The sequence below is a fragment of the Camellia sinensis genome, chromosome 2 (genome assembly GCF_055761805.1).
Source record: "Camellia sinensis isolate YWXY chromosome 2, ASM5576180v1, whole genome shotgun sequence".
Lineage (NCBI taxonomy): Eukaryota > Viridiplantae > Streptophyta > Magnoliopsida > Ericales > Theaceae > Camellia > Camellia sinensis.
This window is the reverse complement of record NC_138962.1, coordinates 210,891,937-210,951,243: the sequence shown is the minus strand read 5'-3', so window position 1 is coordinate 210,951,243 and position 59,307 is coordinate 210,891,937. Positions and strand designations below refer to the sequence as shown.

At 35.3% G+C, this 59,307-nt stretch overlaps 2 long non-coding RNA genes across 5 annotated transcripts; one reads left to right on the top strand and one right to left on the bottom strand.

Moving 5' to 3' along the window:
* Positions 1-15,389: 15,389 nt before the first annotated feature.
* Positions 15,390-35,162, top strand: LOC114288343 (uncharacterized). Of its 4 annotated transcripts, none has more exons than XR_014362446.1 (5): positions 15,390-15,645; positions 24,117-24,745; positions 31,563-31,631; positions 31,823-32,399; positions 33,755-35,162. It is a non-coding gene; the product is annotated as an uncharacterized LOC114288343 (long non-coding RNA). The 4 variants fall into 4 exon arrangements; XR_014362447.1 differs by lacking the exon at positions 15,390-15,645 and adding an exon at positions 15,675-16,038; XR_014362445.1 differs by lacking the exon at positions 15,390-15,645 and adding an exon at positions 15,675-16,065.
* Positions 21,809-23,207, bottom strand: LOC145820597 (uncharacterized). Its single transcript, XR_014362448.1, has 2 exons — positions 23,068-23,207; positions 21,809-22,797 (listed from the first exon to the last, which is right to left on the bottom strand). It is a non-coding gene; the product is annotated as an uncharacterized LOC145820597 (long non-coding RNA).
* Positions 35,163-59,307: the final 24,145 nt, after the last annotated feature.

Sequence of the window (59,307 nt, the reverse complement as noted above, 5' to 3'; positions counted from 1 at the left end):
TTTAGGCCTTGTTTAGAAAGATTAAATAAATTTATACTTTTTATCTTTTTTAAGTCACATCAATCAACATCTCTTCTCTATTTTTCTATACATCTTTTTATAAAAAAAGTCAAAAAAATACTTATTTAGAACATTTAAAGCAACCCCTTAGTATAGCTGTTAAAATAATTTATAAATTATAATTTATGATTTTAATTAAAAATTATTAATTTATTTGATATAATTATTAGATTATAAATTTAAGGTGCTGAGTAGTATTTATTAAATAAGTTGTGAAATAGTTTTTTCAATTAATTTTTATTTTTTGTTATTCACTGATCTACATTTCTCATAATAATAATAATAATAATAATAATAATAATAATAATCTATAGTCTATTTGAATCTTTTTCTATTTTTAAAAAAAATAAAATAAAAAAATCTAATAATATAACCGTGAATTAATATGTTCACGACAGAAGCTGATAATCAAAAGTAAGGAGTGAACAATTCTACAGAATCAACTTTTTTAAATTAAAATAAATTGTTAGAATGAAAAACTATTTGAAATAAATTTAATCAAATAATTTAAAATAACTTTTCCAAAATTAAAAGTTATAAATTGATTCAAAAAAATCCAAACAAATATCCCACTTTCTCTCCCTTTTCGTAATATCATTGACAACAGTCTTTTGACAACATGATAAAAAATCAATTTTTTTGATTTTTTAACTTTTTTGTCAAAAAAAATTAATTTTTTTTACCCAAAACACTACCTAAAAAGTTAACTTTTTTTAGTCAAAAAAAAATTTTAAAAATTAATTTTTTACCAATTTATCAAAAACACTCCAAAATATGAGAGAGAGAGAGAGAGAGAGAGAGAGAAAGGGAGAGCGAACAAATCGGTATAGTTTCTCCGTCTTGTGTGGGATGAGTTTTGGAGTCGAAACTGACGGGGGCGAAAACGGGGAAATTAAGAGGGGGTAGTTGTCAACAATAATTAAATAATTGTATATATTTTTTTTTATTAGGAGTTGTGTTCAATTAATATCCTATTCTAATGATATGATCTATTTATTTTAGGGAAAATCGGTCTAGGGTCCCTCTCTCACTTTTCGTAATGGAAGAGGTCCACAAAATTATTTTTTGATGTCTAAGGTCCTAAACATATATCAGACAAATTTCAGTCAAACCCACCGTCATTCTTACCCACAACCAGAGAAACCCAGAGCTTTCTAGAGAGAGAAAATGAAGATGATCGGAACAACACTCCTTTCTCTTCTAAAACCATACGCCGTCGCCGTGAATACAAGAAGTTGCGAATCTTGATGAATCGCAGCATGGTGAGAAGTCTTCCACAATTAGAGCTTCGAGAAAAGACAAACTGTCCAGGATGCACTATCTATAAGTGGACCAGGGCTCAAACCGATGAAGATGGAGTCGAAGGAGGTGCGAACCAGAAGCTCCAGCCACCGTTGAACCGGAAGCTCCAGCTGTTGAGCCTGTGAAAGTAGAGTCCGTGGAGATGAACCAGAAGCTATAGCCATTTCGCTCCCCCTATGGTGACCCTGTTTCAGCAGCACCACCCCTTTCCTCCTTTCTTTCTTTTACTCTTTTTCTTCTTCTAGATCTAAAAGAAACCACACCCAGTTTTGCTATTAGAGAAAAAGTAATCAAATTAATCATCTTGAATCCATACAAGCAATATTGCTTTTCAATTCTAGCCACCACCAGCAAATTCCAATAGAATATTTCATTTTCTCTTTCTAACTTCTCTCTCAATTAAACCCACTTCTTTGTGTATTTAACTTTCATTATTCAAACATATTTTTCAGAAGGTAAATATCATTTATGGGATCGAATAAAATAAACATCATTTATGCTATAAAATGTATAGAACAAATGAATTTATTGTATATAATTTGAGTATCACTACAACACCAACAAAGATCAATATTTGGAGAACTATTTCCTTACCTGAACTTGGACAAACCAAGTAAAGAAACCCACCTATTATTGTTTTGTTTTATATATTGCTTATTTGTGTATTTGTTTGTTTTAATTTATAAATATATATATATATATATATATAGAGAGAGAGAGAGAGAGAGAAAGAGATGGCTTGAAGCTAAAGGGATAAGTGCAGATCCGCCTCTTTCTCTGTTTTTTTTTTTGTTTGGACTGAATTTTTTTTTATTTGAACTGAATTTTCTCTGGGTTAAAGAGAATTTCTCTGGAAATGTTTCTTTAGGAATTTCATTGATTTTGAGAGATTTTCTCTGGCTTAAAGTGATCCAGAGAAATTCCTAAAGATATTTTTCTTTTATCTCCCATGCTGAAGTGAGTAGATTTCTTCATAATTTTGTGTATTTTGTAGAATCAATTGTTAATGTCTCCCCAGTTAAACATATTCTTTTGCTTTCGAATGTCTACTACTTGCTGTTTCAGTTATTTGCAGTGTATGTTACTGAAAATTGTTTGATGATAATGAAAATGATTGCATTCTTTTTCAAGTTTGATAGGCGTTCTTTTAGTATTTCCTTGACTATCTCTGCAAAAATTAGGACACTAGCAAATAAGAATAAGAAATTATCAAGACAAACCAGATAATTTCTTTGGATCAACCCAATTGAATTTCTCTGGGTTGAAGTGTCCAGAGAAATTTCAAAGACCAAAAACAGAATTTCTCTGGGTTGTTGTTGTTGTTGTTTTTTTTGGTGATGCAGAAAATTTCTCTGGTTTTAAATCCAGAGAAATTCTCTGGTGATGGGATTTTCTCTGTGAATATGTATCCAAGTCACCACAAAATCGATTGGTTCTATAGTGGATAGAATTTTGAAATTTTTTATGTGATTTGTTCAGAGAAATTTGAAATTTTCTCTGTGATGTCCAGAGAAATTTTATGGATAGAATTTTCTCTGGAAATTTTATTTGGAATCTGATAAAAAGCTTCATAGTTTTAATATAGGGAAGCATTCCTACTTAAAGACTTGTGCCACAGTTGGGGCATTTGGGTCTCCGGAGTCGAGTGGCAGTGGAGATGGTAACAATAGTAGCAACAATGGTGGAGGATCAAACCCAGATTTTTCCAGAATTTCTCTGGTTCTGGTAAGTTGCCATTGTTATCCCATTCTAATGTTACTTACATATTACAATGTGGAATTTTTCCAGTTGAATTCAGTTGAACAATGTTGCTTACCTAATGAATCACAATGATTTGGATGTGAATGAGAAGAAAAGTAGAGAAACTCATCCAGAGAAATTTGGTCCAGAGAAATTTCTTTGGGCCAGAATTTCTCTGACCAATTTTCTCTGCACTGAAATTTCTCTGGACCAAATTTCTCTGGCCCAGAATTTCTCTGACCAATTTTCTCTGCACTGAAATTTCTCTGGACTAAATTTCTCTGGACCAATTTTCTCTGGACTGAAATTTCTCTGGACTGAAATTTCTCTGGATCAAGGTTGAGGGACCTTAGACATTATGAAAATATTGTTGAGGGACCTTAGACATTATAAAAATATTTGATATCCTTTATGCTATAAAATCATAATACCAGGGACCTTAAAAAAAAAACCCCTTTATTTTATAATCTCTTTACGTAAATTATTTATATGAAAATTATATTAATCTAATAATCATAGTCAGAAATTTTTTATATTGTCTTTAAAAAATAAGTGACAAGTATGATTTTAATAAGTGAACTTATTGTCTAATAGGTCCTATGATAATAAATGACATTTTTTTATTAATTATTATTAAAAAACGTCACTAATTATTAATTTTCAGTGATAATATAAAAATTTTGTGATAAAAAAAGTCGCTAATTATAAGTTTTCGCGACATTTTAAAAAAATTGTCACAAAAAAGAATCACTAATTTACAATTTTTAGCGACAGTTTAAAAAATTCGTCACAAAAAAATCACTAATTATAAGCTTTAATGACAATTTATAAAAATCATGATAAAAAAATCACTAATTGTCAATTTTTAACGATGTATGTAAAAAATAATCACAAAAAATTATTTTTAGCGATAATTTTATCAAGACTTATTTTCAATAAAATTTGATAAAAATTAAGTCCCAACTATTAAAAACTATTAATAATTTACCCTTTTAAAAATAGACCGTCAATTTTTGTAAAGATAAACATTATAAAATTATGCTTCTAAGTTTTGAAATTTAACTAATTAAATTATCATCAAAGTAAGGGGCGGTAGTGTACCCGTGGGTCTAAACGGGACGAGTTGGTCCTATCTAAAAATTGGAGAGAAGCCCTCGTTTATGAAACTGTGTGCTATAATGAATTTGCAACTATATTAATGGTTTGTTAGCTAATACTCTAATAACATCATTAAAATAAATAAATAATAAACAAATGTGACAAGCTATTTAACATGAATGACCCTCTGCTCATCAAAATATAATAATAATAACGTGAATGACACTTCGAAAAAAAGAAAAAAAAAGAGTCAGTCAACTTTAACTCTCTTTTTTTGTCATTAAAAATGACTAAAATTGAAGAAAAATCAAAAAAATAAAAATAAAACTGATAAAAAAAATTCCCAAACTCCATTGTGTGTTGATAAGTAATTGGTAATGCCTAAAATATTATACACTAGATAGACGTAAATTTTAGAGTTTAGAAGTTAACTGACCAAGTATAAAGCCCTCTTAATTGATTTATAAAGTTGGATCTTCCTTAGGTATGCCTTACATACCCTATGCAAGGTATTTATATATTCTTATGTTTTTTAGTTATATACTTTTGTGTTACTAGTTATACAAATGTATGTTAAAACTTATATATTGGTGACCTGTCAAGCAGGTCACCTTACAGGTAATATAATATATATGTAAATATTTTCATAAAAATGTGTAAGTTTTTTCACAAAATATTTGGAATAACACGAAAATGAGTAAGTTCTACAAATCACGTAAGTGAATTCACAAAAATATATAAGTGAACACAAAAATCCATAAGTTTTTTGTCAAAAATTGACAACAACACAAAATGCGTAAGTTTTTACAAATGAAATAAGTGGTTTCACAAAAATGCGTAAGTGAACACAAAAACGCGTAAGTTTGGTGTGAAAAATTGACAATAACACAAAATGCATAAGTTTTCACAAATCACGTAAGTCATTTCACAAAAAAGTATATCTAAACATAAAAACGCGTAATTTTTTTTGTCAAAAATTGACAACAACACAAAATGCGTAAGTTTTCACAAATCACGTAAGTGGTTTTACTAAAATATGTAAGTTAACACAAAAACACGTAAGTTTGTTGTGAAAAATTAACAACACAAAATGTGTAATTTTTCACAAATCACGCAAGTGGTTTCACTAAAATACGTAAGTTAACACAAAAACACGTAAGTTTGCTGTGAAAAATTAACAACACAAAATGCATAAATTTTCACAAATCACGCAAGCGATTTCAGAAAATTGCATAACTCAACACAAAAACGCGTAAATTTTCACAAATCATGTAACTAATTTCACAAAAATACCTAAGTTTTTACAAAATTGATAAATTTGTTCAAAAAATATAGAACAACACAAAATGCATAAGCTTTCACAAATCACGTAAGTAATTTCACCAAATTCGTAAATTTTTACCAAAATGCGTAAGTTTTCACAAAATAGATAAATTTGTTCAAAAAATATAGCAAAACACAAAATGCATAAGTTTTCACAAATCACGTCACTGATTTAACAAAAATGTGCAAGTTTTCACAAAATTGCATAACTTTGTTTAAAACATATAGAACAACACAAAATGCATAAGTTTTCACAAATCACATAATTGATTTCAAAATAATGCGTAACTTTTTACAAATATGCGTAACCTTTTCACAAAATAGGTAAATTTGTTCAAAAAATATAGAATAAAAAATGCATAAGTTTTCAAAAATAGCATAAGTGATTTCATAAAAATGCGTAAGTTTATCCCAAAAATGTAGAACAACACAAATATGAGTAAATTTTCACAAATCACGAACTCATTTCACAAAATGCATAAGTTTGTTAAAAAAATATACAAAAACACAAAATGCGTAAGTTTTCACAAATCACGTAACTTATTTAACAAAATTGTATAAGTTTTCACAAAAAAACATAAGTTTGTTGAAAAAATGTAGAGCAACACAAAATGTATAAGTTTTCAGAAATCATGTAAGTTTTTTCACAAAAATGAGTAAATAAACACGAAAATGCGTAAGTTTTTACTAAAATGGATAAATTTGTTCCAAAAATATAACACAAAATAAAATGCATAAGTTTTCACAAATCTCGTAACTAATTTAACAAAAATATCTAAGTTTTCACAAAAATGTATAAGTTTGTTCAAAAAAAATGAAACAATACAAAATGTGTAAGTTTTCATAAATCACGTATGTTTTTTTCACAAAAATGGATTAGTGAACATGAAAATGCTTAAGTTTTCACTAAAATGGGTAAAATTTTCCAAAAATATAGCACAACATGAATTACATAAGTTTTCACAAATCATATAACTGAATTAACAAAAATATGTGAGTTTTCACAAAATGCATAAGTTTGTTCAAAACATATAGAACTATACAAAATGTGTAAGTTTTCACAAAATAACGTAAGTGTTTTCACAAAAATGGGTAAGTGAACACGAAAATAAGTAAGTTTTCAGTAAAATGGGTAAATTTGTTCAAAAAATATAGCAAACATTTAAGTTTTCAAATCACGTAACTGATTTAACAAAAATGTGTAAGTTTTCCAAAAAATATATAAGTTTGTTCAAAATATATAGAACTACACAAAATGTGTAAGTTTTCATAAATCATGTAACTGTTTTAACAAAAATGGGTAAGTGAACACAAAAATAAGTAAGTTTTCACTAAAATGGGTAAATTTGTTCAAAAAATATAGCAAACATAAAATACATAAGTTTTCATAAATCACGTAACTGATTTAACAAAAATGTGAAAGTTTTCATAAAAATGCATAAGTTTGTTCAAAAAAATATAGAACACAATATATGTAAATTTTCATAAATCATATAAGTGTTTTCACAAAAATGGGTAAGTGTAGACGAAAATACGTAAGTTTTCACTAAAATGGGTAAATTTGTTCAAAAAATATAGCAAACACAAAATACATAAGTTTTCACAAATCACGTAACTGATTTAACAAAAATGGGTAAGCTTTCACAAAACTGCATAAGTTTGTTCAAAAAATATAGAATAACACAAAATGTGTAAGTTTTCATAAATCACGTAAGTGTTTTCAAAAAAATAGGTAAGTGGACACGAAAATGCGTAAGTTTTCACTAAAATGGGTAAATTTGTTCCAAAAATATAGCACAACACAAAATGCATAAATTTTCACAAAAATGCATAAGTTTGTTCAAAACAATATAGAACAACACAAAATATGTAAATTTCCATAAATCATGTAAGTGTTTTCACAAAAATAGGTAAGTGAACACGAAAATGCGTAAGTTTTCACTAAAATTGGTAAAGCTGTTCCAAAAATATAGCACAACACAAAATGTATAAATTTTCACAAATCACAAAACTAATTTAACAAAAATGTGTAAGTTTTCATTAGTTGTCTCTCCCTGTTGCTCTCGGTCTCTTTCCCTCTTTGTCAATATCAGTCTCTCTCTCTCTCTCTCACTCTTTCTGTTGCTGTCAGTCTCTCTCCATCTCTGTCGATCTCGGTCTCTTTTTGAAATGCCCCGAAATAATTCAACATGGATATAAACATCAACCCACTTCCACTAAATAACAATGGCAAATCTCCAGCTCTTACATCATTAATCAACAAAGTTTATACAAAAGTTCCACATGCGAATTATATATTCAAGAATTAGAGGATATATGAATCTGTAGCATGTAGAGCGTAACGTTCCAAAAATAATAAAATGCCCTCATGGGCTTACAATTTCCAAGGTTTAAGCCTGGTTACACAAAAGTGGCCTCTCAAACCCATACATATATAGCCCTTGGCTAGCAAAATATATATACAACAAAGTAAAGTCACCTATTCTTCACAAAAATATGTCCACGCCATCAACTCAGCGGGATCACCACATCTTTACCTGCACCAAATCCCATAAGGATGAGCATAAAACCAAGTAGAAAATCCTTACAAAGTATATACAGTTATGCTAGACTTTCCAATATTAAATGCAATGCCAGGTAATGCCAGTTTAAAGGAAATTTCATGCGCATGCTCTCCTTGAAAATCATCAAGTTTCATTAATAGTTTAAAATGTCAATAATTTCGAAATCTCCAATTTTAATCAATAGGGGCGGTAAATACAACTCAGGTAATCCCTAGGTTGGTGTTTGCAAGTAGGCTCAACAAAGCACTACCAATAGCCCCACTTTACCGATGCTAACCGGAAGGGAAGTGATACCTCCTCCGAGTGTGTTTTCGGTCTTTCACCTTGGACACTTAGGCCAACTTATCAAATTCATCTACACCTCCTAACCGAACTTACCAACGTATTTACCCCATAACATTAAAATGGTTCTCATTCACAATATTCTTTTCTCAATGTAACATTTCTAACTCAATTCAAGATGCACAATAATAGTGATAATAATAAATTGAATAAGTGTACGTTATAATAACTAATGCCTTATAACATTTCTCCATTTCCCTCAATCTAATCTCGTTTCACAAATAACCATGTACACAACCAAAGCTATCAACACATAGCAATGTGTTCTCATTATGCACAATTTTTAGCAATTTAGTCCCTTCAAGACTATATATAATGTTTTCGAGCATCAATTTCCAAGATTCCTATTTTTCATAATCCATGGTACACAACAACTTGTCATCTCACAACCATACATGTTTATGCATTTGACAGTAGCTTTTTAAAATAAATTCCCCACTCTCATATATCAATAAGATTGCCATTTTTTGCAAACCACATCATGAAACCTACGCTCATTCATTCCTTTAACACAAGAAAAGAAAGAAATCCATAGGCATTTCCATACTTTCCAAAATCTCCAATTTATAGGGTTTTTTTTATCAAAACCAAACATTCCCATTTCCTTGGTGAAACCCTACCAAAATCATCTTTCTTAAGTTTAATGAAGAGGAAAACCCTCTAGGATTAACAAAAAGTTGAGATTTAAACTCACTTTCAAAACTCTCTACATTTTAGATCTCAAAATAAAAATCAACATAAAAACTTCAAGAAAAACTTTTAAATTAACAACAATATAGCAAAACATGTATATATAACTCAAGAAATCCCTACCTCAAGTTTTGGTGAAGAGGAGAAGATGAAACCCTAGAAATCAAAATGCCCCAAACTCAATCTCCACCATATAAAGTGAGGTTCTTGTGTTGCTCTCCAAGATTTATGAAGGAAGATAGATCAAAGCCTCATGGATTGTAAGAAATTAAAGTTTTTGAGTGTTTGGTGAAGGTTTTTAGAGAGAAGAATGAGGAAAAATGAATTTTAGAGTGAGAGAGAAATGTCAAAATATGATATATATTCAGCCTAAAAGAGGAAAAAAAATAGGATTTCTCGGACTGAACCCGCCCGCACGTGCGGCACTGATCCCTGCACTTGCGGCACTCCTCTCCCGCACTAGCCTCCGCACCTGCATATATTGCAGTGTGTTGCTCCTAAACTCCCTTGAATTCTGCACGTGCGGCCTCACCTCCCGCACGTACGGCCCTTGGTTTCCAGCCCAGAATTTTCCCCCGCTTAATTTTAGGCACCTTGGGCCGGACCTCGCACCCTCTGGGACAAGTGGGAATTAACACCAAAGAGACAAGAACAAGAATTTTGGGAAAAACTTCCGAGCACAACAAACCCAGATGATTAACAAGGTTTCAAGCGAGACCCGATAGGAATGGCAACAGGGCGAGCCGGGCTGGGGATCATACTCCCCGTCCCCGATCCCCAATGGTAACAATGTCCCCGTCCCCGGCCCCGATCCCCGTCGGGGGACCTATCACCATCCCCGCCCCCGTCCCCTAACGGGGATTGGGTATCCCCGACCCCGAAATTCCCCGCTCAAAAAAAAAATAATAATAACAACAACAAACAAACAAACCGAGATTGTCGGATCGACATCAATATCATCAGCAACAACTACAACTATAATTTGTTTCATCTGATCATCCTCAACATTAACAACTAATAGTGAGATAAAGAGAGATAAAGAGAGACATCAACAAACAGAGATAAAAATAGTAGTGCAACTCAGATCTCATCTAAGATCTACAAAACTCAGATCTCGGATCGATTTGCTCCGTCTTCACCTTCTCCAAGAGTGCTCGGAATTGAGAGAAAAAGAGGCATCAATAGAGAAGTTGTAGACAATGGTAGCGAGATCGCCTTTGGAGACGACGGTGGTGACGGGATCGCCTTTGGAGATGACGGTGATAAAGGAAAAAGTAAATCAGTGAGTGAAGGGGAGAGAGAGAGAGATGCTGAGAGAGGAGATCGGTGGTAGCGAGTGAAGAAGATCGGCAATGGAGGGTGAAGAAGATTGACGGTAGAGGGAAGAAAGGGAGGGGGGGAGTAGAAGGAAGGAAGGGAGGGGGGAGAGAGAGAGAGAGAATGAGTGAGGGAGAGAAATGAATCACCACTGACCAGTGAGGCCGAAATGAAAATGAGATTCAACCCTAAACTAAACATATATATATACGAGGATGCTCGGGTATTACTCGGGGCTAGGTTGGGCCGGGGCCAGGGCCGAGAAACCTATCCCTGTCCCCGTCCCTGGCCCCGAAACTATTGGGGATTTAATTTTCAATACCATCCTCGGCTCTATGAGGATAATTTTCGGAGAAAACCCGTTCTAATCGGGGTCGGGGGGTCGGGTCCCCGTCGGGTCGGGGTCAAATTGCCATACCTAAGACCCGACACACTAACATGACAAATCCGAGGTTAAATAAAAGAAAAGAGACGGATGGCATACTAGGTCGTCACACTCTCTCTCTCTTTCTGTCGCTCTCAGTCTCTCTCCCTCTTTGTTGATCTCGATCTCTTTTTTTTTTCTTCTCTCTCTCTCTCTCCCTTCCTTTATTTCCCCATTTCTTACATGTAGCTCTAGGGTTTTACAGAGAAAAAATTTTGATGTCAAAAAACAAAATCAATGAACAAGCTAATTTATTTCAGCTTAGCGAATAAAAATCATTCAGAAGTATTAATTCATAAGTGCATTCATAAATCTATAATATCTCAATATATTTATGGTCATACATATTGGATTGGTATATGTTCTATCAACTGGACCAACCTATCGAAACTAAGGTGTGTCTTCTTTTTCTTGTCTATTATGCAATTATTCTTAATTTGTCTATTCCAAGTTCAGGCGAGAGGCTTTTCCCAAAGTAAGCGAAAATACTAACCTATTTCCCAAACCAAGCCTAGTTTGGACGGAATTTTCAAAATAAGCTGAAATATTATTCCAAAATACGCTTTCAGCATATTTTTGGCCCAAACGTAGAAAATGAATAAATTATAAAAATGTGGTTACAATTTACGCTTTTAATTAAGAAATCGTGATTAGAAAGAACGCTTTTAAAGAAATTGGTTTTGTAAAGAAAGCGTGGTTAGAAACTAAGCTTTTAAAGCCAAATAATAGCGCAACGTGAATCACATTTTCAATACATTACGCATTCACACTCTTTTCAATACCCACAACACTCACGCACTCACATCAAACATACATAATTTTTAATATATATAAATTTTATTTTATAAAATTGAGACCAATATTAAATATATATAATAATAATTTATAATAGCAAATAATAAACAACTATATAAAATGATTATTTTTTTACTTTAATTCTTAAAATTTATTTATTTTTATTTTAAGGTTTAAGATTTAGGGTTTAATTCTTAATTTTTTTTTTTATTTTAGGGTTTAGGGATAAATTTTTTTATTTTTTATTTTAGGGTTTAGGGTTTAATTCTTAAAATTTATTTATTTTTATTTTAGGGTTTAGGATTTAGGGTTTAGCAAACATATATACTTTTTAATATATATAAATTTTATTTTATAAAATTGAGACCAATATTAAATATATATATATATATATATAATATTAATTTATAATAGCAAATAATAATCAACTATATAAAATGATTACTTTTTTACTTTAATTATTAAAATTTATTTTTTTTATTTTAAGGTTTAAGATTTAGGGTTTAATTCTTAATTTTTTTTATATTTATTTTAGGGTTTAGAGATAAAATTTATTTTTTTATTTTAGGGTTTAGGGTTTAATTCTTAAAATTTATTTATTTTTATTTTAGGATTTAGGATTTAGGGTTTAGCAAACATATATAATTTTTAATATATATAAAATTTATTTTATAAAATTGAGACCAATATTAAACATATATAATAATAATTTATAATAGCAAATAATAATCAACTATATAAAATGATTACTTTTTTACTTTACTTCTTAAAATTTAATTATTTTTATTTTAAGGTTTAAGATTTAGGGTTTAATTCTTATTTTTTTTATTTTATTTTAGGGTTTAGAGATAAAATTTATTTTTTTATTTTAGGGTTTAGGGTTTAATTCTTAAAATTTATTTATTTTTATTTTAGGATTTAGGATTTAGGGTTTAGCAAACATATATAATTTTTAATATATATAAAATTTATTTTATAAAATTGAGACCAATATTAAACATATATAATAATAATTTATAATAGCAAATAATAATCAACTATATAAAATGATTACTTTTTTACTTTACTTCTTAAAATTTAATTATTTTTATTTTAAGGTTTAAGATTTAGGGTTTAATTCTTATTTTTTTTATTTTATTTTAGGGTTTAGGGATAAATTTTTTTATTTTTTATTTTAGGGTTTAAGGTTTAATTCTTAAAATTTATTTATTTTTATTTTAGGGTTTAGGATTTAGGGTTTAGCAAACATATATAATTTTTTAATATATATAAATTTTATTTTATAAAATTGAGACCAATATTAAATACATATAATAATAATTTATAATAGCAAATAATAATCAACTATATAAAATGATTACTTTTTTACTTTAATTCTTAAAATTTATTTTTTTTATTTTAAGGTTTAAGATTTAGGGTTTAATTCTTAATTTTTTTTTTATTTTAGGGTTTAGGGATAAAATTTATTTATTTTTATTTAAGGGTTTAGGGTGTAATTCTTAAAATTTATTTATTTTTATTTTAGGGTTTAGGATTTAGCAAACATATATAATTTTTAATATATATAAATTATATTTTTTAAAATTGAGACCAATATTAAATATATATAATAATTTATAACAGCAAATAATAATCAACTATATATAATGATAACTTTTTTACTTTAATTCTTAAAATTTAATTTTTTTATTTTAAGGTTTAAGATTTAGGGTTAATTCTTATTTTTTTTTTTAATTTTAGGGCTTAGGGATAAAATTTACTTTTTTTATTTTAGGGTATAGGGTTTAATTCTAAAAATTTATTTATTTTTATTTTAGGGTTTAGGATTTAGAGTTTAGGATTTAGCAAACATATATAATTTTTAATATATATAAATTTTATTTTATAAAATTGAGACCAATATTAAATAGATATAATAATAATTTATAATAGCAAATAATAATCAACTATATAAAATGATTACTATTTTACTTTAATTCTTAAAATTTATTTTTTTTATTTTAAGGTTTAAGATTTAGGGTTTAATTCTTAATTTTTTTTTATTTTAGGGTTTAGGGATTTTTTTTTATTATTTAAGGGTTTCGGTTTAATTCTTAAAATTTATTTATTTTTATTTTAAGGTTTAGAATTTATAATTTAATTCTTAAAATTTATTTTTTTTATAAATCCTAAACCCTAAAATAAATTTTAAGAATATATAAATTTTAAAAATAATTTTTTTTTATAGTTTAGTTGATTATTATTTCCTATTATAAATTATTATTATATATATTTAATATGGTTCTCAATTTTATAAAATAAAATTTATATATGTTTGATGTGACTGTATGAGTGCTGTGGGTATTGAAAAGAGTGTGAATGCGTGCCGTCAGAGAGAGAGAAGAGAGAGAGAGAGAGAGAGAGAAAAGAGTGTGAATGCGTGATGTATTGAAAATGTGGTTTCAAAACACGTTTTCATGTTGCCTTATTATTTCGCTTTAAAAGCGTGATTTCTAACCACGTTTTCTTAATTAAAAACATGATTTATAACCATGCTTTTATAATTTATTCATTTTCTACGGCTAGGCCAAAAATATGGTAAAAACGTGTTTTGGAATAACGTTTCAACTTATTTTGAGAATTCCGCCTAAACTAGACTCAGTTTGAAAAATAAGTAAGTATTTTAACTTGAAAAAGCTCCTTGTTCTTGTTCCTCACAATTATTTAATTGTGTGCCCACCATGTGCTCGATAATATGTCAAATACAATTATTTAATTGTGTGCCCACCATGTGCTTTGATAATATTTCAAGAAAAATGAGTAAGAGCACTAATTAGTACTATTATTAATGATATGACAGTAAATCTCACCATAAATAATTTAATGTTTTGATCTTAATATTATATTTTTTTTAATAAATATCATGTCATTAATGAAATTTTTAAAGTTCTGAAATTAGTAACCCCTGTCATGGTTGATATGCCAAAATGAAACGTCATCTCATCTCTTTTTTGTTTTTTTTTTTTGTTTTCATTCCCCTTTTCATTCTTTGTTTCTGAAATCTACTTGTCTTATAAATCAATCCTAGGGGCAAAACTAGGGGTGCAACTCGGGCGGGTTCGGTCGGGTTGGGGTCTGTCCAAGCCCGACTCGAATTGTATTTGGCACTGTTCAAGCCCGCCCATGAACTCGAACATTGTTGCCCAAGCTCGGCCCAAGCTTTATATTTTGAACTCGGGTTGCCCGAATTGCCCGAGTTCAGAAACCTGTAGGTAGATCTAAGGGTAGACATAAAAGATGCTAATCTAATAGTAAAAAACTAACCAAAAAAAATAAAAAATAAAAATTAAGACTAACTCTTTTACTTAATAGAAGACTAACCAAAAAAAAAAATAAAAATAAAAATTAAGACTAACTCTTTTACTTAATTTATATATATTACATAATTTATTAAATTATATATATATTATATATTATATAATTTATATAATATATTAAATTGAATTCGGGTTCGGATTGCTCGGGTTGGCCATTGGTTCTGCCTAATCAAAACTCTGCTCAAGCCCATCCAAATTATAAGATATAGTTACCCAAGTCTTAAAAAAACTCAGACTGAACTCGAGTTGCTCGGAATGAGCCCGATCGAGTTGCACCCGTAGGCATAACTGAGGTTTCCATGATTCTATCATCCCCCCTCCCTCTCTCGCTGTCGCTTTCTCTCTCTCTCTCTCTCTCGAGCTCGAGCTCGAGCTCGATCTCGGTCTCTCTCTCTCTCTAGCTGTCGGTCTCTCTCTCTCTCTCTCCCTTCCTCTATTTCGCCATTTCTCACACGTAGCTATAGGGTATACAGAGAAAAATTTGATGTCAAAAATCAAAATCAATGAACAAGAATCATTCAGAAGCATTGATTCATAAGTGCATTCATAAATCTATAATCTCTCAATATATTTATGGCCATACATACTGGATTGGTGTATGTTCTATCAACTGGAACAACCTGCCGAAACTGAGGTGTGTCTTCTTCGTCTTGTCTATTATGTGATTATTCCTAATTTGTCTATTTCAAGCAATTGTGTGCCCACCATGTGCTCGATCATATGCCAAAATGAAACGTACAGAGAGAAAGTGCTTCATCTCTTTTTTGTTTTCATACCCTTTTCATTCTTTGTTTCTGCATACATTCTTTGGTAAAGAAATCTACTTTTCTTATAAATCAATCCAAGGAACAAAACTGAGTTTTCTATGATTCTATCATTCTCATTTGATAAGATGGGTTATTATTAAATCATACCTATAGAAATCAGATAGAATTTATTGGAAGTTTGTCATGGCACCTTCTTTGTTCAGTGCACCACTTGTCGACAAATAATTGGAAGCTTTCACTGAGAAGAGAAACAAACCCAGGTTTCTTCTCAATTATGTTCACCTGAGGTCTGGGTTTCATGGTCTCCCTTCTTGAAACGTGTTTTCTTTGTAGTGTTTGAGTTGTGATTTATATATTGATTATAGGTTTGTAGCCATTGAATATGCCTACGATGTGTTTGTGAATATGTTCATAAGAGAACCTGCATGCTTACAACTTTGGAAATTAGCCATCTACGTTGGGCATAGAAAAACAAAATTGGTGGATTTGTAGATTTAAAGACACTACAATAAATTCAAAAACAAAGCATTGAAAAATTAAACCTTAAACCCAAAACGACCATCGATGGCCCCAGGTGTCTCTTTTTGGGCGGTTACTAGATTTTACACAACCAAAAGTTCATAGTATGTTGCCGATGACAGAAATTCTTTGAAAATTTATGTAGCATGATATTGTTTGTACTTTAGCTTTTGTCCTCATTGTGAGGTATACAACCTTCCATTTTTTCTCACATGTTTTATGTTATGGTGCAGTGAACTTTTCATCCTTTCATTTTCAAGAACAAAAAAAATATACACAGCTCTAATTTGGTGCAGGGTTCTGGCATTTTAATATTTCATATATTTTTTATATTTCATTTTGTATATTAGAAATATGCTTTTGTGACCCATAAATTAATTGGTGATTGTAATGTTTAGGGATTAGGACTTATAGTTCGAAGTATATGATCATAGCAGTGGCAAGAATTCGTAGGACTAACTCAAGAATGCATCACAAGTTAGGAATATTGTTGTTTCTTCATTACATTTCTTTTTAACTTAAGTTTTAATTCTTCTTCATGTATTGCTGGTGCTAATATGATATTTGAATTCTTATAGATGTCCTATAAATGTCTACTGTGTCCATTTGTCTTCATCATTGATCACTTGAATGAATATGCTAACTTGGACGTATCACTATAATCAGCGAAAATAATATTGAGGCCATTGATTAATTGCTAGAACACCTTTGTTTCCAATATGGCATTGATGCAAGAAATGAATTTGAACCCACCAAGGTTAAGAGAAGAACCAATTAGTATTTGAGTTAAAGGAATTAGTTCATGTTAAGTGACTGTAACTATACACATCAAAAGATTCCTTATTGAAATTTTCCATCCTATGTCTGGTTGCTGAGAAAAGGCAAAGACAGAAGAAGAAACTGGGCGTTATGAATCTTACATTTTACAACATTTTGGTTTCTAGAAAATAAAGAAACTATAGAACCCAAGTCATACAGTAGAATTAAGCTCTTCTTAGTGGATTTTTTCATGGACAAAACTACAAAATTTATCAATTTATTTGTCTTTTCTTACCTTTTTCCAGCAAACAACTGGACAAAATTAGAGCCAAAACAAATCAAAAAGGACCCAAATAGCTGGGATCATATCAAACTAAGGCATGAAAACAAAGAAAAAAGAAATCAGAAAAAGATAAAAACTCTATCGCGATCGAATTAGAAAAATATATTTTTTTAAAAATCATTGCAAAAACGCCAAACAACTACCTACTCACAATCAAAACAAAAAATTTTGAAGAATGAACCTCAAGAGTTTTAACACATTAGAAAATTTAGGGGAGGCATTAAATCAAACAGCAATTGCGTACATCAAATCTTACACTTTAATCTTTTCCGGTTAAAGATCCTGTTATGTTTGTTGTGATTTGTCGTAGCCAAAATGTCAATTGTGCGAACCAAACTCTTGTTGTTCGTTAGAGGATCTTATTAGTGCACTCTTTCCCCCAATTCACCGGTAAAGAAGAAAGAGATAATTTGAATGATGATGCACCAAAATGTAGTGTCGGTAGCCTACATGGACTGTCCATTAAATAATGGGAATAAGAAATCTTAAAAACTTCACCTTGATATAATCATCCCAAACTTTATCATCAGTTGTCACGATTTGGTTGAGTTTCATTCTAGCACCCTTTCTGGTCAATAAGATTTTTTATAGCCTTGTAGAGATTTCTTATTGTTTTGTGACGGTTCTTCAAAACATCTTTTCCATAATGAAATTTGAATTTCATATTGAATAAGTGATCGTCAATCTAATTCTCCTTGCCAACCTGCTCTAGCAGAGGTTTTCCAAATCCACGAACAATTCTAAACAAATCCTTTAAACATTCAAAAGCTTCTATTGAAATCTCCAACGCTTTTGAACCAAAACTTCAATTGTCTTGCCATATCTCATCCCATGAGCATAGATACAAACTTAAAATGATAAATAAATAAAGAAATACTAATCCAATCCTTGTTTAGGTTTGTCCACTTTAGCATATATTCTTCTTTATTGTAGGACCACATTTAAATCCACCAAAATCAGTTTAGAATTACATAAGCCAAAATTCCCCACACCCATCAACAACAGAAAAATAAAAATAAAAAAGTAGCCAAGAAAAAGTGAGAAGAAAAAGAGTGACGACATAAAGCAATCCTTTCAATCGGCTAACCCACAAAGTTTTATTTCAAGACAACAATGGGCCCATTTATCTTTTGGTCGACAGTTTCATGAAATGTAAGGTGTGGTTATGATTGATGAAATATAAAATAAGAAATATTTGTGTATTTTGTGTTGGAGATTTTCTCAAAAAAACATTGTATCCTTGCCTAGCTGTATTATTTCTATCAACAATAATGCGACCCCCACGTGCGTAAGCACGTGTGTCATGGCCTAAACCCGCCCCTATGGATTAAGGTTATAACCGGCCAATAATCATGATATTACCTACGACCTCAGTCAAAAATCAATTCATATGTAATAATAGGCGACCAAATTGCGGAAGCTATTTTTTTCAAAGATTGTCTAATGAGTTGTGCATACATGTCTAAATCAAAACATTCTCATATTCATATAATAACTCATACCATATGAACATTCATTTTAAGTATGTAATACTTACATCTAGGATTATTCAAAGTCAGTATTAACAAAAGCAAGGTCTTATACAGGTGTGGTCATACGTGACCACAAAAGTACAAAGGAAAAACAAAACAAAACTGAAGCCTCTTGCGTGAAGAGACCTTGGTGAATCCCTCAAAGCTCGGTTTCTCATTGCTCACTGGGGTTGGGGCTGGACATCCCGCTGCTCACTTACTGTTAGAATTTACCATTCACACTCACCTACTACACTCCACCTACCACCAATTCACCCTCACCTACTCCTCACCTACTACCCAAACCCTCTCCTATATAATGCCACTCTGATTTGTAATACAAAACAACATCAACAAAGCAATCAATAATACATATATTTCAACATGGTATCAGAGCAATAGGTTAGCTCTTGGTGAGCTTCACCTTCCGGCGGGCGGCAACCTTGCCTTCACCGCCCGCCGGACCCTAACCTGTTACATAATCAAATCTCAAACAGACCGGCTTCTCCATCCTCGTCACAGGCGCCGCCGGCTTCGTCGGCACCCACTCCTTCCTCGCATTGCCAGAACAGCCGTCTCGATCACTCTCTTCCTCTACCTTCTGTTCTCAAAAGTTCCTTCAAGGTCGTCCATGGCCCCCCTAGCTCCGCCGCCGGCAATCCAGATGAGATCGCGAAGCTCTTTCCTGGCCTATTTGGGCAGCCATCGGCAATGTTGGTGCCAGGCGAATCGTCCGAGTTTCCCTCAGGATCGTTGCAAAGGAAGCACGGTGTACGGCTTCAGGGGTGGACCAGCTGGAATCATGAAGTGCAAATATGTGGTGTTGACTCCAGAGTTCATTTACCCGTACAGAAATCAGAGTGGCATTATATAGGAGAGGGTTTGGGTAGTAGGTGAGGAGTAGGTGAGGGTGAATTGGTGGTAGGTGGAGTGTAGTAGGTGAGTGTGAATGGTAAATTCTAACATGTTGAAATATATGTATTATTGATTGCTTTGTTGATGTTGTTTTGTATTACAAATCAGAGTGGCATTATATAGGAGAGGGTTTGGGTAGTAGGTGAGGAGTAGGTGAGGGTGAATTGGTGGTAGGTGGAGTGTAGTAGGTGAGTGTGAATGGTAAATTCTAACATAAATATATGTATTATTGATTGCTTTGTTGATGTTGTTTTGTATTACAAATCAGAGTGGCATTATATAGGAGAGGGTTTGGGTAGTAGGTGAGGAGTAGGTGAGGGTGAATTGGTGGTAGGTGGAGTGTAGTAGGTGAGTGTGAATGGTAAATTCTAACAGCCCCCCGCAAACTCAAGGAGGATAGAAACTAACCAACTTGAGTTTGAAGAGAGGAACAAAACAAGAAAATACATAAAAATAAACAAGAAAATACATAAAAAGAAAAAAAAAAGATAGGAGACACTAATGGTGGTGCCATAACGGTGTAGAGGACACTGAAGGGGGTGTCATAACGGTGTAGAAGACAGTTTATGGGGTCATGTCGTACCCTTGTAGAAACTAACCGGAATCAATGTCGGGACAGTTTACAGAGTCTTGTCGGACCCATAAAGGAGCTAACCGAAATTAATGTCGGGACAGTTTACAGAGTCTTGTCGGACCCATAAAGGAGCTAACCGGAATCAATGTCGGGACAGTTTACAGAGTCTTGTCGGACCCATAAAGGAGCTAACCGGAATCAATGTCGGGACAGTTTATAGGGTCATGTCGGACCGCTGTAAAAGTGGCACCCTCAAAAGGTGTGCCCAAATTTTTTTTTCAAAAGGCGTGCCATCAAAAGGCGTGCCCACTTTATCAAAAGATGTGCCATGAAAAGGCGTGCCAGTTTGTCGGGCGGCAAGAGGCGCACGATGCGCGTGGCTGGCCCTGGCTATTTAAAACAAGGTTGAGGCGAAGGCTGTGCATACGAGTCTGAAACCTCTGAACGCTCGGAGAGCTTGTCTTTGCAAATCTTGAAACACCCGGAAACCAACCCTTCTCTGAAACACTTAGCAACTCAAAAACATGGCCTCTTCTTCCCGTCCAGTTACCCAGAACCTGCTCACGCTCTTTCCAGAACTGAACGAGCCCACAAGAGAAATAACTGGTGCGGTGGCCAGTGAACCGCAACCAAACACCTCTGGTTTTTCTCCATTGAACTTTCCGATGCGGTCGGTGGAGCAAAAAATGGCGATGCAAACTGATATTGAGGCTAATCAGTATACGCTGAAGTCATGCGTGGAAACCATGACGGCGGTCACAAATTTGTCGAACCGGCTGCAGAGTAGGACAAATGAGGTGCAGCATTTAAACTCCCAGCTGGCTCTGCTCCAACGCATGTATAAGGATGCGCGAGCAGAGATAAGCGTGCTAAGGACAGAAAACAAGGAGCTGAAGCGGAAGGCCACCGTGATGTTCCGATTTGGAGGACCGCCATATGCGGCAGTGGAGGAGCAGGGAGTAAATGTGCTCGGTGGCGTGGGAAATCCGGAGGCAACACCGGCAAGGGCCGTCCAGGACGGAGGCAAGAAGAAGAGACCGGCGGCAGAGTAGGTCGGTGGGTGGCGGCCTGCAGAAAAGAAAACAAATCTGTTGTTTTGTATTACAAATCAGAGTGGCATTATATAGGAGAGGGTTTGGGTAGTAGGTGAGGAGTAGGTGAGGGTGAATTGGTGGTAGGTGGAGTGTAGTAGGTGAGTGTGAATGGTAAATTCTAACACTTACATACATATAAATAAGGAATGAGCTAATGCCTAGTGAATAATACCAAAGTAAAGGAGTTCATGAATGAGATTCATTTAACAGTCAGTGATAAACTAGACTTATTGATCAATATCAACTTGAAACGACCTTGGGTCCAACATAACATACAAATACTCATGTACCAAACGACCTCAGGTCCAATCTGTATTTGCAAACGACTCTTGGTCCATTTCATAGGCAAAACGACCTTAGGTCCAACTAATCCATTTCGTATTCGCATTTATGCGTACTCATGACCCATGGTCATGTTCTCATTCATCCTTGTATTCTAAACGACCTTAGGTCCATTCCATTCCTTATTCGCACTTGTGCGCATTCATGATTCATGATCTTGTTCTCATTCATTCTCGCATTCAAAACGACCTTAGGTCCAAACATTCCTGTGCGGCTTTTGACCCATTTAACAATTGTACATAACAGCCTTGGGCCCATTTAACAATCATACATAACGGCCTTAGGCCCATTTTATGCCCTTTTTAAGTGAACCGAACGGCCATAGGCCCTTTCTTAATCATATATTTATTGCTCCATATATTTCATCACGAATCAAGCGGATAGAATTCTCATTCACAGTTTCAAATTGGAACTTTAGAAACTTACCACACAGGTAACATTTAGAAAATGATACATACACAAAAATATATTTACTACGATATTACTCACAATGTTCTGGTGCATGATTCCCCCTTGCACTTGACCCTACATAATTTATAACACACTGGGTCATAATATAATTCAATCCGTTCTTTAATTTGCTTGACATTCTTAGGCTTCTTTCGTGTCCTTTAATTCATTTAGGATGTTCAATACATGCCTAAGAGTGCTTAGAGATGAAAGAGAACGGAAAACGAATCATAAAACAACTTTTCAAAATTTCTGAAACAGGGCTCTCCGCTTGAGCGCATCTTTGGCCGCTCGAGTGGTCTGTAAAACTCTGTAAAACTTCTAGTTGCATGAATTTTCCGCTCGATGGTCGCTCTAGCGGAATACTGAGTAAAAAGGGTGCTCGCTCGAGCGCTACTTTTGTCGCTCGAGCGGTCTATAAAATTTTGCAAACTTCTAGGAGCTCAATTTTTTACGCTTGAGTGATACTTTTCATGCTCGAGCGGACATGACGAATTCTGAAATTTTCAGAACTCTGGGCAAGTTTGGGAAGATCCAAAAAAGCCAAAAAGTCAAAAAGTTACTCAAAAAGCTAAAAAGTTAATACTATTCACCAAAAGTCAACAATTACGGCTGCACAACTCCCAATTCAAATTTTTCCCTACAAATCAATTTTTACAATTTTTTATTACACATTTTTCAATAAAAAGTCAAAAAGTTAACCCAAACATCCATATTTTCAACCTCAATTTTTTAGTCCAAAAAGACAAAAAGTGCACTTTTTTAGTCTTCCCAAACTTGGCCTCTGTTTGAAGTTCAAAACACACTCCCAAAGGCCCAAAACTTGCAATTTGGTACCAAATCATGGAAAAACATTACGTAGCATGAAAACTTAGATAGTTTGAAGCCAATTGTCCCAAAACCATGATCAAATTCTCAAATTATTTCATTTTCTCCTTGACAACTTCAAAACACATGCAACCAAGCTACATACCTCCATGGATTATGCATGCATGTAACTCATTGACTCTCACTCCATTTCAAATGGTACAAATGATGCTTATAATCATGAAGCTCAACAAAACTATGCATGCATGAGTGATTTGATGCTCAATTTTTCATGATTATGCATATACATGGCAATTCTTTACATGCATGGTTATGTTGTCTTCAATATTATCATATATCATTCAAATCTTGTTCTTGATTGTCAATTCTCTTTGAGTTCACATAATTGAAGGCTTAAACTCATGGATTAAGGGTTGATTACTCACCTAGAGGTTCCAATTTCCCTCAAATATAGTTAGATCTTTTGCTAATCCACTTAAATCTCCAATTCCCTTGCTAAATCTTCAATGTTAAGCCTCTCCTCTCTCTAGAATCGGCTCACTCTCTCTCTAGAGTGTTTATTTTCAGATTTTGAGCTCATGTAATGAGCTTAAGCACTAAAAGTTTCTATATATACACCTTTCAAATCAACCTTAATTAGCACTAATCAATTGTGCTTAATTTGATCACTTTAATCTAATTAATTCATTCATAATCAACTTTTAATTAACTTTCACCGTAGGCTCTAAAAATCATGCTAATCGCAAAAATACAGTCAATTTCGGCTTCTATCGCCTCTACGGCCTTCAATTTAATTTTTATAAGAGAAAATTCAAACAGATTTTCCTACGGTGAACAGATAGGATTTCAAAAACACATTTCATCACATAAATGGCATTCAAAATCATATAAAGCTCATAATTATAAGCATAATTAAGATTAATTAGCATAATACAGAGTAGGGTTGTCACAGCGTGTGGGTCCAACTAGTCTATAACCTATATATAACTCTCCCTTCTTGAAGGTTCCTGTTTCGGTGATGACTTTGAAGACCCACATCTTCCACCAATCCTGTCATTTGACTCCTGAAGAGCTCCTTCTTGAAGGTCCTGTTGCTTGTGGTCTTCTTGAAACGGTAATGGTGGTGTATGCGCTTTGTGCAAGAGTTATCTAGGAGTTGTTTTAAATTATCCATTTTGGGAGTAGATTAAACTAACTAGATTTTCCAACCCCCACTTCTCTTCTTTCTGTTGATTGCTGTATTTTTCATTTCTTTGTTCTTGTTTAAGTTCTTGTAACTGATAGCAAGTGACAATTTGATTGAATAAATATATATTCTTTTCTGGTCAAATCCTTCTTTGCTTAATTACCTCCATGGAAGTCCTTAATCTGTTTAATGCTATCTTATTGTCCATTTCACCCTTCTTGTGCGGAGAGAATATCAGTTGAACCAGGTGGCTATCTTGTTCGCACCGTTTGAAGATTGAAGGTCGATCCTAGAAATTTCCTATTCAATGAGTTCTATTTGAACGAAATCATCAGCCACTGCTCTCACTGTGGCCTGTTAAGAGAGGAAATCACCGGAGGTACAATGCCTACACTAGTTCCCCGCTTCGTCACCATCGTCACCGTGCTGCAGAGATGAAGATATAGGTATTTTGTATCCAGCTTTGTATGTTTTTGGTGTGCAATCTTCTGGCTGCCTGTTTGTCTTATATTGGGATATGGATACCTAATTTGTATTTATTGGTGTTTGTTTGTATTTATTACTATTTGTTAGTGCAATAGACAAATTATGCACACTATATGCTTGACAAAATGCCTGACTAGTTGTCTGATTAAGCCAAACCCAATTTATAAACCAGCAAATTAATGGGTCTCAATAATTTAAATTCTATTATTTGATGGTCAAAGTACCATAACATTCTGATAAATTCACAACTTCAGATAGCTAGAACTCGAAAGGGTTTCAAGATTAAAGGTTATTTAAAGCAAAAGATAGCTTTTTTCAATATGGGTTTTGAATTTTGAAACCGAAATTGGATTCTGACAGATAGGAAAGTTGTTTTCTTTGTTTCTTGGAAGTTAGCAAAAACCACCAAAGAACATTAAATTCACTAACAACTTCCCAAAAAGAAACACCAAAGAACAATCTAGAACCAAAAACAGACTGAAAAAAACTAAAGCGCTTGTTGTAGAATTGAAAATTGAAAATTATGAGATTATGTATATATATGTCTATATACAAAGAAACCTACCAAACCCAGATTGTATTGAATTAGAAAGAACAAGGAAATATGGAAGTCATAATAAATGATAATTCAAAAGTGCTTAAATATAGTTTACCCACAAGAAAACAAAATTAACAGATTGCTATAATACTTGATAGAAAGATTTATCAAAATAATAATAATAATAATAATAATAATAATAATAATAATAATAATAATAATAATAATAATAATTGATAGAAAGCCCCGAAGAGAAAAAGCATACAAAAAAAAGAGTAAACTTTGAGTTTTTATTGGTATAGACCTGTGAGAGACAACTGATTTTGTTAATATGCACTGTTGCTTATCTTTGTGATTATGAGATGCCAATTGATGTTTACATATGATTTACTGAAATAACATTGTCAATTACAGATTGTCAAGATCTTGAAATTCGTAATCTCTTTTTGCTTCTTCATCACATGTCCTTAAGAGCAAGCCTTAAGATGCCTTAGTTGTGAATAGATTTGTATAATGCTATTGAAGATATGCTCATCCTATCACCAAATCTGCACAAATAACAACAAAAAGAATAAGGAGCTGAAGGAGATAGAGTTATTGAGTAGACAAATTCAATTACCACCAGTGAACTTAATATGAAAACTAAATCAAATGGAATCACCAAACATTTTAGCATTCACAATTGCAGCAACAATAGCTATATACATACAATTACTATTGGCAACCAAATATAGAGGGTTATAAATATCCAAATTCCAGCAAGCTTTCAATTATGTTGTCTAATGGTTTAAGTGTACATGTGGTGGTGGGTTTATTGTTTTTCTCTCTAAAACTAATACCAGCCTACTAAAAGGGTCATTAAGCATGGAGAAGCCTTCCATTTCTGATTTTGAGACGTGCACATGCACACACAAAGCCCCACACACATTGCCACCTTATTGTACCACTATCAGTCAAAAGTTTTTGATGGCATTCAGTTTTTTAAATTTATTTTTGTTGTTCTTCTTACATGGAGATTGCATCTTTCTCAAAGTTTTTGCATCTTTTTTATGGCATGCTATTTGGTTATCTAGGCCTTGGAATTTTGTGCCAAATGACTCTACATTAGTCTATATATCTCATTTTCTCGTCGATTTTGAGAATTTAATAACTCTCTAATTCTCTGTCTTTTACAACCAATTCTATACATATCCCAACTTCCTAAATTACGTCTGTGCTTACAGTTCATTGATTGCAAATCAGCCAATAGTGATAGCTTTTTGGTGCTTCTGTTTTTTTTTCCTCAGGCCCCGTTTGTTTGGGATTATAGGGAGGGGATTGGGATTACTAATCCTTTGGTATTACTAATGGGGTGCTTGTTTTGAGAGATGGGGAGGGGACTATTAATCCCTTGGTATTAGTAGTCCCCTTGGAAGGGGGATTGGTAAGGAGGAGATAGAGATGGTATTAGAAAAATAGTGAGGGGATTAGAATTTTTTTTTATTTTTTTTATATTGGGAATTTTTTTTAAATATAATGTTTAATTTTTTATATTTTTATATTTTTTTATTATTTTATATAAAAATAATTTAACAATTCCTCACTATTAATCCCCTCACTAACAATCCCCTCACTATTAATCCCCTCACTATGAATCCCCTCCATTCTCTCTCTTTTCTCTTTTGTTTGTAACTTCTAGATTTTGTGATTCCATTTATATAGAGCCAATTCCAATAAAAAGGTACAAGATTAAGTGGATTCAAATTGAATAATGATGCAAATTCTGAAAATGCTTTTATTGAAGTGTTGAAAATATACCCGTATACATAGCAGGAATAAAATGGTTAGCATATAAAACTACCATGTTGCTTTCATTGTACAGTGATGGTTAATGTCACGGGTTGTACTGATTAGAGACCACAATAGCTTAATTTAATGGTGCATCTTTATCAATAGAAGTCATTTCCTTTCTTGAAATATAATGCTTAAAAAAGCAGTTGATTGTGCAATGTTTTTTAATCCCAAGTAAGTTGGGATTTGAATAGATTACCGTTTAGTTAGAAAAAAAAGTGGGTACAATGAGGCCACGAACTGTTGCCATTGCCAAGGAAAATATAAAATATTCACTCCAGTTGAAGACCACATAATCAACTGAAACTTTGCCACTTAAATTTAAAACATATAAATGCATGCCAAACCTCATCTTTGTGCTATATTTGAACTTTGTGTGTGTGTTATGTGTGCCCATTCTATGACACCCAAATACATGGTGCGCACTTCATTAGTGAATTCTGTGTTGGTCTTTGAGACAATGTTACTCTTTAGTAAATTTGTATTACTAACTTGCTCATGACTTTGATGATTAGCAACGTATTCAAAAGAGATAAGGCCTTCATGTATTTTTTAGTTCCAGCATTGACAATTTCACATGGTTCATAAGGAGTTGTTCCTAATATTTGAGTAAACTCTTCTTATTCGTTTCTTCTTCTTCTCTACATTGATATCAATGGTTTGTAGGGAATTGTTCCAAATGTTTGTGTAGATTCTTGTCATTCATTTCTTTTTCTTTATTTATTATTATTTTGGGTGCAAAATGTTGCCATTCACTTCATATTGCATTCTTCGAACCATTGAGAGACTTTGAAAATTTTAAAATATCCAATTGGATCGAGAAGAGCAGCATACTATTTCTATTTCAAACTCAGAATGGGTTGCATGTTGAACTCTGACCAACGGGTATTTTTGTTACATTGAGTTCTGTTCAATGTTTGAGATTAGATGCAAACATAAATTATGAAGAACTTATTTTAGTGGTTCTACGTGATTCTACAAAAAATCAAAGATACTTGTATGCATTTGAATTATGAAAATATGCCTTACACTTTTCTTTTTTAGGAGTTCGACCGTCTTGTGCCCTATCTTAACTAATATACCGTGTTTTGTATTCCATCTTTGCCTGCTTAAACTTTTTGAACATCTCTAAGTATCATGGTCAAAATTCATCATTGGTATCTAATGAGATTTGATTCAAATATGTGAGAGAAACCATTAGCCAGGTGATAAGCTCACGGTATAAGAAATTTTTTTTAACTAATTTTTCTATCCCAATATTTGCTCTTCGTGGATTGAGCCCATACTTTTAAAATTTATTTGGCAGATTGAGTTTGTAATCAAATGAATCTGTTGGATAAACTTGATGTTTAGTCCACCCCTCTCAACACCCTCGGTTGAATGTGAAGTTGTAGAAATTTAATGTATAAAGAGAAAAAGAGAATTGTATTATTGATTGATATTTGTAATTGTTGATTTCTATTACAATGATTCATGATTCCTATATATAGACGAGGGTGAGTGTGTAGTAGGTAAGGAGTAGGTGAAGTGGAGGTGGTAGTGGTGTAATGGGTTAGGTTTAGTGGAGTAGGTGAGGTGGTAGTGGTGTAGTGGGTTAGGTTTAGTGGAGTAGGTTTAAGTGGGTGAAGTAGGTGGAGAGTAGGTGGATTTTAACAGCCCCCCGCAAACTCAAGGGGGATAGGAACTAACCAACTTGAGTTTGGAGAGAGTAACAAAACAAGAAAATACATAAAAATAAAAGAGGATAAGAGACACTGTATGGTCGTGTCAGACCATTGGTGAAGACACTGGATGGTGGTGTCATAACGTTGTAGAGGACACTGTATGGGGGTGTCAAAACCATGTAGAGGACACTGTATGGTGGTGTCATAACGGTGTAGAGGACACTGGATGGCGGTGTCAGACCAATGTAGAAGACTGTTTATGGGGTCATGTCGGACCGTTGTAGCAGACAATGTTCTGACAGTTGTTGTGACAGTTTACAGAGTCTTGCTGGACCCTTGTAGAAACTAACCGGAATCAATGTCGGGACAGTTTACAGAGTCTTGTCGGACCCATAAAGGAGCTAACCGGAATCAATGTCGGGACAGTTTACAGAGTCTTGTCGGACCCATGAAGGAGCTAACCGGAATTAATGTCGGGACAGTTTACAGAGTCTTGTCGGACCCATAAAGGAGCTAACCGGAATCAATGTCGGGACAGTTTATAGAGTCTTGTCGGACCCTTAAAAAGTCGTACCCTCAAAAGGTGTGCCCAATCTTTCAAAAGGCGTGCCATCAAAAGGCGTGCCCAATCCATAAAAAGGCGTGCCATCAAAAGGCGCGCCCACTTCATCAAAAGACGTGCCCGACAGAAAGCGTCGAGCCATCAAAAGGGGCGCCTGACACGCGGCGATGCACGTGATTGACAGAGCGCGTGTCGGCCTCGTCGTCTCTGTCTTTATAAACCAAAGCGAAGTCTGAGGCTTGGAAGCATAACAAACCAGTTGAAACCTCTTCGTTCTCTGTAACATTTTGTAACCAACCCTTCTCTGAAACACTCAGCAACCCAAAAACATGGCTTCTTCTTCCCGTTCAGCTACCCAGAACATAGCCTCCTCTTCCCGTGGTCTGCTTACGCTCTTTCCAGAACTGAACGAGTCCACAAGAGAAATAACTGGTGCGGTGGCCCGTGAACCTCAACCAAACACCTCTGGTTTTGCTCCGTTGAACTTTCCGATGCGGTCGGTGGAGCAAAAAATGGCGGTACAAACTGATATTGAGGCCAATCAGTATACTCTGAAGTCATGTGTGGAAACCATGACTGCGGTCACAAACTTGTCGCACCGGCTGCAGAGCAGGACAAATGAGGTGCAACAGTTAAACTCCCAGCTGGCTCTGCTCCAACGCATGTATAAGGATGCGCGAGCAGAGATAAGTGTGCTAAAGACAGAAAACAAGGAGCTGAAGCGGAAGGCCACCGTGATGTTCCGATTTGGAGGTCCACCATATGCTGTAGTGGAGGAGCTTGGGGGAGTGAACGTGCTCGGCGGCGTAGGAAACACGGAGGCAGCACCGGCAAGGGCCGCCCAGGACGGAGGCAAGAAGAAGAGACCGGCGGCAGAGTAGAGAAGAAAAATCCCGCCTGTGGATGTGGTTGTTTGGTTTTTTTTTTTTTTTTTTTTTTTTTTTTTTTTTTTTTGGTGTAAAATTGTGATCAGGGCGAAATCCCGATAGAAATAAAATGAGTGTATTGTGCAAATCCGAATGGCTTGAAGGTACAAGACTGAGCAGAAAAATTAGATGGAATGAATTTTTTTTTTTTAATAATAAAAAATTGAGGTTCAAGGAAAAGTTGGGCTGTAGAAAGAAGAAAAAGAAAAAGTAGCACCCACGTGAGTTTCATCCAATTTTTTATATATATAAGATAAAAAAAAAAGGTTTGGACGGTGGAAAAATATTTTAAAATAGAAAAAATTATATAATATAGTTATCTCTTTGAAACTATATGCTGGTGTTGATCAAAAAAGTGGGCCAAATTACCAATACCGCCAATCTTGTAGACATCCTGAAGTGGGAGACGAAGAGGCTTGTCTGATGGGCTCTTGGGCTCTGTAATCATGTCGAGGGCATCAAGAAGGGTTGGGCCCTTGTACCATGTTACCGGTGTAGAAGACACTGTATGAGTGTGTATATAGACTGCCCAAAAGATATACATGGATATAGATATCGAGCCCTCAAAAGTCGTGCCCTATTTTGTGGCTTGGAATAGCAGGGGATTGAAACCAGACGCAAGGAAGGCCGGTGTCGCGACGGAGCTTTGGCAAAGGGACATCGACGTGCAAGCGGTGGTGGTCTCCGGCGACTGAACAGTAGTGCACTCAGAAAGGAAATTTCAAGGTATGTGTAGAAAAATTTTAGCAGATTAGGTTGAGGTCCGGCGGACGGCCAAGGCGAGGTTGCCGCCCGCCGGTGAAGCGAAAAATACTAAGTGCTTAACCTTGCTCTGATACCATGTAGAAATTTAATGTATAAAGAGAAAAAGAGAATTGTATTATTGATTGATATTTGTAATTGTTGATTTCTATTACAATGATTCATGATTCCTATATATAGACGAGGGTGAGTGTGTAGTAGGTAAGGAGTAGGTGAAGTGGAGGTGGTAGTGGTGTAATGGGTTAGGTTTAGTGGAGTAGGTGAGGTGGTAGTGGTGTAGTGGGTTAGGTTTAGTGGAGTAGGTTTAAGTGGGTGAAGTAGGTGGAGAGTAGGTGGATTTTAACAGAAGTTGTTGCCCATACATTGACATATATACTACAGACAAGTTTCCTAGCAAGGAATTAGCTGAAAATCAGTTTTCCCTGCTCTACTTTATTTTCATTGTGTTTTGATTCTGTAATTTCCTTTTTTTTCCTTTTTGTTGATTTTCTTCAGGTTGGCAACATGGAATCCAAGAAGGGGCAGCTGATTGGGATGAAAATTGGGACAAGTTTGAGGATGAAGGTGTGTCAAACAGTTTTCATATTGGATTAAGTGGACATTTAGCTTGAGTATCTTTTTGTCAAGAAGTGTTTGATGATGGATCTTTGAGTGTCTGCACTACTTGTTACTCTTCTTGTCATTTATAATGCATCTAATGCCTCCCTTTTTTGATTGGCCTAAATGTTTTGTGGATTAAAAATTTTCTGGTATAGGGAATGTGAAGCCAAGATGTGCAAGTTGTAGTTGTATTGTAATTTTGATGAACTCTTGCCACTGCCAAGTTTCACAGTCAAAGAGCTCACTATTGATGTGGAAAATGTTGTAGCTCCTCTTCAGTTGTCAGTAAAGCATCTTCCACAAAAGAGGGTGTACATGTTTCATCAACAAATGCTGATCGTAACTCAGAAACGCCACCAAGTGGAGGGGAAAGGATTGCCGATGATGCTCATAGCGAAGACAGCGTAGAACTTCAGTGCAGATGGTTCACCCCATGCTAGAGAGACTCAGAGGTGCATGTTTCAATTTGCATCTTTTTTATATTTTCCTTCTGCGTTGGATTTGAAATTTTTTATTGGTGTCCGAACCTTTAAACCATTGCATGGCATCTATCTACACCTATTGTTTTATTCGAAAATCTGAATTTCTACATGATTTTATTGGTGCACTGAACACGGGAGTGTTGAATCTGTGTTCTCTGGGGACAGAAGTGTTGATGAACGAAACTGGGGTGCATTTGACGCACATTATGATACCGACTTAGGCTGGGACTTCAGTTCTGGACCTATAAAGGTATATGAATACTTCTTGATTTGAGTGGCAATCCAGTTTGCTCTGTGCATTAATTAGAGATGCAGTGCAGCCATGCATGATGAATGTGAAGTTTTGATCCATATCCCTTCGATCATTCTGTCTCTTTTTTCTTTGGCGTTGTCCATGAGAATCCTTTTTCCAGAATTTTGGTTTAATGTTCTTTTGTAGATCATGTTTTTTCCTCTAAAAAAAAAAAAAGAATAAAATATTTCATGCATGTGAAGTTTTGCTCCATATCCTTAAAGTATATTCTGAAATATTTTTGACTTACCATAAAGAAAGGGATGTTTGTGTGTATATAGTTTCTGTCTACAATAGGGAATTACAACATTGCCAAGGCAATTAGAAAGTAAAATTAATGGAGTATTGTTTTCAAATAAATCAGTAGTTGCTTGGCTATTCAAAGCGACAAGCAAGGACACACATACATATATCGCATATAATTACTGTCATTTATTTCATTTCTCTTAATAAAAATGTACTATATTAATTTTTCTCTATACATAATCTTACGGATATATTTCAATTATCTACGTTAACAACGTCGCGACCCCCACGCGCAGAGCCCGTTTTCAACTAGTTTATTTTTTAAGAAATGATTTATGGTAAAATAGATTTATGATTTGGGCTTTCTTTGTTTTGTGCTTTTCTTGCTAGAGCAAAAACCATCAGGCTTTGTAGAGTTTGAGAAACACAAAACCCAATCATACATTATTCTAGAATGTATGATTGGGCGGGCAGGTGCGATCAATCGGTGGGGCTGGACTCCTCCGACTTCGAGCTTTGTCTTTCCAGACTCTGGTTCTGTGTGCAAATCAAATTTGATAATTCCAATAACTCTTAATTGAATTTTGTATGTTAATGTTTGTTCTTCTGTCTTTGGAGTTCAATAGTGTGGGTTTGTACTCATATTACTTCATGTTGTTTAGATTCAATAAATTCCCTATTAAATTGTACACGAAGTAAATAATATGCAGGCTGATGAGCAGCAGTAGTTATGGATTGTCATAGGTTTTTGCTCAGACTTATGTCTTTAGTTGGCTTTTCTTGTCAATACGTGCTTAATTCTTTAATGGACTATTGGTATAAAGAAATTTTCCTTGTACCAAAAAAATAAAATAAAAGTAGTAAGTTTCCTTTTCTAATGAACTATAAAAACATATTTCTGCATTTTAGTTTTATGGACAAATAAATGGACTGGCACTTAGCATTAATTTTCCCTTTCGAATGAATTATAAAAACATAATTCTGCATTTTAATTTATGCACAAATAAGTGGACTGGCACTTGGCATTTCGCCACTGTTGTAATCATAGTTTCATTCTTTTTATTCAGCTGCATATGAATGTACGATGCAAGCCTGCAAGGTGTTAACCTGACTTTGATTCCTCTTTTTTCATCTTTGATTGAGGCTTATTAATTTAGTGCATTTGCAATCCAGTTTTGGTACTAAAGAGTGGCACATTAAACACTAAAGAGTTGTTGTTGAGTTCTTGTAGCTGCTAGGTGCTCTGTATACTGTTATGAGCAGCAGTAGTAGCTTGACAAGGTTGTTATACAAACTGTTTGGTTCATGGTATGTCAAATGGTCTATGTTACTCGTAAGTCCTGCCTATTCTAAATTTTTTGGGTAATTCTGCCTATTCTAAATTCAACATTGTAGTAATGACCTCTCTATTGAATTCATTCTCTACAAAGTTATTTTTTATGTCTTTAGAATTCAAATATGAATTTCAGAAAATTTGAGACCTTTGTATGGCCAGTCTATTACGAGTCTGGTTTTATAATTTGAATATTTTTTTTTGTAAAAAATATTGTGTAATTTTGTGTATATTATTTTTTTAAAAAAATTAGATCGATTTGATAATCATGGCTTATTATTCGTTGTAATGAAATTCCCTATTCATGCTTTACTTTCTCTCTTATTTTAGCACTCTGTCCTTTTCTTTTAATTATGTTGTGAGGAAAAAAGTATTGAACATACCAATTTGCATTAGCAGCTCTATGATAGAAGATTTATTTAGTGCTCATATATTCATTTTAGTATGATGTTGATTCTAAGCTCACTATTAGGATTTGGCCTACAGTTCAGAAAAAGCTTATAAAATAGAGAATAGGACAAATAGGATCTTCTACTATCCACAAATCTTGTGTACTGGGGATTTTCCATTATTGAGTATTTTTCTATGTGTTGTCCATTCCCATGTTGTATTTGTGCTTGGTTTGTAGGGTTCGAAAGATGGACAAGAGTTGGATGATGATAAAGGATAGGTTGAAAAGTAAAGAGTATCAACAAGGTATTCAGTCATTTATTGAATTTGCTATGAAGAATTTAGGTCTACATGATGACATTCGTTGTCCATGTGTCGATTGCTTGAATGGCACAAAATTTAGTCGACAAGTTGTATGGTTGCACTTGATTTGAAGAGGAATCGCGTGTTCTTATAGAACTTGGGTGCAACACGGGAAACATGTTCCCATGTGTCGTGATGATATTGTCATTATTGTTTTGAATTCAAGCCAATAGGATATTCATTAAGGTTTTGAGTTCTCACTTTCATTTTAATATGCTTCGGCTGTGTTCATGAAATTTATGTTCTTAATAGTAAAAAGCATTAGCATCAAAGAATTGATCTGAAAATTCTTCATTTGCATACTCAGTTCAAAGTTTGGGGTATTGTCAAGTGAGACATGTCTTGTTTATAAATAAATGGTTTGTGTATATCATTTTCATTGTTGCTTATGGGTTTTGTTTAATTTGAAATTTTGTTTCCATACTGTCAATAGGTTTTGATGTGTAAATGTATAAGCACATGTTTTTTATGAAATATTCATTTTCCCTGAATTGATTAGGAATACTCACTGGCAGTTTATCAATTATGAAACAGTTAAACAGAGTACCTAAATGGTTGGGTTTCACATAGAGTAGATTAGCACAGCAACCTTGGTTTTCGCAAACATTTATTTAAGTTAATTAAAAAATAATAATAATCCAGCATAAATAATCCAACTTAGTCAAAAACGGCATTCAAGAGGCAAAAATGTAAAACAGCTACCGAACCACTCTATGGATGTTAGGGGTAGCTTCCTCATGACACATAGGACCTTTGGGGACAGACAAGATGTAATTAGTACACGTAGGTTGGGAGTTGGAGTAAAAAATGCCTTAAACTTAGTCGAAAAAAGGCGTTCGGGGGGTGAAAATACAAAATAGCTCCCGAACCACTCTATGGATGTCACGGATAGCTTCCTCATGGCACATAGGACCTGTGGGGACAAACGGGATGTAATTAGCACACGTAAGTTGGGAATTGGAGTAAAAAATGCCTTAAACTTAGTCGAAAAAAGCCGTTCGACGGGCGAAAATGCAAAGTAGCCCTCCGAATCACTCTGTGGATGTTACGGGAAGCTTCCTTTTGACACATAGGACCTGTGGGGACAAACGGGATGTAATTAGCACATGCAGGTTGGGAGTTGGAGTAAAAAATGTCTTAAACTTAGTCGAAAAAAGGCGTTCGGAGGGTAAAAATGCAAAACAGCCCCCCGAACCACTCTATTGATCTCACAGATAGCTTCCTCGTGACACATAGGACCTGTGGGGACAGACGGGATGTAATTATCACGCGTTGGTTGGGAGTTGGAGTAAAAAATGCCTTAAACATAGTCAAAAAAAGCGTTTGGGGGGCGAAAATGCAAAACAGCCCCGAATCACTCTATGGATGTTACGGGAAGCTTTCTCGTGACACACGGGACCTGTGGGGACAGACGACATGTAATTAGCACACGTAGGTTGGGAGTTGGAGTAAAAAATGTCTTAAACTTAGTCAAGAAAAGGCGTTCGGGAGGTGAAAATGCCAAACAGCCCTTGAACCACTCTATGGATGTCACGGGCAACTTCCTCATGACAAATAGGACGTGGCAGCTTCCTCATGACTCTATGGACATGTGAATATATTTTAGTCATGAGTTGCATGTATTTTACCTTGATGAAAAAGAGCTAGAAGCAACAAATTGGCTGGAAAAGAAGAATAACCATGGTTAATGAGCTGTATGTTAAAAAAAAGTTAAGGTTTTTTTCCGTTTTTAGCCTGAAGACCTTTTCTTTAGAAACTCTATTTTTGCTCTTAGTGTAGCTTTCTCAATGAAGAGAGTATTACAGAGGTATTTTTGCTTCAAGGAAATTTCTGTCTGTTTTAGGCTCCATTTGTTTTGATGTAATATAATTTACACTGAAAATAATTTCATGTAGAATAATTTACATCTCTTATTTTTCAATGTTTGGCTTCAACTCTAAGCCTCCGTTTGGGAAGTGGGTTGGCTTTTTGGCTTTTTGACTTTTTTGGCTATTTTAGCCTGGGCTAAAAAGCTTGGTTTGGGAAGGGCTTTTTGGCTTTTTGGCTTTTTTGACTTTTTTTGTGAGAGAAGAGTGTAATGATTATGGGTTGGATGTGATGTTTTGTTTTTTGTGGCTAAAATAGCCTATTTTGTCTTTTGTGGCTAAAATAGCCAAAAAAGTCCCAAACTCTTGTTGCCAAACGAACCCTAAATAGTTCAAATCACAAATCTCAAGGCAGGCTACCAGTTAGCTATTGCTCTGCTATTTATACATAAAAATAAATATATCACAGATTGTTTGAGGAACCAAAAATAGACAGTGACTTAGAATGACATGCTTCATCACCATGTAAACCAACCAATTAAGGAAAAGAAGAAATAGAAGCTGAAACTGTGGGAGACCATTTTCTCTTTCGTTGTAATTAATATTTCCCCCTTTCATTATGTTTCTTATTTCTAATTGTTCTTTTTGACTGTGACACTAAAAACACAAAAGGAAATTTTTGCCATAACTTATCCCTTCTAAGTAACCATCATTTTAAACTCAAAAGGTACAACAACTTGAACAATTAAATGCAAACTTCAGCACAGGCCTTATATACTAATACACATTTCTATTGGCTTACTGTTACCTGACCTCATACTCAAAGGCCATGAAACATGGAGGAAAGCTTTTTTTTTCCGCTACAATATAGTATAGGTATGTCCTTGGGTAGTGGTCAGCCACCAACCATCTCATTATATCATGTAGACACAATGCATCAAACATATTCTCACAGTAATCATTCTTTTAATAATGAATTAGAAATGCTTGCTAATCAAGTCCATGAATCTCTGATATGTTTCTTTATTTACCATTCATACTTCAAATCTCCATTTCAACAATAGTGGAGTTGTGGTTATAGGTGATTACAAGTCCAAAGGTATTGCTTATATACCCTTTCCTCGGGTTTAGGCAAGAGAGAGGGAAGTGAATCTAGAGAGGAGAAGAAACCTTAGTTTCAAATTTGTAAGGTTCACCATTCACATAGTAAGATTTAAAAATGAAAAAGAAGACTATATGCTTCAATGAGAAACGTCTCTTCATGGTGGAACTATTTCCCATCCATTTTGCTCAAAAAACACTAGACTAAAGTCTCACAAGAAAAACAAAACTTCCTGCACACACTCCAAAATATACCTGCACACACTCCAAAATATAGGTCATCATGATCAAGGCATGCTTTTCAACCTGTTCCCTCTCAAGGATATTATACCAAGAAGAAAACAAAAGAATCTTACAGCAACTAATCCAAGTAGTTTCATTTCTAAAATAAGTTTTCTTGAGCAATATTTTACATACCTCTGGATGCACAATACCAAAAGTGCCTGTGCACTTTCCTTTGTAAATGATTCTAGCTTGTCTACCCAGAAGAAACCTCAGGCAATTGTTTCATAGGCCAATTAAAAGAGAATGTGTAGAAGAGGTAAGACTTACATCTGCATGTTGGGAATAGTAGCCTGCATTTATCTACAGGTTTTAGAAATGGTGTCCCAATTACTTTCATGACTCTGTCAAAAATGCCTTAAACTTAGTCGAAAAAAGGCGTTCGGGGGGCGAAAATGCAAAACAGCCCCTGAACCACTCTGTGGATGTTACGGGCAGGTTCTTCGTGACAAATAGGATATGTGGGGATAGACGGGATGTATTTAGCATACGTACATTGGGAGTTAGAGTAAAAAACGTCTTAAACTTAGTCGAAAAAGGTCATTCGGGGGGCGAAAATGCAAAACAGCTCCCGAACCACTCTATGGATGTCACGGGAAGCTTCTTCATGACAAATAGGACATGTGGGGACAGACGGCATATAACTAGCACACGTAGGTTAGGAGTTGGAGTCAAAAATGCCTTAAACTTAGTTGAAAAGGGGGGCGAAAATGCAAAACAACCCCCAAACCACTCTGTGGATGTTACTGCCAGGCTCCTCATGACAAATACGCCCTGTGGGGACAGACAGGATGTAATTAGCACACGTACATTGGGAGTTAGAGTCGAAAAACGTTAAACTTTAGTCGAAAAAGGTTGTTCAAGGGGCAAAATTGCAAAATAACCCCCAAATCACTCTATGGATGTCACAGACAGCTTTCTCATGACAAATAGGACATGTGGGGATAGATGGTATGTAATTAGCACACGTAGGTTGGGAGTTGGAGTAAAAAATGCTTTAAACTTAGTCGAAAAAAGGCATTCAAAGGGTGAAAATGGAAAACAGCCCCTGAACCACTCTGTGGATGTTACGGCCAGGCTCCTTGTGACAAATACGCCTTGTGCGGACAGACGAGATGTAATTAGCACACGTACATTGGGAGTTACAGTCGAAAACGTCTTAAAATTAGTCGAAAAAAGGTATTCGGGGGGCCAAAATGCAAAACAGCCCCCGAACCACTCTATGGTGTCACGGGCAGCTTCCTCATGACAAATAGGACCTGTGGGGACAAACGGAATGTATTTAGAGTTTGAGTCGAAAACGCCTTAAACTAAGTCGAAGAAAGGCATTTGGGGGGGAGAAAATGCAAAACAGGCCCCGAACCACTCTGTGGATGTTACGGGCAGGTTCCTCGTGACAGATAGGACTTGTGGGCAAAGATGGCATGTAATTAGCACACGTACATTGGGAGTTGAAAATGCCTTAAACTTAGTCGAAAAAGGCCGTTTGGGGGGTAATAATGCAAAATAGCTCCCGAACCACTCTATGGATGTCACGGGCAGCTTTCTCATAAAAAAATTGGACCTATGGGGCAGAGGACATGTAATTAGTACACGTAGGTTAGGAGTTAGAGTAAAAAATGCCTTAAACTTAGTCGAAAAAAAAGTTGGGAGAGGTTTGTAAAAGCGAATCAAATCCATAGCTTTGTGACACACACATATATATATATATATATATATGTATATATATTGTGCCATGTGGTAGGTTGTATTATCCAAATGGGTAGAAAAATGATGAAACAAAAATTCACAATGATGACAACCCTAGGTGCTCTGTTTGGTTCTTCAGATTAGAAAGGAAGAGAAATAAAGTTGTTCTATAAGCTTTTCTAAATCTAACCAATTTCAGTTTTTCTTGCTTGCAAACTAATAAAGACTACACATGAATCAACCATGTATGTCTCTATAAATATATACAAATATATATATATATATATATCCGTGAATGAAATGAAATAATTATGAAGTTCTTGCAAGAGGATCCTAAACACTATTGTTACAATTAAGCTTATGTGTTGGGGGGCTATGTTATTGGAGTCAATCAATCAATATGCAAACATCTACCACATTGATTGAACTTGAAAGATTGGCAAATTGATTAAAAAATGATGAAACAGAAAAGCTCAAAAGATGCAACCCTAGGTGCTCTGTTTGGTTATCGAGATAAAAATAAAGAAAGTGAATTTCAGTTATTATATAAATTTCACCAACATTTTTCAGTTTTTCTTGCTTGCAACCCAAAGGCCCATGAATGAATGAATTCTTACATGTATGGATCTCTATAAACATATATACGAGTTATGTTATTCTTCTATGAATGCAGCTCAGATTCTCCGTAGACAATGTTACATTATCCTCAAATGTTATATGGAACTAATGGGTGTATTTTTTTTTTTTTTTTTTTTTGTAGATGACTTTTGGCATGGACTTGTGGATATTCCATTTGTGTACGGAGGACAATTTTCACGTTTGTATAATCCCGCTTTTTTGTTGCCCTTTGCTTTTTGTGCGGATTTGTATTACTTGTACATAATACTTTTGGCGGGGTACATAATACTTTTGGCATGGAACAGACAATTATTGCCGTGACATATAGATTACTTTTTGTCGTGGTACAGATTACCATGGTAATTTGTACCATGCCAAATGGTCATTTGGCATAGTAATAAATATATTTTTGTGTACGGAGGATATGATTTTCATATGATTATTTGTTTTGTATGGAATTATTATTTTAAATTGAAATATACTTGATTTATATGGAATTTGACATTTAAAGTTATTCATTTTTAGATAGTTCAAAATGAAATGGATGTAGATTGTGGAATGGGTGATAATATATGTATTGCTTTGTTTGTATACCTCATACAGATTGCATGGAATACATACAGGTTATGGGTGTGGACAAATTAATTTAAAAAAACATGAAATGATGTTTTTGGTGACTAAACAATCGGTAACCAAAAATTGAGTAAATATTTTTAGCGACTAAATAGTTAGTAGCTAAAAAAAGAATTAAATGAAAATAAATCTTTTGGCGATTAAATAGTAAATAGCTAAAAAAAGAATTAAATGAAAACAAATCTTATAGCGACTAAATATTTAGTAGCCGCAAAAAATAAGACTTTAGGTGACTAATGATTTAGTAGCCCCCCAAAAAAAAAAAAAAAAAAATTCTTTTGGTGACTAAATATTTAGTAGCCAAAACTAAAAATATTATATCTTAGGTGACTAAAATTTTAGTAGCTTAACAATTGAAGCTTTTGGCGACACAATTTTAGTAATTTTATTACCCTAATTAATTTCAATAGATCTGATTAACTAATAGTAATTTTAAAATTGAGTGGAAATTTTTTTTCATAATTCGGTAACTAACCGGTACGGGTATGGCATGTTTGTCGACATACCCATACTTCATTGTAATGCCCCCAAAATAAAACTACAAGTCAAACTCATAAGAGAAATAATAATAGAAATGATAAGCTTTCATTCAATAGAGTTTGTATTACAAAAGATATCACATGCATTATACATTCATAAATGACTCATCTTGAATCTATAACATGTGATACAGCTAATGATCAACAAAATAAGTGCCCAACAGGCTTACATCTTTTCAAGACATTGTTTGGTTACACCAAAAGTGAGCCTAGCTCATTATAGTTTAAAGCCCTTGGCTATACAAAAATATACAACAAAAATAAAGAAGCTCTTGCTCCCAAAAGTCCCTTCAAGCTATTGCCTTGGCGGAGGCATGTCACTAACACCTGAAAATGGTTTCCCAAGTAGGGTGAGTTAAAGCCCAGTAGAAATAATTTATCACAATATATGAAATTTAACAAGGTTATAAACATGATGCACATAACCCCTGCTCAAAGATACAACCATTTCCTCTTCTTTCTCCAAATCAAATTATACAAAGTGTTGTATCCCAATTCCGTTCATATTAGTTTGTGTTATAACATTTCATAACTCCTTAATTCATTTTCCTTCAATTCATTTCAAGTTAATTCATTCTTCTCAATTCATGAGCCTATTTCATTATCTTTCAATAACCTAACTGAGACTACAACTCAGTGGTTCTCAACTTAACATAATTACCACACAACACACTTCAAGCTGCCATTTTACGGAAATTTCATCCGCGGAAATCGGCACCTATGTATATACAAGATTTCGGGACTTTCACCCTGGACACTCCGGCCAACTTAATTTCAATGGAGTCGATCACCTATCTCCTCCCAAACAATAGAGTACATCCCCTATCTCCTCCTAAGCATCATACATATACAATGTATTTGAACATAGTCATGTTCAATGACAATCAACAAGAGATTAGTTTTATTTTACCTAATCATCATGCAATTTTTACAACAATCATAGCTATCCTCAACCGATAGTCCAATACAGATATTTCTAAACAGATATTCAATCTCAATAGATAAAGATGTTCAACCTCGACAGATAAATTATTTAAATTTCTATAGCTATGGTATGAGATAATGCATATCCAATTCCACAATTTCTACCAATAACCATCCAATTTCATATTTACAACACCAATTTCATTTATTTATGCAAAATAAATATTAGAATCATTTAGGGCAAAACTCCCCTTTTTAAATAGCAACCCAAGTGGCCCAAATCAAGCATTTGGCCACAACATAACCTTACATTAAACCCCATGACCATCTATTTCACATTTACTCAAAACCCCTCTTTTGATTTTATAACCCAAACCCTAGGTTTGTTCATAATCCTCCAAAAACCCACCATTGTTACACAACCACAAATAACTAAACTAAAAATCATAACAAAGTGTAGAAAGTCCCTACCTCAAGCTTAGAAGACCAAGGGATAAAGAGCAAACACCCAAAGACGCCGACTCCAACTTTTACTCGGCTAGAAGCGTAGCCCAAAGCGAGCTCTACCTTTTTAACAAAGGCACATAGGCCAAGAAATCAATGGATCTAGATCAAAATGTAGAGAGAGAGAGAGAGAGAGAGAGAGAGAGAGAGAGTTTTTATAGAGTGAGAGGCTCCAATTTAGAGTTTTTGAAAAGTTAGAGAGAGAGAGAGTAAGATCTGAAAAGTGATGTAAAAATGCCTTCTCTTGGACTTATATACATGCAGTCCGCTCGAGCGTGAAAAGCGACGCTCGAGCGTTAGACACAAGGTTCCACTCGAGCGTGAAAAGTGCCGCTTCCACTCGAGCGTGAAAAGTGCCGCTCGAGTGTGGAATACACTCTTCCAGCAGTTTTGCAGACGAAGGACACCGCTCGAGCGTGAGATTTGACGCTCGAGCGTAGGAAACGCTGCTCGAGCGTAGAATGCACTCTTCTATTATTTGCAGCTCTGCAAAAATACTAAGAGTTTGCAAAGCCCGCTCGAGCGTGAGAATGGACGCTCGAGTGGAAGACCAAAATTCTAGGCAACAAGTTTGGCAAAAACAACCAACCTGTTCAAACACAACTATAACCACCCAAAGACCAATTTCAAGGAGATACAAGGGAAATAGGAGGTAAACAACAATAAGGAAGCATTAAACCCGAGTCCGGGATGCCACAAGAGTCTGAACGAAATCGGGATTGCTATATTCATAGTTTCTAGATAATTTTAAATGAGAATTTTATATTTTTTTGCAAAGTATATATTATTTAAAAGTCATTTTCATAATTTGGTGGTGTTGGTGTAAGAGGCGGTACCTTCTGTCCAATCCATTTGAATCCAATTATAATTGAGTTTGTAGGATAAAAGTCATTTAAATTATGATGAATTTTTCACATAAAATTACATAATTATTTAATGCTAATTGAATTTATAAAAAATATTTATACACAAGCATCAACATACACCATTATAACCTTACAATTGCTACAATTATCACTAATATTGCTGCAACCATCATCATCATCATTGTCACTGTCACTACCACATGACAGCCTTAGGAAGGTCAAATACTACAGGGGGAGTGGGACATTTTCGTATAGCGAAAGAGAGGCCTGCAATGATGTAGAATTGCAGAAGAATCAAATTTTAATTTTTCTATCGACAAAATAGAGACAAAGAGACATAAAGAGAAAGGTAAAAAAAATAAAGACTTGTGATGGATCTAAACGAGTGTCAGTAGATCTAAAATCTTATTGCCACAATAATGGTGATGGACAATCATGAGACAGAGTTTGTATAGTGCTGGATTGTCATGAGATAGAGTTTGTATGGTGATGAACAATCGTTATAGATATTCAATTATTTATTTATGACAATAAAAAATAATATATTTTTGTTTTTTAAATTTGAAAAACTAATACTATGTTTGATTTAGAATTGCAAAAGTTAATTTTGAATTTTCAATACATTTTTTTTTTTGTTTTAAGTGAATTTTATTAATATTTTAATTTTTAAATTCAGTTAATTTGGATATAATTAAAAAGTAAAATATTGATTAAAAAAATCTATAAATACAAAAAACAAAAAAATAAATGATTTTTTTTTTTATATTTTTATATTTGGTGTAATTTTAAAGTTTTTAATAAAATTTATACTTTTAAATGTATCTAAATTTTGTATTTTTTTTTCTTTCTCAAATTGAGTCATAAAACTCTAAGAAAATAAAAATTATAGACAATAAATAATAATTAAAAATAATTTCACAAGCATACCATATTTTTCATATCTATGAAAAAAAAAATTAGGAACAAATTTTTTGACAAAATTTTACCTTAGTTTGAAATGAGTGCTGCTATTAGCACCTACCAAAATTCTTTAGACCCCCCATTTCTTTGGACCCCAACCCTAAACCCTAAATTTTAATAATATTTTTTTGGACACCCCACTTATTACCAAATCTACCCATATTTATAATATTTTCACAACAAAATGCACACCCACCTAATTTTTCATCCCTCTCCTTCCCTGACTCACTCAATCTTCAGAGTTTGGAGCTTTGGTCCAGCATAGAATTCTTGGACCCCAACCCTCCATCACTCCCGTCGCTGTCTCAGCCGTCAACGGAGCAGTCCGATGACTCTCATCTTCTTTGAACGCTCTCTGTATCGCCGAATCAGTAACCTCTCTCATCCTCTCATCATCATCTTCTTCGTTGCTTTTTGTATCTTCGTCATCGCTGAGATCGATCAAAGATACTCTAATTTCTACAGGATTTGCATAACCGTTTGCAAGATGAGAAAAATCAGAATCATCGTCTGAATCGCCATCAGAATTCTGAATGTAGCCCAAAATAATTTGTTTACCACGGTGTAGCTGAAAAAATGTATTTTGTTAAGAACTGTTTTGTCGAACAATAATGATCCTGTCAGCACAGTATATCCGAACAAAATTTGTTCATTACTGTGTAACTTGAATCCATTCCAATTCACAACTTAAAATAACATGAATTACATCCATTCAAAATACATAACTTAAATTTATTCCAATTCACTTTTTTCCATTCTAAGTTAGTTTAACAAAGAAAATTACATAACTGACTATCTGCATTAATGTTCGGAACCTATGTATTGAACGAAAGGATTATGTTCAGTACTGTATTACCAAACATAATTCTAACAATCAGCAAACCAGTACCGAACAGCTTGAACGAAACAAGAACGACCGAAAACGACCGAGAATGTTAATACAAGACAGATAAACGACCGAGAATGTTGTCATCGTCCTTCATTTCTCTACACAGTGAAATAAGTGATGAAGTAAACGTTATACTTGAAGCAAAACTTTCAAGTTCAATAGCGTTGATGATGGTGATGAAGATGACACATTTAGGATTTAAGATGATTATGAAAAATAATAGATTTATGGTTTATGTTAGTTAACTATGAAAAGCAATAGGTTTATGGTTTACAAACATGGAATATGTATAATTGGATTTGGAGGTGGGGGTGGGTGTCCAATATTATAGAGTATTAGTTCTTATTGATAGGTGGGTGTTCCATTTAATAATGTCTTTTAATGTAATTTTACTTTAGGGTATAATTGTAATTAAAAAAAAATTATAAAATGGGAGGTCCAAAGAATTTTGGCAGGTGCTAATAGCAGCACTCTTTGTAATTCCCTCTCCAAATTTTGGCCCTAATCCCTTCTACGTTTCTCATGTCACTTGTCTCCCTCTCTCACACAACTACTTCCTCTTTGTTGGACCCATTCCACCGTTGTACCGCCTGAAATCCAAGGGCCAATTCACGAACTTGGACTATTTCATTCTGACTAGGTAAGTTGATTTCTTTCTTTCTCTCTCTCTCTCTCTCTCTCTCTGGATCTTATTCTCTGTCCTAATTTCTCACAATCGACTCCCTCTCGTAGCAATCTCTACCTCACGCACTCTCACCGTTCTGTAATCACTACAGAGAAGCCCGCTTTCCATTGCTTTTGTTGTTCCTCTACATCCTCTCTTGCCATCATGCCCTAATCTCTCTCTCTGTCTCTCTTACCCACCATATTTCGTTCTGGGTATATGTTAATTTCAAAATTTGGTAATTCGAGGAGTATTTTGTGTTGGTACTTCACATTTATGTTTCTTTGATCAATTGCAAATTCAGTTAAACACACAATATATTTATGTTGGATGTACACATGAATTATTAGAAGAAAAAACTTAGTGTGAACTAAGAATTTGGGTCTTGTGTTGTAGTCTATTTAATAAATTTATTGACCTGCACTACTATAATGTGTGTAATTTCTTATGTATGATTGGTTTTGTATATTATTTGAACAAGAGGAAAAGGACTAACAAGGAACCTCACAACAGAAAAAATCTATGCAATTAGTCCACCAAAACAAACATGAATCATCTTGAAACCTCTTGATTACTGTATAAGGGTAAAGGGGTAGTAGTTCAAACCCAGTTTCAGGTTTTCAGTTTTATTTATTATTATTATTATTATTATTATTATTATTATTATTTGTTTTGGTTTGGTATGATGCTTCGGATTGAATCCTCCAAATATTATTACAAGAAATGGGTTTACAATTCATTAATTTAAAAGTTCATAGTTTGGGGAAGGTTTATAGTTTAATTTAGGTGGAGTAGTTTAATTCACATTGAACAAATTCTTGCAAGTGTTTGGACTGATCAAAGTAATTTTGGCTGATAACATCATGCTTCTTCATCTTACATCTCTACATGTAAAGGCATTGCATCTTGCTTTTCTCTTTTCTTTTTTTGTATTTATTTATTTTCTTAAGGTTCCTGCGATTGGAATTGTTTGCCATTTTGTGATTTTTGATTTACAGGTGTGGTGTGAGCACTTTGAGGTTGATGAATGAATTATAGCTATAAAAGGTAAATTCATAAGTTAATTATAGTTGCATTTTTTTATCTTGATTTTACAAACCAGTAACTAAGTTTAGTCATAACATCTTTTATGGTGTGAACCAGTAACTAAGTTTTGTCATAACATCTTTTATGGTATGAATTTTTTGATTTAAAAAAAAGGAGTTTGACTATAACTTTTGTTTTTTTCTCTACTTTTGATTTCATTTTAGTTACATTTGTGCCAAGAGATTTAACTGGATCATGCAACCCCACTAGCATTGCATTCAAGTCCAATTATTCATTTGTTACCTGTTAACTGTTAGTAAATGAGCGTTGTTGTTGGCTTTTTGGCTTTCGAATGTTACTTTTATAATTATGAGCATGCCAGTAAGGATCAATCAGTCCTTACAAAAAATTAATTGCTAACCAATTATCAGACGATTGTGTTTTAGTTCTTTCAGCCTCAATGAAGAGGACTTTTATTGGTGGCTTGATCTAGGAGAATTAAGCAAATAACAATTAAATGAAGAACAATTGAAGCATTTAATTAAAATGAAAAACTAACAATGATCCAAACTCAACCTCGTAGAGGTTTACAACAACAATCTACTTGAAACTACTCCTATGAACAAAGTGCAGTGCAGGAATTTTAAAGTACAGAAATGTAACAGGAATTTTAAAGTACAGAAATGTAAAGAACAGGAAATGTAAAACTGGAAAAAGAAATAAAGTAGAATAAAGCTGGTTTTTTGGATCTGAGCCTGACACTTTTTTCTGGGGCTTTCTCTGCTATTTATACTTTTCAAGGATGACCATCGAACTGTTCCTCCATGATTACTGATCATGTTGCCTTATAATTAGTTCCACTATGCCATCACTTGCAGTTAGGCTTCCCTCATAATTTTGAATTTGAATTTGAATAACTGTTGAAGCCACATCACTTTGTATCTCTTTGCTGATCCAATACTACTCAGATCTCGTAATAACCAATACTAACTGCCACATGTAAGATCATGATCAAAGACTTGAATAGTCTTCCTGTATTACCCTTATTCTGCCACACGTCGAATTGTAATTGGCTTATACAAAATATGTAGCCAACATTACCCCCCGCACTAATATACCCAATACTTGGTGATATTAGTGGATCTAGGTCTTTTATCCACGTCTTAGAACGTGCATGGGCTTTGCATTCTTCCAGAAATGCAACCGTCATTCATCATTTGCATTAAACTCTCTTTCAATCTTTTGAACACCCCCACCACCTTAGTATTCGAATAGACTGATACATTTTTATGGCCAAATCAATTTTCTTCTCTATTGATCGAGCACACGAAGAGTCATCTGATGATGTTGTTCCTCCTCGAAAGAACCTCCATGCATTAATTAGCCACCTTTACCCACCTTTCTATATTCAAGTCATGGAAGCCTTTGCAAATTATCAACCCTTGGACTACGAACACATTGCCCTTAATCTTTTGATTCAGAAAGTTACAAATATGGACATGGGAAGTTATTTTTCTGATTCACCCTTGGACTACGAACAAACTGCCCTCAATCTTTTTTTTTAGAAAGTTACAAATATGGACATGGAAAGTTCTTCTTCATAGCCCTTTGCATGGGATAAGGCTGTGGCTTCTTCTTCCTCTGGGGTTTCTGACTGGGCAAGCTAGTCAGAACCTGAGGCCTGTGATTTAAGAGAGTGAATTAACCATCACTTTGTCAAGTTCACTGACCCTTTAGAGTTTCCTTCCTATGCGCGAAGCTCGGTGGTTTATCCTTACGTGCCCATCGACCGCCGACGCAGTTTAGAGGACAATCTGCTTGTAGCATGGTACACATCCTCCATGCCTACAAAGATAGTGCACGCTACCCGATGCCCAGAAGAGGCACAAGGGTATAACCCATCATTTTTAGCCCAGAAGGCGAAGCTTTGCTCTTCTGACTGGCTCGATTATATTAATGCCCTTGTTCCTTCTGCCCTTGCTCCTTCTCCTGAAATGGAAGCTTCCATACCTCCTCCTCCGCCAAATCCTTGCTAGACAAAGAGACTAAGGCTTGCCCTCTCTGTGGATAAGGTATTTCCTCCTTACAAGCCTAATTTTTGCTTGCGGCCTTCTCTCACTTGTCTTTCAATGTTCTTGAGGACGATGTTCCTGTCAAGAACCTTCGATGGGCTTGTGATATTCTGACTCGAGGTTACGTCCTCAACCCCCTCGCCCAAGCAGAGCTTCACATGTTTTTGGACCAACTTCCATTGCTTCTTCACTGGCATTGGACTTCTGTGGCCACCACTTAATCTTTGGACCAACTCCCATCCCTTCGAGTTCATGCCCAGTACGAAGCAGAGAACCTCATTGAAGAATTCGATAACTTCAAGAATAAAGGCTCTGCGTACTGGGATGACTTGGATATGGACGAGTTGGAACAAGGATTGAGAGAAACAGCGTTCGAAATAAAGGCTGAAGAGCTCTTTTATGAAGTGAGAGCACATCAACTTCAACAGCCAATCCTAGAAGAAATAGAGGATAGAATAAAGAAAGAACAGAAATTCATTGATCATAGTTGGACCAAATTTCATGATTTTGTTATTTATTCTATTCCTTACTTTTATGAACTTGAATTTGTACCCAAAGAGAGCCATTCGATGTAATTGCTTTTGCTTTAATACAACTAAGACTTTTCTCTTTGTTTGGCATTGTTTGATCTTGTCCCCATTTGTCTTTAAAAGCAAATTTAGGGCTTCGAACTGAACAATCTTTTCCTTCGAATCTGGACTCAATCATTTTAAATGAAACACTAAAAAAAACCAACATGAACTTTTCCAATTTCTGGAATAAAGTTGACAGTTTTTGCTGATTTTCATTTAGAATCAGTGCTTCGAATTTAACAATCTTACCCCTTAAAGCTTGTTTTAATTATAACCAACATATGATCATGGTTAGTATGATCAATCAGTTTTAAATTGATCATTTTTGCTTTGAGCAACAGTCCATACTTTCAAAAATATGGAAACTCCTTTTGGGGGCTGCATCGTTTTAGTCTTAAAAGACAATCTGTATATATATAAACCAACTATTGGTTTTGATGTTTTGAACACCAATTCCCATCCTTAAGGGATCTCAAGTTTTGCTTCGAAGGACATTACTTTCATTAAGAAACCTAAAACAGGTCTTTAATCCCTTTGAAGTAAACAAATACTTGAGCATTCTTACATCTTTAGGTATGGAATGAGTTTCGAAGCCGGCTTCTCAGTTTCGAAGCCGTTTTTATTTGACTTTTGGTGCCAAAATCTCGTTTTGAAGCCAAATATTTTACTTCGAAGCTAGCATCAACATCTGGGATGTGTTTTTCCCTCCAAAAGTATCAATATTGAAGGAAACTCTTCATATTTATACTTTTAGTACTTTACGAATTACACGATATATTTTCCACACAGAACGGTTTTTGAAACCCTTTTATTTCGTGTTTTGAAATCACTCGTTTCCCTATTGCACAAACCCTTTATCTCCACCGACCTTCAACTTCTCTCTACTTCCTTTCCCAACTTCGTCCTCTGAGAAAGCTTTCTATCAATGGCTTCTTCTTCATTAAAAGTACCGGTCGTAGAGCGTGCGAGCCCGTCTGTAACCCTAAAAAGGATCATTGAGGCAGAATGTGAAAAGTACAAGGCCGGTGAGAAAAGCGCCATCGACAGACGCATCTTCATCCCTCGACATCATGAGCAACAAGACTATGTGCTTGGGCCCATCTTCAAGGAGATTCTTACTAAACTTCCAGCGTTACATCCACGTCTAGAAGACCATTGTCTTCTTTACGAAGGTGGTCTTGACTGGGAAACCTGGAGGATGAACTGTCCCCACCGATGCTGGCCCACGGTGAGACCGGAGTAGCAAGAATGGTATGATCGGGTTGTCCCTGATAGGACTTTGGACCTTCAAGAGCTCTGCCTTCTCGATGCCCTCTAACTATCCGGGTTTACTATCTCAGAGGACCCTTTCTTAATACCTACTGCCCTTTGCTTCTGAAATTCTACCTTTAATTTCTTCCAATTCAGATGTGGGATGATGGCCCTTACTGTTCTTGATATTTGCCATCTATTAGGATTGTCCCCCGTTGGTACCCCCATTGGACCACATTATCCTGACCTACCAATCCATTTTTTCCTTCCCTCACTTAACTCATCCTATAGTGACTTTGTCAAGGCTGAGAATAAAAGGGAGGGCCCTATAACTGATAGGGAATTCTTTTCTTTCATACTATATTGGCGTTGCAAATTCCTTTTCTGCACTTTTTCTCAAAGAATCATGCCTGAATTTGCCCCTCTTGCCAAAGCCCTTGTCCTGCAGAAAAAGGTGGCCTTAGCTCTATACGTTCTAGGTCATGTATATAGAGCTTGTTCTCTTTTTTGTGAGAAACCCTTGGATGCCAGTCAAGGGGGTCCATTTTGGATACTTCAGCTCTGGCTTTTTGCTTATTTTGCTGAGCTACAATCTAAGTGCCTTAAATTTTTTGAGCCAAACCCTCCTACTCATGGCATGAGGCTAGCCAATGCTTCACTTTATCCTTCTACCTTTTCTTTTTACTTCTCTTTCTTCCACCAACTTCCAGCTTCCCTTCCTGCTTACAGCTTTCGTCCCTTCGAACGCATCACTATTGGCCCATCTTGGTTGAAGAATTCTCTAAGTGATAGGTTCTGTGCTTCACCTCCTCACAAAGATATATGGGCTTCTATTTTGATCCCCAAAGCCTACAAATGTATTGCTGAGCCCTATTGTCCTGCTCAATTTGCTAGACAATTTGGCTTCTCACAACGGGTCCCAATACCTCTCTGCAGTAACACCAATCTAAGTCTTACCAGCAGAGATTTAAAGGTTCGAAGGTCCAAACTAGAAGAAGCAACTTCTAAGTTTATACAGGACTTGATTGAGTTTGAGTATGTCCCTTTCATTCCTCAAGGCAACCTACTGAAAAGGTGCCAAAACTAGTGGGTGACCAATATGGATGCATACTTGGCTATTTCTCCTCAAGACTTTGGATATGCCCCAATCCAAACCCAAAGGAGCTGGAGTTGTCACTTCTTCCACTGCTCTTACCACTTCAGTTCCTGTGCCTGCCACCACACAGTCTACTCCTGCTGCCTCAACTCCTTCTAGAGTTACTCGAGCGGCTTCGAAGAAAGGTACATACTCTTGTCTCTTCTCTTTTTGCCTTATTTATAATGCTTTTCAGCCTTATCATTAGTTCTTCTTTTTGTGAAGGTGGTGCGGGTGCTTCATAGGGAGATTCTCCTCAGAAGACCCAAGCTTTAAATCTTCTCAGGAGCAAACAACAAAAGAAGAAAAGGAAACTTTTACCTGATCTTGAAAAGGAAGCACCTGAAGTTTAATCAGCAGCAGAAGAAGAAGAAGCAGATCAAGAGCAAGAGACACCCTTACAAAGAACAAAGAGAGTGACTATCTCTTCTTCTGATTTGGTTCAAGATCCCACTCATGAGACAACTGCTAGAGTAGTAGCCGAGGAACTCACTTATGAGGAATCTGAATCCCAAATTGAAGAGAGAGAAATTGAGAAGGAGCAGGCAATACCAATACAGAGAAAAAAGAGAAGGAAGATGACTGTCTCTCCTTCTGATTTGGTCGAAGACCCTATTCATGAGGCAGCTGCCAAGGCAGTAGAGCAGGAACATTCTAAGGCCATAATTGTTTTTCAGAGAGCTGAAAAAAGGCGGCAGCAACAACTGTTAAGAGATGAAGCTTCTGCTGCTGCTGCAATCCAAAGAGAAACTGCAAGGAGACAGCATATTGCTGAGCACTATTCTCTTCGCAGCCCTCCCATTGTTGCTACCACTTCTGAAACAAGTAACTTTTTTCATGTCTCTTTTCTTTTTCTTTGTCAATTTGTTGATGTTGAGACTTGACATTACTTTGTACTTTTTCTTTTGTAGCAACAACTACTGAGCCTATTCTTCCAATAAGGAACCCTCAGTTTCAGTTGAAGTGGAACAACTCAAGATGTAGAGACCATTCAAATAATTCTGCCACTTCCAGGCCCTATATTTTCTATACCCTTCCTAAGGCCAAGTATTCCTGCTCCTTTTCCTTCTGGCTTAACCCCATATCTCCCTTATTTGTCTTTTGATCTTTCTCAATTTAGTTCTCTTTCGAGCCTTACTTTTCCTTTCCCTCCTAAGGAAACTCCAGCTACTACTTCCTCTTTGATGGTAGCTGATTCTTCTATAGAGGATACTAGTAGCTCTCCAACTCATGGTTTATCACCTCTACCTAGTTCCAGCCCCTCTTCCCTCGATCTATTGGTGGCTAGAACCATAGAAACTGCTGAAGATGCTCCACCCATTACTCCTATCCCTATGCAGTCCTTTGTGCCTTCCACCAAAGCTCTTTCTGCACCCTTCATTTCCATGGATGAGGTAGACATCTTCGAAGCGAGACTAGCTAGTCTCTTCGACATACCTTCCACCTCTCCAGTAGCTAATGATGAGACTGAACCATTAGTTATGGCTGATTCCTTGCTAGAAATTTTTGAGAGCTCTTCCACCAGTAGTAAGATTTCTTCGCCTCTGATAGACTTGGACAGCTACCTGGAGCTATTGACATCTTTTTCAAGGATCCCTTTTGAGGTTTTACAGAGGCCTATAATAAGAAATGGCTTCCTTCAGTGCTACAAAATCGTTGAGCAATCCGGCATGAATGTCTCAAGTCATTTATCTCAAGCAGCAACCACTATTGACTTTTACATCAACATTTGCTATGCTGCCAAGGCTGCAGAGGAGAAATTGGTTAGAGACCAGAGCTTTGTTTCCACAGTACATACTGAAGTATCAGAGCTAAAGGAACAACATTCCTCTGTCTCCCACTTTTGAACTCAACTATTGGAGAAGAAAGCTCAACTTGAAGAGGAGCTATCTACAGTTAACTAGACTTTAATCCGAACTGACACCAAGTTGCAGATTACCAATCAAGGACTGGCTGACTGAAAGCAGGAAATGACCACAGCCATCCAGTTGTTCTCATCATTTAAGAATAGAACATCTATTGTAAAAGAACAACTGAGACATTGTAATGACTTTTGGGCCAATTTATGGCAGAATGTATTCAACTCTTTATGAAAAGCAAATTCTTATTTATTATTTGAATATTCTCATGTTCTTTTACTCAGCATTTATTCTATTCCTTGTGTTTCCCATATAATTGGAAAATAAGGCTTCAAATATCTGCCATTAATCTTTTTGGAATGTACATATCCATTCAAATTTCTCAAATGGTATGCTCCAAAAGGCAAGACTCTATGAACTTGATATGGTCCTTCCCAGTTAGGTGACCATTTGCCAAACTTATGGCTTTTAATCCCTATTGGGAGTATTGTCTTCCATACCAAATCACCTTCATCAAAACCAATGTGTTTGACTTTTTTATTATAGTTTTTGGCTGCTTTCTTCTTTTGGAAAAGAATGCTATTTAATGCCAGAATTCTAGCTTCATCTATGCTTTCTAACTCCAAGCACATACTCTGATGGTATTGCTCAAGATCTAACTGGTCTTGGCATCTTACCCTCAAGGACTTAACATTAATTTCCACAGGTGACACTACATCACGCCCATATACTAAGGCATAAAGAGTGACTCCTGTGCTTGACCTTGGGGAAGTTCTATAAGCCCACAATACATCCAGCAATAAGTTATGCCAATCCCTAGGATTGTCTTCCATAACCTTTGTATTCCTTTTTTCAAGGATTTATTGGATGATTCAGCTTGACCATTGGCTTGTACATAATAGGGGTGGAATTAACAAGGCTAATTCCAAACTCTGCCACAAAAGACTTTTACCATTTTCCCATCAAATACAGTCCCATTATCAACAGTTATAGTCTGCGAGATACCAAATCTATGGATTAAATCCTTAATGAATCCAATGGCCTCAGTCTGGTCTACAGCCTTGTATGGTTTAGCTTTGACCCACTTAGTGAAGTAATCAGTGGCCACTAAAATAAAACAATGATTCTTCGAAGAGGGTGGGTGTATTTTCCCCATCATATCCATGGCCCATCCTTTAAATGGCCAAGGATTCACTACTGCATGCAGGTCAATTATGGGCACATGCCTTATTGTGTCATGCTTTTGACATGCCTGGCAACCTCTTGCATATTCTATGTAGTCTTTAAGGATAGTTGGCCAATAGTAGGAATGCCTTCGAAGCAACCATCTCATTTTCACACCAGGTTGATGAGCACCACAGATGCCTTCATGAACCTCAGCCATAGCTGTCAACGCTTCTTTTGGGCCTAAACATTCCAGCAATAAACCATCTCTCCCTCTTTTGTAGAGAGCATTACTATACATCATGTATTGCATAAATTGCAATTTAATTTTTCTGCTGGCCTTTGAAGATGGGCCAGCCAGATACTGCATTATTGGATGCCTCCAATCTTGTTCTTGTAAGTCATTATGATTGACTTCTAGGACCACATTCCTTTTATTTAAGGGTGGTATTAATTTCTGATATGTTGTTTGGCTTATGTCCCTTTGAGCATTATCCCTTCTCTTGAAATTCGAAGCTTTCTGAGCCACATCATTAGCTCTATTATTCAAGAATCTTGGGACATGAGTTACATTTGCTATTTAAAATTGAGAAAGCAGATGTAATGCAACAACATAGTGTGGCAACATGCTTATACTTTGACATTTGAAAATCCTTTTCACTTGGTTGACATTTGAAAATCCCTTTCACTTGGTTAACAACATAGTATGGCAACATGCTTATACGCCAAAAGCACACGTAAGAGGATTGAGTTTCAACTTGAACTTTCTCATTCTTTCAAAAGCTGCTTCTAAGTGAAACAGATGCTCCTCCATGGATTGGAATTTCACTACAATGTCATCAATATAACACTCTAAATACCCTCCAATGAGGTCATGAAAGATAGTGTTCATAGCCCTCTGATATGTAGCCCCAGCATTCTTCAGGCCAAATGGCATTTTAACCCATTCGAAGGAGCCAATATTCCCAGGACATCTGAATGCTGTCTTGTGAACATGCTCCTCTGCAATGCAGATTTGGTTATAACCAAAGTGCCCATCCATCATTGATAAAATTTGATACCCTGCTGAACTGTCTACCAACAAATCTACTATAGGCATAGGATACTCATCTTTTGGAGTTGTTAGATTTATGTATCTAAAATCAATGCATACCCTCATTTCACCATTCTTCTTAACTACAAGCACAATATTGGATAGCCATTCAACATACCTGGCTGTCCTAATAAAACCTACCTTGAGTAGTCTAAGAATTTGCTCTTTAACTTTTTGAATGACTTCTGGACTCATTCTTCTTAGATTTTGCTTGTATGGCTTGAAATTAGGCCTCATAGGGAGCCTATGTTCTACTAATGACCTATCCAATTCTGGTAGTTCATTATAAGACCATGCAAAACAATCTTTATATTTCTTCAAAACAACCAACAACTGGTTCCTGTCAAGAGCATTCAACCAAGCACTTATATAGATGGGCTGTTGTATAGAACCTTCCTCTAAATTTACTTCTTCTAAAGGGTCTTGAATCTGAGAACTTACTGAAGCTCCTTCTTTGATTCCTTCTGCCTTCAAAGCAATCTCCTTGCTCTGTTCTGCTCCTAGGTTCTTTCATTCAACATCTTTACCCTCCTCCTCATAGACAAAGTCTGTCCATAAGGCTTCTTCTTCCTGTATCTCCTGGACTTTTGTTTCAATGTCCAATGCACAGTATTTATCAAGGGCCAAAACTCTGGCCTGTTGTTGCTCTTGCTTGCAGCAATTATCATGGCTTCTTTCTCTTGCTCTTGCACTTTTTGGACTATTGATTTTACATCCAATATTAAGAACTTAATTAGAGCCAAAGACTTGGCTTCTTGGGCTTCATTTCTTTGCCTACAACCAGGCATCATTGTCATCTTTAATGACAATCTCTTCATCAGCACTCTTCTAGACTAAGTGCTTCAGGTGTGTCATTTCCTCATCAGCCGTCACTTCGGCTAAGCCATCAGGTTTTCTCAGTATACTGAGTGGTGTCACTCCCTCAATATACAATTTGGCCTCTACGAAGTTTGCACATGCTATAAAGGGTTGAGGATCTACATCAATTTCCTCTATCTCTCTATTGCCCAAGGCCATCATTATTTTCTGATGCAAAGAGGAAGGCACACACTTGTTAGTGTGAATTCAATCTCTACCAAGTAAAGCATTGTACTTAATATTGCTGTCGATAACAAAGAATGCCGTCATGTAGTCCCTGGTTTCCACACTCAGGTTGATGAGCAGAATTCCCTGAGCCATCTGTTCGTTTCCAGCGAAGCCAGCAATGGTTGTGTTAGTTGGGATTAACCTGGGGTTCCTTTTCCCTAGTTTTTTCAAGGAAGATTTCGGTAGTAAGTTCACTGCTGCCCCATTATCCACCAAGACTCGGTTCAATTGTATCCCATCGAAGAAGGCCTTGATATAAAAAGGCTTGACATGCTGTGTCATAGAGTTCGAGGGATACTCAAAAGGATATGAGAGGTTAATACGCACCTCTTCTTCACTCTCGTATTCAGTTTCCATTGGAGTAGCCATTCCAGATTCATCTTGCACCACACTCACTTGTGAGTCTTCACTAAAGACTGGAATTGGGCCAATTTCTTGACCCTCCTGGTTCTCATCTCCAGCTTGGAATTCATGCGGTAGTATGTGTACCATATTCATTGATACTGGAGGAAACAAGCCAAATTGGATGGATGGCTGTGCCTATTTCTCCTCTTGGCCACCTTGTTCAGTTACTTCAGAAGCATCTTCCATGCTGTATTTTGGCACTTCATTACTAACAAACTCCTTCGAATGGTCTTTTTTGACTGGCTTTTCAACCAAAAACGTCTGTTCAGCCATGAAGGCTTCGAATATTTCTTCATCAACCATTTCTTTCTTTTGGCCTAGGCTAACTTCTTCTTCTGTCTCGCTATCACTCTCCATCAAAGCCTTCTCCATTCCTGCTAGACTGGACTTCTCTTTGGCTTTTAGTTCAGAGTGAACTTTGGCCAATTGTTCTCCACTATAACCCATTTTGTCTTATAGAGTTGGTTTTGGAGTATGGTCTGACTTTGGATTCTTCTTTCCTTCTATCTAGACCAATGAAGAGTTTTCTCCACTTTCTTTCAGGTCTTTCTGGTACTGAGTGTACCTACGCTGAATCTTTTTCCTTTGTGATCTAGAAATTACGGGGACCATATCTGGTTCCTTTGTTTTTGGGTGTTTAAGCAATACCCAATTGTTTGGAGCCACCAAAGGAGGTTTGACCATCCTACCTTGGTTTCCAATAACATCTCTTTGGGTAGACACTTCCCTAGGTTTGTTCTGCATCACAAACCAATCTGGAACTCCAAGTACCCACGAACTTACTGACTCAGCTGTTGAACTGTTTTTTTTCTCCTTCGAAGCCATCTTCAAAGCTGGCTGTGAAAGCCACTGCTTGGCCCTGACTTCATGTTTTGGGCCTAACTCAGGCCTTTGATGAAGGTAGCCACTTTCTGTTCTGCGTGAGGCTGGTCTAGAGGGCCAATCTCTGGCTTTGATACCATAAACTGAACCCTTCTCCAGTCTCCTTTCAAGATGACTGCTCTCCATTCTATAATAATTAGGTGGCCTGGACTCATATAAAGGCCTCTTGCCTTTAGAATGCATTCTATCGGCTGTTGGCTCAACCATTAATGGCTACTGCCTAACACTAGTTGGGTATGACCTTTTGTTATAAACATTGGTTGGTTTAGGACGCCTCTGCACATCCTTGTAATACTGCTTCCCATCAATTGGAAGCCCTTTCAACCACTTGTAGCTCAGCCTGCACCTGGGACACATCCTTTGTATTACAGCTGCCTCTAAAGAGTCGTTATCCAGTGCTTCTTCATCAGAGTCTTCCTTCTGGTGTGAGAAACATTGTCCAATAGCTGGTAGATTTTCAGTGTCTTTCTTGATAGTTGTCTGGTTGGCAACATGCATCTGCACATTGACTTCTT